The 72,089-nt window shown below is 36.4% G+C and overlaps 1 long non-coding RNA gene across 1 annotated transcript; it reads left to right on the top strand.

The window, feature by feature from the left end:
- The first annotated feature begins 27,071 nt into the window (after window positions 1-27,071).
- On the top strand, window positions 27,072-54,717 carry LOC138822019 (uncharacterized). Its single transcript, XR_011370296.1, has 3 exons — window positions 27,072-27,123; window positions 52,411-52,488; window positions 54,660-54,717. It is a non-coding gene; the product is annotated as an uncharacterized lncRNA (long non-coding RNA).
- Window positions 54,718-72,089: the final 17,372 nt, after the last annotated feature.

Consider the following 72,089-nt stretch of genomic DNA (forward strand, 5'->3'; position numbering starts at 1 on the left):
CAGATGTCATGATCTTGTATTTAAAGAATTCCACTGACTCCACTCCCAAATTATTCAAGCTTATTCAAAACTTGGGCAAAGTAACAGGGTATAAATTTAACCCTCAAAAATCAATGGCTTTTCTGTATGCCAAGAATGAGAAAAGTGTGGCTCGAATCAGGAAAGCAACTCCATTCATAATAGAGCCACAAAAAAAGAAAATACCTAGGAATTAACTTAACCAAAGAAGTGAAGGACGTCTATGATGAAAATTTTAAAAGCCTGAAAAAAGTAATCAAAACAGAACATAGAAAGTGGCAAAAACTCCCATGCTCCTGGATTGGAAGGATCAACATCATGAAAATGGCAATATTTCCCAAGGCTATCTACAAATTCAATGCAATATCTATCAATATCCCAGATTCATTCTTCAAGGAATACAAGAGACAATCCAAAAATTCATATAGAACAATAAAAAACCCTGGATAGCATCAAAGATCATTAACAGAAAGAAAAGGGCTGGAGGAATATCAAGACTAAATTTCAAACTCTACTACAACACAATAGTAATCAAAAAAACTTGGTAATGGCACAAGAACAGATTTCAGGACCAATGGAATAGAATTGAACCTAAAGATATATAGCCATCTAATCTTCGATAAGGAAGCTAAATAATTAGAATGGAAGAAAGACAGCCTCTTCAGTAAATGGTGCTGGCAAAATTGGTTAATCACTTGTAGAAAACTGAAGCTAGATCCTTATATATCACCCTGCACCAGAATCAACTCCAAATGGATCAAAGACTTCAGAGTATAAGCAGACACTCTGAAAACATTACAGGATGCAATAGGAAAAACCCTAGGTCTCCTTGGCACAAGAGAAACACAACAAATCAAACAAAAGTTGGACAAATGGGATTACATGAAATTGCAGAGCTTCTGCAAGGTAAAGGACATAGCAAGCAAGATCAATAGAAAGCCCACGGATTGGGAGATGATCTTCCATAGCCATAAAATGGACCAGGGTCTCATATAAAAAATATACCTGGAACTCAAAAAAAACAAATCCCCCAACAACAAATCCTCAGAGAAACAACTGCCCAATAAATAAGTGGGCTAAAGGCTTAAAGGGAAACTTCTTTGAAGAAGAAAGTAGGATGGCCGATAGACATATGAAGAAATGCTCAACCTCTCTAGCAATTCAACCCAACATTGAGATACCACCTCAGCCCAGTTAGAATTATATATCTTGATTATAGCCATAATCAAGAATTCTAATAACAACCGATGCTGGAGGGGATGTGGAGAAAAGGGAACCTTACTTCATTGTTGGTGGAAGTGTAAACTTGTTCAACCACTTTGGAAAGCAGTATGGAGGTTCCTCAAAATACTTCACATAGAGCTCCCCTATGACTCAGCAATCCCACTTTTGGGCATTTACCCAAATGCTTACAAACAAGACCACACTAAAGCTACCAGCATGACTATGTTTATTCCAGCATTATTTACCATAGCTAAGATCTGGAACCAACCCAGATGCCCCTCAGTAGATGAATGGATCTTGAAAATGTGGTATATATACACAATGGAATTCTATGCCTCCATCAGAAAGAATGACATTGCCCCATTTGTTAGGAAATGGAAAGGCTTGGAAAAATTATATTAAGTGAAGTAAGCCAAGATCAAAGAAGCATAGGTCCCATGGTTTCCCTTATTTGTAATATCTAGTATATGTATGAGTCAAGCAGAAAAGGTCAGATAATGTGATGCTAGGAAAATGAACCCTTAGATATGTAATTAAATGTTTTTTCTTTCATGCATTTGTTTCTAATACATTTATTAGATTATTTCTTATTTGCTTTGTATGTCCCTCCCCCACAATATAACCCCTGCTTTCACTATATTTGATGTTGGTACAATTTGTGGAGGAGAAGGGGAAAAACAAGTCGTTTAAGGATAACTGTGGACCCGTTACAAGAATGAGAAGTACAAGTTGTCATGTCGAAAACGAACTTTACAACTTTGGTGGGGGGGGGAGGATGGGGGAGGAGGCTGGGAAGGGATATGAAGGGTAAACAAAGGAGGAGGCTGCAATGCTTGATAAGAAATGTACTCATTATCTTGCCCATGTAATTGTAACCCCTCTGTACAGTATGTTCACAGAAAATTAAAATTAAAAAAAGAAGCACAAAAATGAAAATACACAATATATCAATGAATAAGACACAAAATAAAGAGAATGACTACAACAAATGCAAGATGCCATGTTTGGAAATATAGATCTTTTGTTTTTACTATGAATTTATGACTATATTGGCCCCCACCAGGACTCCATCTCTGGTCCCAGAAATGGCCTACCTCCTTAGTGGCTCATAGGCTGGTGTGCTCACCATGACCCATACACCAATTGGGCCTGCTAGGCCTTGAGTTCAAATTCCAGCATTACCAAAGATTCATTCTGATGTGAAAAGCCTAGGGTTGCACATGTTTTCCTGTTCGGTGAATGTCCTAGGTCTCTTTGAGGATCGAAAATACTATATAAGCAACTCAATAGCCATGGGAATAGGTTGTCATCCTATTCCCATGTCAACATATTCAATAAAATGCACAATACATCCATGAAGAAGATAAATAAAAATTAATAAAAAGTATAACTACACTGAATGCAAGATGCATACCACACCTGTAGGTAAAGAGAGATCCTGTGATTTAAAAAGGTGGGGTTGGGGAGTCCGGGAAGATGGCGGAGGAGAAGCTGGAGTCTAAGTAAGTTCTCTCATAGAAAGCAGTTTTAGAGTTCCACTGAAAAGTCCTAAGCCAGAGAATTACACCAAGTGTGCCATCACAGCACAGAGAATTAGGCCAGAGAAAGAAACCCGGGCAAGAAGACACTTCTGAGCTCTTGCCAGCAGCAGCCATGGGGGCGGCAGCTGTGGCAGTGGGCGAGCCCAGGAGCCATACCTAAGCAACAGAGAGTCCTGGACGTAGGAGCCAGACGCACAGAGGAGCGTATTATACTCAACATCAGCAAGAACCGACAAGGAGCAGACATCTTCATCCTGCAGTTCGCAGACCAGAGACGACCCAGGAACTAAGACTTGGAATGAGTAGAAGCCTGACATCCTCACTCCTTCTCAGGGAGTAGAGGAGGGAAGGCCACCCCTCCCCCCCCAGCACCGGTGTTCTCCATCTTGGATAGTGAAAAAGCTCGAAGGAGCTGCTAGCTCCAACTCAGGCCTTGGAATAAAACGAGTCATTTAGCAGGTCACAAGAACTTAACGGCGGCGTGACCTGCCAGACTCAGCTCCACCTCGGGAAAAGTCACCCAGCTCGGCACCAGCACTAGGAGTGGGTTTCTTCACTGGGTAATCAGAGCCAGAGGCTGCTCCTCCCTCTAGCAGCCTCGACAATCAATTGAAAATCAGTAAACAGAAACCCTGAGAATGGCTCCAGACTGGGCTCTGTGAGGTTATCACAAAGTAGCCCCAGAAAAGCTACTGTCTGTTGAAAGGCCTCAACTCTACCCAGAACCTAGCCTCATCACTGCATCCCCCTCTTTTGTGATACTCAAAGAAGATCTGCCTCCCAATGAACTAGCCTGGGAGGAGGATCGCCAAGTCCTGGGTAAAGCAGAGCATTTTTCTGCCTGTTGGAACAAACTGACTTAAGAAACCAACCAAGCGATAATCTTATAAATGTGTTAGAAACACATGCATGAAAGAAAAAAACATTAAAATACACATCTAAGGGTTCATTTTCCTGACATCATATTATCTGACCTTTTCCGCTTGACTCATACATATACTAGATATTACAAATAAGGGAAACCATGGGACCTATGTTTCTTTGGGCCTGGCTTACTTCACGTAATATAATTTTTTCCAAGTTTTTCCATTTCCTAACAAATGGGGCAATGCCATTCTTTCTAATGGAGGCATAGAATTCCATTGTGTATATATACCACATTTTCAAGATCCATTCATCTACTGAGGGGCATCTGGGTTGGTTCCATATCTTAGCTATGGTAAATAATGCTGCAATAAACATAGTTGTACTGGTAGCTTTAGTATGGAGGATATGGGGAAAAACCAGTTGTTTAAGGATACAGGTGGACCTATTGCAACAATGAGAAGTACAAGTTCTCATGTCCAAAACTAGCGTTACAACGTCGGTGGGGGGGGGGGAGGAGAAGGATTGGGATTGGGGGGAGGGGGGTGGCTGGGAAGGGATGTGAAGGGTAAACAAAGGAGCAGGCTGCAATGCTTGGTAAGAAATGTATGCATTATCCTTCCCATGTCATTGTAACACCTCTGTACAGTATGTTCACAAATAAAATAAAATTAAAAAAAAAAAAGTAACCAACCAAGCCACAGGACCACAACCAGACCACAGACTCCAACAAGAAGCTGGTTAAGGACACAAGGGAGATACAGGATTTTTCCCACTTCTACCAAAAAAAAATCAAAGAAGTTTTTTTTCTCTTCTTCTTCTTCGTCTTCTTTTTTTTTTATTTTTAATTTTTGGTATCATATAAAAATTTTTTTTTCTTTTCTAAAACTTTTTTTAATCTTTAATCTTTGTCTTTTTTGAAAAGAAAATTGTTTTCCAGAAATATTTTTTTTCCTCTTATACTTTTATTTTAGGGATACGTGAGTGTGCGTTTTTCTTTCTTTTTTGGTCTTCTTTCTCTTTTTTTTTCTTTTTTAATTATCTTTTTGTTTTTTGTTTAGCTCTACTTAACTTCTCATCTTTTTCTTCTTCCTTTCTTATCCTTTTCACCTTCTCCTCTCTTTCATTCTTCTTTATGTGACTTAATTCTTTTTTTTTTTAAATTTTATTTTTCTTTATTTGAGAACATACTGTACAGAGGGGCTACAATTACATGGGCAGGATAATGCATACATTTCTTACCAAGCATTGCAGCCTCCTCCTTTGTTTACCCTTCACCTCCCTTCAAAGCCTCCCCCTTCCCCCCACCCAATTATACTCCCCTCTCCCCCCACACCCACATTGTAAAGTTGGTTTTGACATGACATTTTGTACTTCTCATTGTTGCAACAGGTCCACCTGAATCCTTAAACGACTTGTTTGTCCCCATCTCCACCACATGTTATACTGACATCAAATATAGTGAAAGCGGGGGTTACACTGTGGGGGAGGGACATACAAAGCAACAAAGAAATAATCTTATAAATGCGTTAGAAACACATGCATGAAATAAACGAAAACATTAAAATACATATTTAAGGATTCATTTTCCTAACACCACATTATCTGACCTTTTCCGCTTGACTCATACCTATACTAGATATTGCAAATAAGGGAAACCATGGGACCTATGCTTCTTTGGGCCTGGCTTACTTCACTTAATATAATTTTTTCCAAACATTTCCAGTTCCTAACAAATGGGGCAATGTCATTTTTTCTGATGGAGGCATAGAATTCCATTGTGTATATATACCAGATTTTCAAGATCCATTCATCTACTGAGGGGCATCTGGGTTGGTTCCATATCTTAGCTATGGTAAATAATGCTGCAATAAACATAGTTGTGCTGGTAGCTTTAGCGTGGTCGTGTTTGTAAACATTTGGGTAAATGCCCAAAAGTGGGATTGCTGGATCATAGGGGAGATCTATGTGAAGTCTTTTGAGGAACCTCCATACTGCTTTCCAAAGTGGTTGAACAAGTTTACATTCTCACCAACAATGAAGTAACGTTCCTTTCTGTCCACATCTCCTCCAGCATCTGTTGTTGTTAGAGTTCTTGATTTTTGCTGTTCTAACTGGAGTGAGGTGATATCTCAATGTTGTTTTGATTTGCATTTCTTTTATGGCTAGGGATGTAGAACATTTCTTCATGTGTCTATTGGCCATCCTACTTTCTTATTCAGAGAAGCTTCTCTTTAAGTCTTTCGCCCACTTATTTATTGGGCAGTTGTTTCTTTGAGGATTTGTTCTTGGGGGGTTTAATTTTTTGAGTTCCAAGTATATTTTAGATATGAGACCCTTGTCCCTTATATGGATAGTAAAGATCTTCTGCCAGTCGATGGGCTTTCTACTGATGTTGCTAGCAATGTCATTTGCCCTGCAGAAGCTCTGCAACCTTATGCAATCCCATTTGTCCAACCTTTCTTTGATTTGTTGTGCTTCCGGGTCACTATTCAGAAAATTTCGGCCTGAGCCAAGGAGACCTAGGGTTTCTCCTATTCCATCCTGTAATGTTTCAGAGTGTCTGCTTTGAGTTCAAGGTCTTTGATTCATTTGGAGTTGATTCTGGTGCAGGGTGATATATAAGGATCTAGCTTTAGTTTTCTACATGTAGTTAACCAATTTTGCCAGCACCATTTACTGAAGAGGCTGTCTTTCTTCCATTCTGTTGTTTTAGCTTACTTATCAAAGATTAGATGGCTATAGGTCTGTAGGTTCATTTCTGGGTTTTCAATTCTATTCCATTGGTCCTGAGGTCTGTTCTTATGCCAATACCAAGCTGTTTTGATTACTATGGCTTTATAGTAGAGTTTGAAATTTGGTATTGATATTCCTCCAGCAGTGTTCTTTCCGTTGAGGAGCGTTTTTGCTATTCGGGGTCTTTTATTGTTCCATATGAATTTTTGGATTGCCTCTTCTATTTCCTTGAAGAATGAGGGTGGAATTTTGATAGGTATCGCGTTGAATTTGTAGATAGCCTTGGGAAGTATTGCCATTTTCACGATGTTAATCTTGCCAGTCCAGGAGTATGGGAGGTTTTGCCATTTTTTAAGTTCTGTGTTGATTTCCTTTTTCAGGATTTTAAAGTTTTCATCATAGAGGTCCTTCACTTCTTTGGTTAAGTTAATTCCTAGGTATTATATTTTTTGTGGGGCTATTACAAATGGAGTTGCTTTCCTAATTTCAGCCACACTTTTCTCATTGTTGGCATATAGAAAAGCCATTGATTTTTGGGGGTTAATTTTATAACCTGCTATTTGCCAAAGTTTTGAATCACCTTGAGTAATTTGGGAGTGGAGTCTACGGGATTCTTTAAATACAAGATCATGTCATCTGCAAAGAGGGAGAGTTTTATTTCTTCTTTCCCTATTTGGATCCCCTTTATGTCTGCATCTTGTCTTATTGCTGTAGCTAGGCATTGTAATACTAGATTGAAGAGAAGTGGAGAGAATGGGCATCCTTGTCTTTTTCCTGAGTTAAGAGGAAATGGCTTTAGTTTTTCACCATTAAGTATAATGCTGGCTGTAGGTTTGTCATATACAGCCTTTATTGTATTGAGGAATGATCCATGGATTCCTAATTTTTCCAAAACCTTCATCATAAAGGGGTGTTGGATCTTGTCAAATGCTTTTTCTGCATCTATTGAGATAACCATGTCATTCTTATTCTTGCTCCTGTTGATGTGATGAATAATATTAATTGATTTGCGTATATTGAACCAGCTTTGCATCCCTGAAATGAATCCTGTTTGATCATGGTGTATAATTTTTTGGATGAATTGTTGAAGTCGATTGGCCAAAATTTTGTTGAGAAGTTTTGCATCAATGTTCATCAAAGAAATGGGTCTATAGTTCTCTTTCTTTGATGAGTCCCTGCCTGGTTTTGGGATGAGGGTTATGATGGCTTCATAGAATGTGTTCGGTAGTGAGCTTTCTCTTTCAATTTCATTGAAGAGTTGGAGGAGTATTGGTGTGAGCTCTGCTTTGAAGGCCTTGTAAAATTCCGCTGTAAAACCATCTGGTCCTGGACTTTTCTTAGCTGGGAGGTCTCTTATTGCTGTTTCTATTTCAATGCTTGATATGGGCCTGTTAAGCTGGTTTAACTCATCTTGGTTTAGTTTTGACATGTCAATATTTGCTAGGAAAAGGTCCATTTCTGTCAAGTTCTCAAAATTATTAGCATAAAGTTTTGAGAAATATTCCCTTATAATGTTCTGAATCTTGGTTGTTTCCGTGGTGATGTTTCCATTCTCATCTTTGAGTTTATTAATTTGGGTGTGTTCTCTCCTTTTTCTGATAAGGTTTGCTAAGGGTCTCTCAATTTTGTTAAGTTTTTTGAGGAACCAACTCTTTGTTTTGTTGATTCTTTCTATAGTTTTTTTGGATTCTAATTCATTTAATTCTGTTTTAATTTTGATTATTTCTTTCCGTCTACTGGATTGGGGTTTATCTTGCTGCTCTTTTTCAAGGAGGTTCAGATGTCTCATTAAATTGTTACTTTCAGATCTCTCCAATTTGTTGATGTAGGATCTCAGAGCTATAAACTTGCCTCTGAGTACTGCCTTTGCTGTGTCCCAGAGGAGCTGGTAATTTGTGTGTTCATTTTTGTTGAATAGCATGAACATTTGAATTTCCTTTCTAATCTCTTCCATGACCCACTCATGATTCAGCAGTGTGTTGTTCAGCCTCCATATGATACCGGACTTTCTTTTGTGGCTTTTGGTGTTGAGTTCTAATTTTATTCCCTTGTGGTCAGAGAGAATGCAAGGTATAACTTCAATGTTTCTGAATTTAGACAAGTTTGCTGTGTGGCCTAAAATGTGGTCTATTTTAGAAAACGTTCCATGTGCTGCTGAGAAGAACGTGTATTCTGATGCTGCTGGGTGAAATGTTCGGTAAATGTCTGTTAAGTCTAGTTGATCTATGCAGCTGTTTAGATCTGCGGTTTCTCTGTTGAGTTTTTGCCGAGTTGATCTATCTAGTGGGGAGAGTGGTGTGTTAAAATCCCCAACAATTAATGTCTTTGGATCTATGTGGGATTTGAGGGAAAGTAGGGTTTCTTTGATTAATTTGGGTGATTCATTGTTTGGCGAATAGATATTTAGAATTGTAATATCCTCCTGAAGGAGAGATCCTTTAATTAGTATGTAGCGACCTTCTTTATCTCTTCTCACGAATTTTAATTTGAAGTGTATTTTATCTGATATTAGGATTGCAACTCCCGCCTGTTTATGAGGGCCGTTTGCTTGGTAGAATTAGTTCCAGCCTTTAACCTTGAAAATATGTTTGTTTTTACGGGCAACATGTGACTCCTGAAGGCAGCAGTTAGAAGGGTCTTGTTTTTTAATCCAAAAAGACAGTCTATGTCGCTTAATTGGAGAGTTCAGTCCGTTAACGTTAAGAGATAGGACTGAGAGGTATTTGGGAGTTCCTGCCATGTTTTCCACCTTCTTGGGGACTGCGAAAACTGGGTTCTTCCTAAGGTTCTTGGATTCTCAGTTTGGGTGCAGTTTCTTGGCCTTTGTTGACGTCTTGTTGATTTTCTATGTGTAGAACATCTTTAAGAATCTTTTGTAGGGCTGGTTTGGTGGAGAAGTATTGTTTCAATTTTTCTTTGCTCTGGAAGGGTTTTATTTGGCCTTCAGTTATGAAGGAGAGTTTAGCTGGGTACAGTATTCTTGGTTGATAGTTGTTTGTTTTTAGGGCATGGCATACGTCATTTTAGGCTCTTCTTGCTTTGATTGTCTCTGCTGAGAAATCTGAGGTAATTCTAATTGTTTTCCCTTTATAGGTGATTACCCTTTTCTCCTTGACAGCTTTAAGGATCTTTTCCTTGGTCTGGGTTGATCCTGTGTGTATTATAATGTGACGGTGGGATGTCCTATTCTGGTCTGGTCTATTTGGGGTTCTAAAAGCTTCTTGTATCTGAATAGGCCTATCTTTTTGTATGTTTGGGAAGTTCTCTGCTAGGATCCTGGTAAACACATTTCCTAGACCATTAACTTCTGTTTCTAGGTGCTCCTCTACAGCCATTATCCTTAGATTGGGCCTTCTGATGGTGTCTTCCAGGTGTTGGATAGACCTATCATATTTCTTGGACTTGTCTTGGATGGTTGTATGTTCTTTCTCTATAATATCTAGGCTGTCTTCAATCCCTGAGATTCGATCTTCTGCATGGTCTAACCTGCTGTCAAGACTCTCTACTTTGTTTTTTATCTCTTTTCCTTCTAATTGGTCAGCTTTGATGGCTTCAAGTTCTTTGTTGAAGCTCTGTTTTAGGTCTTGTATGAATTTCTTTACTTCCTTAATTTGGTGTTCATTGTTTGTTCTTAAATCACTTAGTTGATTGGTTATGGTTTCTTTGGACTGCCATTCCTTCTGTTGGGTTCCATTCAGCATTCCCTTTGTGGTCTCCCTGACTTCCTTCAGCTCTTTGTTAATGGATTCCATGAATGCCTTTAGTGATCTTTGTGTATTCTCTACCTGGTCTCTCAATTCCAGAATTACTCTTTGATTAGCTTCCTCCCGTCTGTGGGATTCCTGCAGTTCTCTTTCTTCCCGTTTGTGGGATTCCTGCAGTTCTCTTTGAGTGTTCTCTGCCTGCTCACGCCATTCCTCCCTTTCTCTTTGAGTATTCTCAAGTTGTTCACGCAAATCCTGTATCAGTTTTTGAGTAGCTTCCTCACGCTTATGATATTCCTGTATAAACTTCTGGGATGCCTCCTCTCTCCCTATCACGCTCATACAGAGTCCTTCGTAAATTGTCAAACTTCTCATTTATCATGTTTGCTATTAGTGTTTGTAGAGCTATTTGGGAACTCTCCTCTGGATTATTCTTTATCTGTTCTAATCCCTGATTATCAAGATTGGGAACTGAGATTCCCGAATTTGCCATTTTTCTTGTGTTTTTCTGGCTTACTCGGCCCATTTGAGATGAAGATTGCACCAGTTGTGTGCTAGAACACTATCTTAAGGCAACCATCAACCAAAGTTTGCGTTTGTACAGTCAATAGTCTACAGATACAATCTAGTTCAACAGATACATCTATTCAACATCAAACAACTATATGTTAAAGGACTTGGAACCGCAGAAAAGAATTTGGGAAACCAGAAATTATTAGGATTAGGGAGAGATGTGGGTAAAAAATAGGAATAGATTGGTGTGGGGAGGCACAGGGAGAGTTAACTATGTCCTAATCACAATGCAGGAAATGGGTTGGGTAGTATGCAAGTAGAGAGAGAGAGAAAAATAAGAGATGGAAAGGGGAATGAAGAGAGACCAGAAAAAAATAGAAACGTAAAAATTAATGTTATTATAGAGGTTAAAAGACCGTCTATTTAGAGAGGAATGTGAATATGTTCAGAGAAGGGGAGGGACATAGAGGAGATGTGAAAAGCTTTAAGGATGGGAAAGGGAGAAGAAAAGATCAGTAGTTCAGTAGAGCTAGACAAAAAACAAAAAGATAATTAAGAAAGAAAGAAAAAGAGAAAGAAGAGAAGAAAAGAAAGGAAAACGCTCATTCACATATTCCTAAAATAAAAATTATAAGATGAGAAAAAAAACAGTTAGTGGAAAACAATTATTTTTTCAGAAGAGGCAAAAATTAAAGATTAATAAAAGTTTTAGAAGGGAAAAATGTATATATATATATATATATATATATATATATATATATATATATATATATATATATATATGGTAACAAAAAACAAAAAACAATCAAAAAAAAGAAAAGAAGAAGAAGAAAAAAAAAGAAAAAAAATCTTTTGATTTTTTTTTGGGGTGGGGAGGAGTGGGAAGAATCCTGTATCTCCCTTTTGTCTGTAACCAGTCTCTTGTTGGAGTCTCTGGTCAGCTTGAGGTCCTGTGGCTTGATTGGTTTCTTAAGTCGGTTGGTTGGAAGAGGCAGAAAAATGCTCTGCTTTACCCAAGATTTTGAGATCCCCCTCCCATGTTAGTTTTCTGACAGGGTGATCTGATTTGAGAATCACAAAAGAGGGGGATGTGGTGATGAGGCTAGGTTCTGGGTAGAGTTGAGGCCTTTCAGCAAACAGTAGCTTTTCCCTGGGGCTATTTTGTGATAAAGCTCACAGCGCCCAGCCTGGAGCCATTCTCAGGGTTTCTGTTTTTCAATTGATTGTGGTGGCTGCTAGAAGGAGGGGCAGCCTCTGGCTCTGGTTACCCAGTGAGGCAAGGCACTCCAATGGCTGGCGCCTGAGCTGGGTGACTTTTCCCTGGATGGAGCTGAGTCTGGCAGGTCACTTCGCCGTTAAGTTCTTGTGACCTGCTAAATGACTCGTTTTATTCCAAGGCCTGAGCTGGAGCTAGCAGCTCCTCCGAGCATTGTTGGTATCCAAGATGGAGATCACCGGTGCTGGGGGGGAGGGGTGGCCTTCCCTCCTCTGCTCCCTCAGAAGGAGTGAGGACGTCGGGCTTGTACTCACGCTGAGTCTTGGATCCTGGGTCGTCTCTGGTCTGCAAATAGCAGGATGAAGATGTCCGCTCCTTGTCGGTTCTTGTTGGTGTTGAGTAGAATCCGCTCATCTGCTGCGTCTCACTCCTTCGTCCCGGACTCTCTGTGTCTCAGTTATGACCCCGCGGCGCCGCCGCGACCCTGCCGCCGCAGCGGGAGCTGATGTGTTTCCTTGGCTTCCCCTCTCTTGTCTAACTCTCTGTCCTGTGATGGCACACTTGGTGTGATTCTCTGGCTTAGGACTGTTCACTGGAACTCTAAAACTGCTTTCTATGCAAGAGCTTGTTCAGATTCCAGCTTCTCCTCCGCCATCTTCCCGGAACTCCCTATGTGACTTAATTCTTGTACTGCACATCCTCAGATAAACCCGTAGTTGACTATTATACCCTATCCCCCATTCTGAACACACTTAATCCACAAATTTATTACTCAAGTCAAAACCTCTAAGACTTAAACTCCTTAATAGCAGTACTACCTCTTTATACCTATATAATATTTTAAGCATTTTTATTTTTAAGTTTTTCACATCTTCATTAAATCCCTCCCCTTCTCTCAATAAATTCACATTCTTATTTAAATAGATTGTTATCGAATCTACATATTTTGATTAATTACTACCTTTCTATTTTTTCTGGTCTCTTTTCTTTTCCCGTTCCCTTTCTTCTTTTTTTTTTTTTTCTCTCCCTGTACTGTCATCCTACCTAACCTATTTCCTGCTTTGAGTTTAGGACTTAGTTACCTTGCCCTGAGCCTCCCCACAACAATCTATTCCTATTTTTTACGTACATCTCCCGCTAACTCGAATAATTTCTGGTCTTCCAAATTCTTCTTTGCGGTTCATAGCCCATTAACGAATAGTTGTTTGATGTTGAATAGATGTATCTGTTGAACTAGATTGTATCTGTAGACTATTGACAGTACAAATTCAGACTTGGGTTGATGCTTGCCTTAAGATAGTGTTGTAGCACAAAACGGGTGCTATTTTCATTTGAAAAGGGCAGAGCAAGCAGGAAAAACACAAGAAAAATGGCAAATCTGGGTATCTCAATTCCCAATCTTGATAATCAGGGAACAGAACAGATAATGAATATTCCAGAGGAGAATTCCCAAATAGTTCTACAAACACTGCTGGCAAACATGATAAATCAAAAGATTGAAAGCATACAAAGGTCTCTGTATGAGCGTGATGGGTAGAGAGAAGAAGCAATCCAAAAGTTTATTCAAGAATATCATAAGCCTGAGTTAGCTACTCAAAAACTGACAAAGGATTTGCATGAACAGCTTGAGAATACTCAAATAGAAAAGCAGGAATGGCGTGAACAGGCTGAGAAGACTCAAAGAGAACTACAGGAATTCCACGAATGGGAGGAAGCTAATCAAAGAGTAATACAAAAATTGAGAGAGCAGGAAGAGAATACACAAAAATGACTAAAGGCATTCATGGAATCCATTAACAAAGAGCTGAAGGAAGTCAGGGAGACCACAAATGGAATGCTGAATGGAACCCAACAGAAGGAATGGGAGTCCAAGGAAACCATAAGCATTCAACTAAGTGATCTGAGAATAAACACGGAACATCAAATTAAGGAAGTAAAGAAGGTCATACTAGATCTAAAACAAAGCTTCAACAAAGAATTTGAAGCCATCAAAGCTGACTAATTAGAAGGAAATGAGATAAAAAAAACAAAGTAGAATGACTTGAAAGCAGGTTAGACCATGCAGAAGATCGAATCTCAGGGACTGAAGACAGCCTAGATATTATAGAAAAGAATATAAAACAATCCAAGACAAGTCCAAGAAATATGATAAATGTATCCAACACGTGGAAGATATCATCAGAAGGCCTAATCTAAGGATAATGGGTGTAGAGGAGCACCTAGAAACAGAAGTTAATGGCCTAGGAAATTTGTTTAACCGGATTCTAGCAGAGAACTTCCGAAACATGCAAAAAGATAGGCCTATTCAGATACAAGAAGCTTTTAGAACTCCAAATAAAACAGAGAAGAATAGGACATCCCACCATCACATTATAATCCACACAGAATCAAGTCAGACCAAGGAAAAGATCCTTAAAACTGCAAGGAGAAAAAATTAATCACCTATAAAGGCAAACCAATTAGAATCACCTCAGATTTCTCAGCAGAGACAATCAAAGCAAGAAGAGCCTGGAATGATGCATGCCATGTCCTACAAACAAGCAACTATCAACCAAGAATACTGTAGCCAGCTAAACTCTCCTTCACAATTGAAGGCCAAATAAAAACATTCCATAGCAAAGAAAAATTGAAACAATACATCTCCACCAAACCAGCCCTACAAAAGATTCTTAAAGATGTCCTACACATAGAAAACCAACAAAAACATAATAAAGGCCAAGAAACTGCACCCAAACTGATAATCCAAGAACCATAGGAAGAACCCAGTTTTCGCAAACCCCAAGAAGGTGGATAACATGGCAGGAATTCCCAAATACCTCTCAGTCCTTTCTCTTAACCTTACCGGACTGAACTCTCCAATTAAGCGACATAGACTGTCTAGTTGGATTGAAAACCAAGACCCTTCTATCTGCTGCCTTGAAGAGTCACATCTTGCCAGTAAAAACAAACACATTTTCAATGTTAAAGGTTGGAACAAAATCTACCAAGCAAACGACCCCCATAAACAGGCGGGAGTTGCAATCCTAACATCAGATAAAATGGAATTCAAATTAAAATTCGTGAGAAGAGATAAAGAGGGTCGCTACATACTGATTAAGGGATCTCTCTTTCAGGAGGAGAATACAATTCTAAATATCTACTCGCCAAACAATGGAGCACCCAAATTTATCAAAGAAACACTATTTTCCCTCAAATCCCATATAAATCCAAAGACATTAATTGTTGGGGATTTTAAAATAACACTCTCCCCACTAGATAGATCAACTTGGCAAAAACTCAACAGAGAAACCGCAGATCAAAACAGCTGCATAGATCAACTAGATTGAACAGATATCTACTGAACATTTCACCCAGCAGCATCAGAATACACGTTTTTCTCAGCAGCACATGGAACATTTTCTAAAATAGATCACATTTTAGGCCACAAAGCAAACTTCTCTAAATTCAGAAACATTGATTTTATACCTTGCATTCTCTCTGACCACAAGGGAACAAAATTAGAACTCAACACCAAAAGCCACCAAAGAAAATCTGGTATCATATGGAGACTGAACAACACACTGCTGAATCACGAGTGGGTCATAGAAGAGATTAGAAAGGAAATTCAAATGTTCATGCTATTCAACAAAAATGAACACACAAATTACCAGCTACTTGGGACACAGCAAAGGCAGTACTCAGAGGCAAGTTTATAGCTCGGAGATCCTACATCAACAAATTGGAGAGATTTGGAACCAATAATTTAATGAGACATCTCATCCTCCTTGAAAATGAGCAGCAAGATAAACCCCAATCCAGTAGACGGAAAGAAATAATTAAAATTAAATCAGAATTAAATGAATTAGATTCCAAAAAACTATAGAAAGAATCAACAAAACAAAGAGTTGGTTCTTCGAAAAAATTAACAGAATTGAAAGATCCTTAGCAAATCTTATCAGAAAAAGAAGAGAACACACCCAAATAAAACAACTCAGATTTGAGAATGGAAACATCACCAAGGAAACAACCAAGATTCAAAATATTATAAGGGAATACTTGTCAAAACTTTATGCTAATAAGTTTGAGAACTTGACAGAAATGGACCTTTTCTTAGCAAATATTGACATGCCAAAACTAAACCAAGATGAGTTAAACCAGCTTAACAGGCCCATATCAAGCATTGAAATAGAAACAGCAATAAGAGACCTCCCAGCTAAGAAAAGTCCAGGACCAGATGGTTTTACAGCGGAATTTTACAAGGCCTTCAAATCAGAGCTCACACCAATACTCCTCCAACTCTTCAATGAAATTGATATAGAAAGTTCACTACCGAACACATTCTATGAAGCCGTCATCACCCTGATCCCAAAACCAGGCAGGGACTCATCAAAGAAAGAGAACTATAGACCCATTTCTTTGATGAACATTGATGCAAAACTTCTCAACAAAATTTTGGCCAACCGACTCCAACAATTCATCCAAAAAGTCAAACACCATGATCAAACAGGATTCATTTCGGGAATGCAAAGCTGGTTCAATATACCCAAATCAATTAATATTATTCATCACATCACCAGGAGCCAGAATAAGAACCACATGGTTATCTCAATAGATGCAGAAAAAGCATTCGACAAGATCCAACACCCATTATGATGAATGTTTTGGAAAAATTAGGAATCCATAGAACATTCCTCAATACAATAAAGGCTGTATATGACAAACCTACAGCCAACATTATACTTAATGGTGAAAAATTAAAGCCATTTCCTCTCAACTCAGGGACAAGACAAGGATGCCCACTCTCTCCACTTCTCTTCAATCTAGTATTAGAATGCCTAGCTAAAGCAATGACAAGATGCAGACATAAAGGGGATCCAAATAGGGAAAGAAAAATTAAAACTATTCCTCTTTGCAGATGACATGATCTTGTATCTAAAGAATCCCATAGACTCCAGTCCCAAATGACTGAAGCTGATTCAAAACTTTGGCAAAGTAGCAGGTCATAAAATTAACCCCCAATATCAATGGCTTTTCTGTATGCCAACAATGAGAAACGTGTGCCTGAAATTAGGAAAGCAACTCCATTTGTAATAGCCCCACAAAAAATAAAATACCTAGGAATTAACTTAACCAAAGAAGTGAAGGACCTCTATGATGAAAACTTTAAAATCCTGAAAAAGAAAATCAACACAGAACTTAAAAAATGGCAAACCTCCCATGCTTCTAGATTGGAAGATTAACATCGTGAAAATGGCAATATTTCCCAAGGCTATCTACAAATTCTACTTGATACCTATCAATATTCCAACCTCATTCTTCAAGGAAATAGAAGAGGCAATCCAAAAATTCATAAGGAACAATAAAAGACCCCAAATAGCAAAAACGCTCCTCAACGCTAAGAACACTACTGGAGGAATATCAATACCAAATTTCAAACTCTACTATAAAGCCCTAGTAATCAAAACAGCTTGGTATTGGCATAAGAACAGACCTCAGGACCAATGGAATCGAATTGAAAACCCAGAAATGAACCTACAGACCTATAGCCATCTAATCTTAGATAAGGGAGCTAAAACAATAGAAAGGAGCAAAGACAACCTCTTCAGTAAATGGTGCTGGCAAAATTGGTTATCTACTTGTAGAAAACTAAAGCTAGATCCTTATATATCACCCTGCACCAGAAACAACTACAAATGGATCAAAAACCTTGAAGTCAAAGCAGACACTCTGAAAACATTACAGGATGGAATAGCAGAAACCCTAGGTCTCCTTGTCTCAGGCCAAAATTTTCTGAATAGAGACCCGGAAACACAACAAATCAAAGAAAGTTTGGACAAATGGGATTGCATAAAGTTGCAGAGCTTCTGCATGGCAAAGGACATAGATAGCAAGATCAATAGAAAGCCCACGGATTGGGAGAAAATCTTTAATAGCCATACAAAGGACAAGGGTCTCATATCTAAAATACACTTGGAACTCAAAAAAATTAAATCCCCAACAACAAATCCCCAAAGAAACAACTGCCCAATAAATAACTCGGAGAAAGACTTAATGAGAAGCTTCTCGGAAGAAGAAAGAAGGATGGTCAATAGTCCCATGAAGAAATGCTCAACATCCTTAGCCAGAAAAGAAATGCAAATCAAAACAACATTGAGATACCACCTCATTCCAGTTAGGATTGCAAAAATCAAGAACTCTATCAACAACAGATGCTGGAGGGGATGAGGACAGAAGGGAACCTTTCTTCATTGTTGGTGGGAATGTAAACTTGTTCAACCACTTTGGAAAGCAGTATGGAGGTTCCTCAAAATACTTCACATAAAGCTCCCCTATGACCCAGCAATCCCACTTTTCAGCATTTACCCAAATGCTTACAAAGAAGACCACACAAAAGCTACCAGCACAACTATGCTTATTGCAGCATTATTTACCATAGCTAAGATATGGAACCAACCCAGATGCCCCTCAATGGATGAATGGATCTTGAAAATGTGGTATATATACACAATGGAATTCTATGCCTCCATCAGAAAGAATGACATTGCCCCATTTGTTAGGAAATGGATAAACTTGGAAAAAATTATATTAAGTGAAGTAAGCCAGGCCCAAAAAAACACAGGCTCCATGGTTTCCCTTATTTGCAATATTTAGTATTTGTTTGAGTCAACCGGAAAAGGTCAGATAATGTAATGTTAGGAAAATGAACCCTTAGGTATGTATTTTAATGTTTTTTTTCTCTCATGCATGTGTTTCTAACGCATTTATAAGATTATTTCTTTGTTGCTTTGTATGCCCTTCCCCACAGTATAACCCCTGCTTTCACTATATTTTATGTCCGTATAATTTGTGGAGGAGATGGGGAAAAACAAGTCGTTTAAGGATACAGGTGGACCTGTTGCAACAATGAGAAGTACAAGTTGTCATGTCCAAAACGAGCTTTACAATGTCGGTTTTGGGGGAGAAGAATGATTGGGATTGGGGAGGGAGGGGGGAGGCTGGGAAGGGATGTATAGGGTAAACAAAGGAGGAGGCTGCAATGTTTGGTAAGAAATGTACGCATTATCCTGCCCATGTAATTGTAACCCCTCCATACAATATGATCACAAATAAAATAAAATAAAATTTAAATAAAAATAAAAAATAAAAAGGTGCGTTTGCTATTTTGTTCAGTCCTGGGGCTTTAAATCAGGCCCTGTACCAGGCCTGACATTATAGTCTTCAAGGATGGTGAGCTTCCCCTTCCCCCTCAGTGCAACAGAGCTATCGAAACCTGAATTCAAATCCCGGCACTCACAAAAATATTCATCCTGATGTCAGAAGCCAGTTGTTTTAAATGTTTTCATCTCCTGTGTAAGTCCTGTGTCTCAACTAGGAAGGGCAATTCATATGTAACCCTATAACCATGGGAACAGGTTGTCCTCCATGTCAGCACAGTTAAACCTGTCACCTTACTTAGTAAAATACACAATACCTCCATAAAGTAGAAACAAAATAAGGAGAAATTCACCGAACACAAGATGTTGTACACACACGTATGTCAATATAGATCGTATGTTTAAATTATGAATTCATGACTGTAGTGGACCACCCTGGTGATCACTGTCAGATCCTGGGAATGGCCTAGCTCATTAGTAGCTCACAGGTTAGTGTGTTCACCTTGACCTATTGGCCAATTGGTCCTACTAGGCCCTGAGTTAAGATCCCAGCACTACCAACAAGTGAATCGTGGAGTAAGAAGCGAAGTGTAAAACTTGTTTTCCTTTTCTCTGAATATCCTTGGTGATCCTGAGAATCCTGGTATGATGGAGAACATTTCTATAAATCTATATGCTCTGTGAAAAGATGTCATCAATGTAATACATGGAAGGGGTTTCATCATAGTACAATCAATGGTAAATAAATGAATATAACAAAAGGTACAAGAACAACCACACCAAACATATATGGTTGAACATCTATAGGTAAGTAAATATCCTATCTTTACAATGTATATAAATAGTATGTTTCCAGGGCTGGGGCTTGAATTCAGTACTAGTGAACAGGCCTGACTTTTTTATCTTCATCCCCATTGCTGCAGGTTTACCCAGATCCTGAGTTCGAATCCAAAGCCTGGAAGAATAAACAGCATGAATTGCAAGCCAGGGAGCTAATTTTTTTATTTTACTTTTCTCAATACGGCGCTTGAACTCAGGTTATGGCAACTCTGCCTCAGCTTTGATAACCCTAGGCTGGGGTACAGCCACTAGATCTACAGCTCCTCCTGGGATCCTAGACCCCCAGGCCTTGCAGGGAAAGCAATGCACAAAAATGGCCATTTTACGTTTTCTTCCTTTGCATGGTGACCATCATGGGTCTGAATGACACTGTTGCAAAGGGTACTTCACCTTGCATTGCTGAAGGCTGCCAGAGTATCAGGATTAACAATGGAATGTTGTCAATGACAGGGTTGAATGAATTGATCATGGATGATGCTTTATAAAATTAGACAGCATCATTTCAGGAGGCTGATTGATTTAATATTTATGAAGCATTGAATGAATATTATTACTTAAAGGAATGCAATAAATTCAGGACATTGATTTCATTAATAGTTTAAGAATGGAAACAATTTATTAATTACATTACATTAATTACATTAACTACATTGAGGCACAATTAATACCCAGGAATTGGTAAGAATGTAGTTTATATAACATCTTTGACACTCTATAAAGATATATATTTATTAGCGTACTGCCATCTGCATGTCAATCTTTTCTTATTTTGGTAACCCCTGGGGCTTGATCTGAGGTCCTGGGAACACCCTGTCAGCTCAATTTGCCCCAGGATGGCATGCTAACACTCACCCATTCATGAATTGGGCCTTCTAGGCTTGTAGGCCTTGAGTTAAGATGCCAGCACTACCAAAAATGAATCGTGGAGGAAGAAGATGATGGTGACACATGTTTTCCTTTTCTCTGAAAGTTCTGGGTGTAAGGTATGAAGTGGAATACATATGCAGACCTATATCCTTTGTAATCAATGTAATCAATGTTTTATGTTCCATAATAGTCAATAAAATAAATGGTCAATACATGAATAAAACAAAAAATAAAATAACTATACTGAATGCAATATGGAGTCAACCAATGTATATAAATATAAATCATATATGTAAATTCTAAATGAATACGATATTTTCTAGTGGTGAGGATCTATTTTAGGCATAAGGAACAGACCGGAATTTCTTGACTTCAAGGAGGCCAGCTTCCCATTCCCACACAGTGCAACAGAGTTACTAAGACCATGAGTTTCAATCCCAGACCTGGCAGAAAAATGGCACATTTACAGTATGTGAGGCCCAATTCTTATGTATTTTATTATGTCTAAATTTTATGAATGTGATTGTTTAAATGCTTAATAAAGAATTAACTAAAATCGATCAGTGTCCTATAATATATTGTATATAATTTTATCCTAGAATCATTCAAGAACTGCCCATTCAATCAGGACATACATCACGTTCCATTGGTATTCATATGGATAGGAATGAGTTCCTTAGAATCTCCTGCCATTTGGAGGTGGCAGGACCAGGATTCCAACTGTGGGCTCCAGCTCCCAACACTTCAACCTGGGGATAGGGTACGCACCGGTCTGTCCAAGAATATCAGCAAGACCAATGATTAGGCAGGCACCAGTGGCTCTCAACAGTCCTCCTTGATACTTACAAGGCTGTAATGGGAGGATCATGGTCAAAGTCATCCTAGGAAGGAAAGTCCTTGAGACCTCTGTCCAACTTCAGTTCCAACAAAGCCAGAAGCCCAGAGCTCCAGTGTGGAAGGCGAGCCTTGAGCAAAAGCAGCTCACAGACTGTTCCCAGATCCTGAGTTCAAGGTCCGGGTCTGGTAACAAACAGACATACACAACAATCTGTGCAGCCATCCAGCTAAAGCAGGTCACCCTCTTGTCTCCAACTGAATTGGTCCCTGGGAAAAGGGCTGTGGGAGCTGCTGTCTTTTTGACTCCACCCATGCTGCTTGCATCACAGAAATCCAGCCACACCCCCATTATTTCATGGTTCTTTCTGACCAATGGGATACAAGAATGGTGACCACGCCCACATTCTGTGATGCCCAGTAGCACCTGGATTCCCTCTGTTAGTTTACAACATTACCAGCAGTTGAGGAAGGTAGAGGTGGCTGAGTGGTGAGGAAGAGACTCAAGCGACTTTGGATTATAGTAGGAAATTGAGAAGCCTGCCCACACCCTGGCTCCCTCCCCCCTTCCTCAGGTGCGGGATTTCAAACCTCAGGTAAAGGTGCCTGCCAGCCCTCCTAAAGCACTGACCTGGTCCCTGGCCCTGGTTCTTTGCTCTTGGCCCATCTGTTTGCAATGCCACTGCCATTGATGCTTGCCCCACCTGGAGCAGCCCCCAGCAGCTTTTCCCAGCAGCACAGGTGAGTGGCTGCCCCCAAATCACCACTACCCGTGGTCAGACACCCCTCTGGGGGCACCATGACCCCCTGCTTGTTTCCTCACGCTGGCTCTGAGGAGCCACCTTTCTGTCTTGTGCATTTCTGAAACAGAGACTCAATATATGATTCTGGTTGGACTGGATTGAGGTCCTCCTATCTGGGAGAGGTATGCTCTACCGCTCCACCAGACCTGGTCCTCTGTAGTTGGGATGGTAGACATGTAGCACCATGCTCAGTCATCGATTTAGATGGATTATCCCAAACATTTAGTCCACAGCAGCCGATTCTTGACCACAGGTGAAGCCCTGGGTAGGACCACAACCATCAGACCTCATTCTCTTCACAGGACAGTTTTGAGGAAACAAGGGATTTATACAGAGGGAATCTCTGGAGCATGACTTGGCATGGAGGGAGTGGCCTTTAGAGAAGGTTCTCGGCTATTCTGTTAGCAAATGACAGGAAGATACCCGAAAAGGGCTCAGTTATTAATCATGCAACAGGTGGGGATTTTTTTATTTTCTTTTTTTTATTTATTTTTATTTTATTTTTTAATATTATTTTATTTTATTTGAGAACATACTGTACAGAGGGGCTACAATTACATGGGCAGTATAATGCATACATTTCTTACCAAGCATTGCAGCAACCTCCTTTGTTTACCCTTCACCTCCCTTCCCAGCCTCCCCCCTCCCCCTTCGTTTCTTTCATGCATATGTTTCTAACGCATTTATAAGATTATTTCTTTGTTGCTTTGTATGTCCCTCCCCCACAATGTAACCCCCGCTTTCACTATATTTGATGTCAGTATAACATGTGGAGGAGATGGGGGCAAACAAGTCATTTAAGGATTCAGGTGGACATGTTGCAACAATGAGAAGTACAAAATGTCATGTCAAAAACAGGTGGGGATTTTGAAACAAAACATGGCTCTCTTTCATCATTACCCTATCCCCATGAGGAAGGGGATGCTTCACTGTGTTGAGTTTTGCATCTGGGGAAACCGAGGCACGGAGAAGTCAGGTGATCTCCTTATCATTTTAACTTCACAGGAAACTCGTCCTGACTTCATTACCATGCTCCCAAGGACAATGGGTGCTATTCAATCCACTTCTTGTGGTAGGAAGTCCACTTCTTGTCAGTTGGGGGCTTGAACCCTAGGCATGGGCGCTGTTCCTGAGCTCCTCAGCAAAAGGCTAGTGCTCTACCACTTGAGCCCACAGCACCACTTCTGGTTTTCTGGTGGTTCTTTGGAAATAAGAGTCTCAGAGACGTTCCGGCCCGGTCTGGCTATGAACCATGATCCTCATATATCAGCCTTCTGTGTAGTTAGGATTAGAGTTCTGAGCCACCGCCACCCGACTTAATTGTAATTCTGACTTTTCTCTCTCTCTTTCACAAAAACTGGTTGAATGGGTTCTGGAGGAGGGGCCCAGCATCCCCATATGGCTGGAATCCAAGGTGACCCTCTCATTCTGGAGGTGGGCTCTGGGTCACGAGCTGTCTCGCTTAGCCTGTTCAAACAGCTCCCTAAGGTAAGACCCACTGTGCCCTGGCTAGACTGTGAAATTCATTGTCCATCCAGCCTTACTGGACTTATTATATTGTATTGCTTTCTACATCATTTTCTAACACCTGGACAAACTTATGATACATACTTACGGAATGAAAATGTAATGCCTTCTTAAGAAATTCTCTTAGGGCTTGGGAATGTGGCTTCATGGTATGGTGATTGCCTAGCATGAATGAAACCCTGGGTTCAATTCCACTGTAACACATAAAAAAGAAAAACACTGAAAGGAATGCTGTGCCTCAAGTGGTAGAGTGCTAGCCTTGAGAAAAAAAAAAAGCTCAGGAATAATTCCCTACCACAGAGTTTAAGCCCCTGAACTGGCAAAAAAATAGTAATTGGAAAATAAAGAACCCATACTTGAAATATATAATTGCTCCTTTCATACTGACACCTGACAATAGCGCCTAATTCATGTATTTTACTTATGTTAGGACACTGTGTTGAAAAAAAGGTTTGTCCATTAAGTCACAGCAATTAATGCCAGGAATGTGCTTAGATGTTAGGTGAAGATTAATTCTGGAAATTCAACGATTCCAGGATTTTGTGTCATCACTGCTAATCACAAAGTGAAAATAGTCTATGTGTGATTTTGAAAACTTTCTGGTCAGTTTTTGCACCAAAAAGGCAGAAGCTAATTAATAGTTGTGACAGAAAATAAGGAATAACTCCAGATGGAAGGAAAAAATGATAGTAATTAAGTTTACCAGAAACTGGTCTAGAGAACCATTTTTGGTTACTGAAGAGCTAGTTTTCAAGTAGGCTTTTCCTCATTGCCTTTAGCATTCTAAATCTCTTAGGCTAGTTCTTAATCTCTGCATGATAAATGTATCTCCTTCTATGCTGTTCTTTCATACCTTATCTCCTTTGTTTTCTAAAAATCTCATTCTTTCTACATTTCTCTATGAACATTTCCTGATACTAAATACACCTATACAGATGTCACAGGATGCTAATGTAAGGGTCCCATAGCTCATGAGTCATTAATGTAACAAAATGGAAAAGGAGGACATATTTACTGCTACCTCAATTTTTCTGAAAATCTACTATGTTATCATTTGGTTAAAAATTCCTTTCTTTGTCTACACAGTGTCATTCAGTGCACATATATGCAAATATGAGCTGGGTGTTGGTGGTTTACACTTGTAATCCTAGCTACTCAGGAGGTTAAGACCAGAGGATTGTGTTTCAAAGCAAGCCTTGTCAGGAAAGTCCACGAGACCCTTATCTTCAATTAACCACCAGAAACCCAGAAGTGGTGCTGTAGCTAAAGTGGTAGTGCGCTCAACTTGAACTGAAGAGCTGAGGGACAGTGCCCAGGATCAGAATTCAAGCCACACAACCAACAAAAAGTGAAATATGACTTTAAGTTTTCCCAAAAGGAACGACAAGATCAATAATCTTCCCAAGCAAAAAAATTAATTCCAAAATGATTCAGTGCACCTACTTTTGCTGAGTTATGTTATAGAATCTTTGCTGGACATATTCTCTAAAAACAAATCGTTTAGGGATACAGGTGGACCCATTGCAACAATGAGATGTACAAGTCATTATGTTGAAAAACGAACTTTACAACTTTGGTGGGGGGGGAGGATAGGGTGAGGGGAGAGGGGGTATGGGAATGGAAGGGAAGGGGAAACAAAGAAGAGGCAACAATGCTTGATAAGAAATGTGCTCGTTATCTTGCCTGTGTAATTGTAACTCCTGTGTACGGTATTCTCACAATAAAAAAAGTCAAATACTAGCTTTCCAATAAACATCTAATATTTCTTCTTTGAAGAGACGTCTATACAGTTGATGTCACTTAGCATTACTCCTACGTGGAACACGAAGTATGAGGCCACTCCCTTTCTAAATCATGCTTGCTAATCACGCAACTTTGTAGACAGTAGAATAGAAGCATAATTCTGTTTCCAATGCAAATCAGATATAAGAGCATGGACTTAATTGGAAAAAAAGTCCATCCTGAGAGAGCAGGGATTATACTAGCCATCAACTGGTGGATAAGATCACATTTATTTTCTTTCCTTTACTTATATATTTTTTGTTGGTGGTGGTCTTGGCACTTGAACACAGGGCTGGGAGCTGTCCCTCTGCTATTCAGCTAAAGCCTAATGCTCTATACTTGAGCCACAGTGCCACTTTTAATTTTCTTGTAGTTAATTGGAAAAAGAGTCTCTGGGACTTTCCTGTCCAGGCTGGCTTTAAACCCTATCCGAAGATCTCACCACCACCAAGCTTAGGATCACATTTCTAACAGTGTACACTTAGCATATGTAATGTGCATGTTCATCTATCTTTATATAAATTCTTTAGTTAAAAATCTATGCTACACCTTAGCCTTTACACTCACAAAATATTTGTAATTTAAAATTTGATACTACTGGAGCAATACAACCTAAGAATGTAAAGTAGTCTGGGAAGTTCAGTTTGCATCCAGCCTGGGCAGAACAGTCTTTGAGAAACTATATATAATTAACCAGCCAAAAGTTGGATTGGAAGAATGACTCAACTATTGGAATACCAGTCATGAGCAAGATTGCTGAATAAGATGTTGAGGCTTTGCATACATACATGCAATCATACACATATATACAGAGGCACTTATATGTCCACAAATACACATATGAAGCAACTCTCAGAATATGTGGAAAAGTTAGAAAACAATAGAAAATATGTCCTGAGTAAGACTAGAATCAATTGATAATTTTTAATGTTAGAAAATCCTCAAGTGAACTTTCTTCAAAAAAGTTTAAGAATACTACATAGATAGGGACCAGAGATAGTAAGAGAGTCAAGTAATCATTATTAAAGGGATCAGATCCATGGAGGAATGAATCAGAGACTCCTGCAGGTGCATCTGAAAATGTTCATATCCTGTGTCAAATGTTAGAACATCTTTGAAGAGTACATGAACACTCTGAGCAGTGCAGTGGATAATATTACTGGAGAAGTTCAGAATTGCTAGTCTGTATCTAGATTAAATAAACCAAGAATCTATGGAGGGGCAATGTGATACAAGGCTAGAATTCTAGCACTGAGATTAAGATAGGAGATTAGATAGTGGAATTACACAGTGATACCTTCCCTGGACCAGGTAGTATACTTTTGTCTTAATAAAATAAACCAAACAAGTAAGGAATACAAAGTTGGACGTTTGGGCTAATTTTGTCATTATGTTTTGAAAAGTCAAGTTTCCTATTGGAGTGCAACTCATATATAATCCTCAGTTGTGTTTTAAATGCACTCTTCATTACAGAACCTTAGATGCAAAATGGATCATGATTCCCATCCAAAATTTGAAAAAGTAAGTAATCATCACTCTGTTTGATTCCAAGGAAAGGATGAAGGATTACAAAAACTTAAGCCTGGAGAAATAGCAAAGTTAATCTAATGAAGGACTATGTAGATCTTGCTAAATTGGAGTTTAGATTTAAAATAAATACTTTGGTTTTGTTTGTAATTTCATATTCTATAAGATACTTACAAAATTCTTTTTAAGTACAGTGTTTAATTGACAAATTTACAAATGTTTCTTGCATTCTATTTGCCTAGAATATTCTTTCATAAGAGTTATAATTAGAACCCAGCTAATAGATAATTACAACACTTCATGTATAAAATGATAATGTGAATAATGTAGAGAGAGTTGCCAACAAATGGATGATATTAATTTATAAATTTAGAAAAAGGGCAATTTTTTTTTGGTCCGGTAGTGGGGCCTGATCTCTGGGCCTGGGCGCTATCCCTCAGCTCTTCAGCTCAAGGCTAGCCCTCTACCACTTGAGTCACAGCACCACTTCCGGTATTTTTCTTTTTGCTTATGTGGTGCTGAGGAATTGAACCCAGGGCCTTAGGCATGCAAGGCAAGCGCTCTGCCACTGAGCCACCTTCCCAGCCCGTAAAAGGGCAATTTTTTGAGGCTTTGGTATAACATGGTATGAAGAGAATAATTGTGTGACATCTTCTTTCTTCTAACTGTATGTAACACAGGAAGCAATTTCCCTTAATTACTTCCTCTGTATACAGTGAGAAAAATGCTAGGTTTGGGATTTGTTTTTATTTTTGTTTTTGTTTTATTGGTTTGTCCTAGGGCTTGAACTCTGGGACTGGACACTCTCTCTGAGCCTGTTTATTCTCAAGGCGTGTGCCCTACTATTTCAACCTCAGCTCACTTGTGTCTGTCTTTTGCTGAGAAGTTTATTGGAGATAAGAATCTAGGAAACCTTCCTGCCCGAGTGGGCTTTTGTCAACATCTACTGCGTTGGGATCCCTGGGTAAGGGTAACGAAATCACCAAGACATAAGGGATGCAGAGTGCAAACAGCAATTGCCACTGAATGCTGTGCTTTATTGTCAGTGGTATTTAAAGACAAGCAAGCATGATCTTTGCCAAGATTTGGTCAGAAGACATTCACACAATAATTTCAACAGATACATTTTTACTTGACCTATGAGACAATGTCTTGGTATTGTATTATCTAAACTATTTTAGAGCAAGCTCAAACCACTTCTTCAATATCAGGAAAATGCTTGACCAGCTGCTTATCTATGCTTAAGCAAGCAGAAGAGCTACTTCCTCAGCTCCCAAGAGTCTGTGACATGTGTTTTGAGACAGGGAGAGAGAAAATTTTCCCTCTCTAGCCCGGCATCCAAGAGTTTTCTTAATACTCAAACACAGCCCTCGGATAATCCTGAGGCCAGAGCTTGCATCATTCTGCCCCTTTAACATAGACCCTGAGTCTTCACAACTCTATTCTTTTTTCTTTTGTTTTAAAAGAAAAGCTTTCCACAGCATTATCATAGACGCTTGCATTGGTTTCATAAAAATCAAATATAACAGTACAAGTGCAAACAAAATAATAACAATCATGATTCCCATACTACTAGTAGTATTTGAAATGCTATGTTGTATTTCTTTCGGATCCAACCCTTCCAATTGTTTAATAAATGCATCAGCAATATTAGAAGCATCATCATTTGTAAATTGTTTACCAAAAATATCATGTACATTAAATTATAACTGAGCAATCAATTGAGCAGCTGTAGAATTTCCAGATAAATACTACTGTATTACATTCTAATCATGTATAGATTTATTATATTTTATATTAGTAATGCAAAAGGTAGTAAAATTCCAATCACATTTTAATAATAACTGTTTTTCCACAACCAATAACATTTTTCCTAACCATCCCACTGTCTGTTTAAGAATATTAATCTGTGTTTATATTAGAGCATCAATTTCTACCTGTGAGACCCACAATTCATGTGAATCCCAGTGCCATTCTTCCACAAAGTGCTTAGTTTGTAAGGAAGTGTATAGGGCAATTCCAGACACTGCAGCAACAGTGGTAATAGCAATTAACTTTAAGATCACAGATAATGGCTCCAATCATACGCTTTGTACGTTTTAGTAGTTTGGTAAAAAATTCAATAACAACACTATCCAAAGGATTTGGGGACCATTCTCTTCCTAATTTAACAGGTAGCCAAATATGAGTTCTTTATTGTAATATCATAGTACTATTACTGTCATTAAAATTAAGAGAGGAATTAATGCAAGAATACAGGCGACAAGCTACAGCAATAAGACAAGATGCACACATAAAGGGGATCCAAATAGGGAAAGAAGAAATAAAACTCTCCCTCTTTGCAGATGACATGATCTTGTATTTAAAGAATCCCATAGACTCCACTCCCAAATTACTCAAGCTGATTCAAAACTTTGGTAAAGTAGCAGGTTATAAAGTTAACCCCCCAAAATCAATGGTTTTTCTGTATGCCAACAATGAGAAAAGTGTGGCTGAAATTAGGAAAGCAACTCCATTTGTAATAGCCCCATAAAAAATAAAATACCTAGGAATTAACCAAAGAAGTGAAGGACCTCTATGATGAAAACTTTAAAATCTTGAAAAAGGAAATCAACACAGAACTTAAAAAATGGCAAAACCTCCCATGCTCCTGGATTGGAAAGATTAACATCGTGATAATGGCAATACTTCCCAAGGCTATCTACAAATTCAATGCAATACCTATCAAAATTCCAACCTCATTCTTCAAGGAAATAGAAGAGGCAATCCAAAAATTCATGTGGAACAAAAAAAGACCCCGAATAGCAAAAACGCTCCTCAACGGAAAGAACACTACTGGAGGAATATCAATACCAAATTTCAAACTCTACTATAAAGCCCTAGTAATCAAAACAGCTTGGTATTGGCATAAGAACAGACCTCAGGACCAATGGAATAGAATTGGAATCCCAGAAATGAACCTACAGACCTATAGCCATCTAATCTTAGATAAGGGAGCTAAAACAATAGAATGGAAGAAAGACAGCCCTTCAGTAAATGGTGCTGGCAAAATTGGTTAACTACATGTAGAAAACTAAAGCTAGATCCTTATATATCACCCTGCACCAGAATCAATTCCAAATTGATCAAAGACCTTGAAGTCAAAGCAGACACTCTGAAAATATTACAGGACGGAATAGGAGAAACCCTAGGTCTCCTTGACTCAGGCTGAAATTTTCTTAATAAAGACCCGGAAACACAACAAATCAAAGAAAGTTTGGACAAATGGGATTGCATAAAGTTGCAGAGCTTCTGCAGGGCAAATGACATAGCTAGCAAGATCAATAGAAAGCCCACGGATTGGGAGAAGATCTTTACTAGCCATACAACGGACAAGGGTCTCATATCTAAAATATACTTGGAACTCAAAAAATTAAACCCCCCAACTACAAATCCTCAAAGAAACAACTGCCCAATATATAAGTGGGCGAAAGACTTAAAGAGAAACTTCTCTGAAGAAGAAAGAAGGATGGCCAATAGATACATGAAAAAATGTTCAACATCCCTAGCCATAAAAGAAATGCAAATCAAAACACATTGAGATATCACCTCACTCCAGTTAGAACGGCAAAAAATCAAGAACTCTAACAACAACAGATGCTGGAGGAGATATGGACAGAAAGGAACCTTACTTCATTGTTGGTGGGAATGTAAACTTGTTCAACCACTTTGGAAAGCAGTATGGAGGTTCCTCAAAAGACTTCACATAGATCTCCCCTATGACCCAGCAATCCCACTTTTGGGCATTTACCCAAATATTTACAAACAAGACCATACTAAAGCTACCAGCACAACTATGTTTGTTACAGCATTATTTACCATAGCTAAGATATGGAACCAACCCAGATTCCCCTCAGTAGATGAATGGATCAAGAAAATGTGCTATATATACACAATGGAATTCTATGCCTCCATCAGAAAGAATGACATTGCCCCATTTGTTAGGAAATGGAAAAACTTGGAAAAAATTATATTAAGTGAAGTAAGCCAGGCCCAAAGAAACATAGGTCACATGGTTTCCCTTATTTGCAATATCTAGTATAGGTATGAGTCAAGCAGAAAAGGTCAGATAATGTGATGTCAGGAAAATGAACCCTTAGATATGTATTTTAATGTTTTTTTCTTTCATGCATGTGTTTCTAATGCATTTATAAGATTATTTCTTTGTTGCTTTGTATGTCCCTCCCCCACAGTATAACCCCTGCTTTCACTATATTTGATGTAAGTATAACTTGTGGAGGAGATGGGGAAAACCCAGTTTTTTAAGGATACAGGTGGACCTGTTGCAACAATGAGAAGTACAAGTTGTCATGTACAAAATGAGCTTTACAACGTCGGTGCGGGGGGGGGGAGAGGGGAAGGAGAAGGATTGGGATGGGGGGAGGGGAGGCTGGGAAGTGATGTGAAGGGTAAACAAAGCAGGAGGCTGCAATGTTTGGTAAGAAATATACGCATTATACGCATTATCCTGCGTATCTGTACAGTATGTTCACAAATAAAATAAAATAAAATTATAAAAAAAAGAATACAGGCGACAATTAAAACAAGAAATATTAGGAGAAAATGTAAAATTTCCCACTAAAAATACATAAGGCATAGGTATACAAGCAGTAACATCATAAGATTTGTACAAAGTAAAATTATAAGTGGATGCAGAGTTCGACGTCCCTGAAAACGATCCATTTGATAGCATCACGGTTTTCAGCACTGCTCTGACCTTCCAAAGGTGAGTCTGAAAAGCAGTGAGTACAGCCATGAAACCCAGCATGCATCTGCAATGCCTCCATCTCCCTAGGCCATCAGTCGATCTCCAGTAAGTGATCCATTAATGGCTTCCAGCATCCTAGTAACTTTTGATAAATCACATCTGGTACTATTCCATTCTGAACATGTGTTAATAAACTGTCCAAAAAGTCCCTAATTAATAAAATTATTGAACACTTTTCCAAATGTCCCTCTACACTCTTGCCACACAAAAGGCTGATATTATAAATCAATATAAGTAAAATCAGGACACATAGGTAAGGATAACTTGCCATCAAAGGTGACACTTTCGCAGCTACTATTTATGGACCAAGTAGTTAATCGCTTCAGCTGTGTTCTAGAATTGGAAGTGCGTTTCCCAGGTAAAACCCAATGTTGCCAATTCATAACTAAACATGGAGGAGGCCCCAGACAAACAGACAAGGGATGAGTATAGTAAGTAAAATTTAAAAAGCTACCATCATCCTTATTGCAAAATGTCAAATTATTCCAAGGAGAGATTAAACAGCAGGAACATTATAGATGGTTATATCCATGTCTCCCCAAACAACAGGTTCCAATAAAGGAGGGTTAGGAACAAAGGCCCAATAACTTACATTAGCATTAGCATGGACAGGGTTTACAACAAGCAGGGCACACATGGCCAGAACAAGTTCTCAGCCATGACAGGTTTACCAGTGCATTGTAACATCTTCTGTCCTTCTCCAGTCAACTTTTTTACCTGCCCCCAGGTGGGCAGTGGGGATTTCTTCTTCCTCAACTGGTGGCCGATTCCTTGCAGGATATGGGGCTGTCCTCACTGGGCCGCGTCTGTATCCATTGTGCAGGAAGACAGTATTGTTTGCCATCCTGTGTAGACACAAAACTCTATCCTCATCCCTTATGTAATGTTCCTAGTTGCCATTCTGCTTTCAATGTAATCTTAATCTATGTGGGAGCATTTAAATAAGGTTTTTGTGATATTTGTTCAAAATGGCGCTCAGCTCTAGGTAAAATATCTCCTTGTGGTAAGTTAAAAACGTTAAGAATAAAAAGAGCTTGATGTAAAATTATTTTAGGATTTTGCATGGAAAACCACAAAATATCCATACCTTCATCCAACCTTTTCCTTTTTAATTTTTTGATTTGTTGTTTTAGTGTGCAATGAACTCGTTCAATAATGGATTGTCTTGGGAGTTATATTATATTCCGGTAATATGTACCACATCATAAAGTTCACAAAATCTTTTAAATTTGATACTTTTATAGGCTGATCCAATATCAGTCTTTATTTGGCAGGCACTCCCTTAATGGCAAAAACTTCCAATAAGTGTTCTATTACATGGTTAACAGTTTCTCCCGTAAGGGCAAAAGCCCAAATTTGGAATAAGTATCTATTGTAACATGTACAAAGGAAAAATGGCCAAAGGCTTGTACATGGATTATGTCCATTTGCCAGAGCTCCTTAGGTTGTAATCCTGAGGATTTACTCCAGCAGGTACAACTCTCAAATGCATTGGTCTGCAGATAGGGCACCTTTTTATAATTTGTTTACCTTGAGAATAAGGTATTTTATAATGCATATGTAAATGGCCAGCATTTGTATGTAAATGAGCATGATCTTGTTTAGCAGAAGCAAAACTAATTTATCAACCTGATTATCACCATATACAAGGTACCCAGGTAATGAAGAGTGAGCCCTAATGTGAGTTAGCACTTTGGCCTTATGTTGTTGCAGTAATGCTTGTAATTGTTTAAATAATTGGTTTAGCTGGGGTTTAGATGAAGAAGGAACAGCAGTGACTATATTAGTCACAACCCCTACAGCATAGGCAGAATCAGTAACAATATTAACATCTCCCACAAAATCTTGTAACACCTTAATAATAGCAAAAAGTTCATTTTGTTGAACTGATGCTAAAGTAGTTGTTTGAACCCAATATTTATTTGTCGTCCAATAAACACTTTTTGTTTTGGAGCCATCTGTAAAAACAGTAAGAGCAGTGGAAATAGGGACCTTGGTAATTATATTATTAAATACAAATTGTTGTTTAAGCAAGCAATTCCACAATCTACCTTTGGGAAAATGATAGGAAAATTGCCCAGTAAAATTTACTAATGTAATTTATAGCATTTCAGACATGTTTAACAAATATTTTACTTGGTCTTTTGGCAAAGGAAGGATAATTTCAAATAAATCATACCCTGATAGGGTGAATACCCATTGCCTGGCCTGTTGAATAATAATTGCCAACTGTTGTTCATAAGGCATATTTTTTGTAAATCTATGCAGTGTATAAATCCATTCTAATGGTATCTCATTTTGTCCTATAATTCCTTTTGGGTGTTTCCATGTATCTAAAATATATAAATTTATGAGTTGATTTAGCGTTACTCGATGTAAAACCATTTATTTTATTCTCTGTTCTACAAATTGTACTTCTCTTTCAACTTCCTTAGTTAAAGTTCTTTTGCTATGTAAATCAGGCTCCCCTTGTAACAATGAAAACAAATTATGTAATTGATAAGTAGGAATTCTTAAGGCCAGTTCCATCCAATTAATATCTCATAGGAACTTTTGAAAATCATTTAACATATGTAATTGATCACGTCATAAAGATAAAGTCTGTAGACTGTTTGTCTACAGACAACATATCCTAAATATTTTACCAACATGTCTTTTTGTATTTTTTCAGGTGCTATTATTAATCCAAATTCTTTAAATATAGAGGGTAAGCACTGTAACACCATTTTTAATTCTGTCATATTTGGTCCTGCAACTAAAATATCATTCATATAATGAAAAATATAAATGTGAGGCCATTTTTGTCTAACAGATTTTAAGGCCTTATCAACATATATCTTATCAACATATAGCACATAGTTGGAAAATTCATCATTCCTTGGGGCAACACCTTCCATTGGAAGCGCTGATAAGGGCCTTGATGATTTATTTGTGGTAAAGAAAAGGCAAGTCTGTTACAATTTTTTTTTTTTGTCGGTCGTGGGGCTTGAACTCTGGGCCTGGGCTCTGCACCTCAGCTCTTCAGCTCAAGGCGAGCACTCTCCCACTTGAGCTACAGCGCCAATTCTGGTTTTCAGGTGGTTTATTGGAGATAGGAGTCTCACGGTCTCTCCTGCCCGGGCTGGCTTTGAACCGCGATCCTCAGATCTCAGCCTCCTGAGTAGCTAGGATTACAGGCGTGAGCCACCAGCGCCCGGCCTGTTACAATTTTTTACATGTACAGGAATGGTAAAAAAGCAATCTTTAAATCTATTACTATTGGCCAATTTTTAGGAAGCATTGCAGGCGATGGTAAACCAGGTTGTAAAGCCCCCATAGGGTACATGGATGCCTTTACTCCTCGTAAATCAATCCGCAATCTCCATTTCCCTGACTTCTTTTTAATAACAAATATTGGAGAATTCCATGGTGACATAGACGGCTCAATATGTCCGTTGGTTAACTGTTCTTCAACTAATTGATAAGCTGCTTCTAATTTTTCTTTCGATAAAGGCCATTACGCAATCCAAAGAGGTTCCTCAGATTTCCATAATATCATTATGGGCTCCATCTAAAAATGTTAAAATTGAATATGAGCTCCCCATTGTTCCAGTACATCTCTACCAATTATGTTAACTGGAACTTCCATAATATAAGGTTTAAGGACAGCTGTCTATCTTCTGAGGTTATAGTAACATACAACACTGCTTGTCCTATAAAATTTACAAGAGTATTGTTAACTCCTTTAATATTACAGGAGATTATTTTATATAATAAATGATTAGGCCATTCATGAGTGTTAATAATTGTAATATCTGAGCCAGTATCTATTAGTCCTGTCAATATCTTTTCCTGAATATTAATCTTAATCTTAGGTGCATTTTAGTAATATAAGTAGTCCAAACACATTTTTGTTGGTTAATACTTCCAAATCCCCCAATGTGGGGTTTAAATGACTTTCCAATAGATATCTATGGTAATAACAAAATTTGAGCAATTCGTTCTCCCTTTTTAAAGGAATTATCTGCAGAAGCTGACATTAAAATTTTTATTTCCCCATTATAGTCAGCATCAATAATTCCTAAATGTACTAAAACTCCTTTTGTATTAAGACTGGATCTACCGGTCAATAGGCCAAATGTTGCTTCAGGTAAAGGCCCATAAATTCTGGTAGGAATTTTTGTGGCTTATCACCACCTTTCAAAATAAAATCTTTTAAGGCTGGTATGTCCACTGCGGTGCTGTGGGCTGTGGCAGGGACGAGGGAAAAGATGGTTGGCTGCCCTCGGTTATTAATCCTGGACTCCGGGGCTAGCCCAATGGAGAGTTTCCCTGCATAGGGTAAGCATATTTTATAGGAATTCCTTTATTGTCTCTTTTTGCTCTACACTCCCTTGCTCAGTGCTTCCCCTTTTCACACTTAGGGCAAATTCCAGGTCTTCTCTTGTTAACATCAGTAGCCTTTTTAAAATTTTTCTTTATATGTCCCATTTGACCACATCCAAAACACTTTAGATTAGAGGGTTTGTTTGCATAGCATGCCAGGTAGTGGCCATAGTTTCAGCAAACACCTGCATAGGCCTGGATTCAGATGTAAAGTCTTTGCAGGCCCTTAAATATGTATTCACATCCCCAGATTCTTTAATAGGCAATAGGGCTCATCTACAGTCCTCATTAGTATTCTCATAAGCCAACACGCGCAGCAGTTGTTGCCATGCAGCCTCTCCCACAACAGTACGTTCCAAGGTGAATTTCAATCGTGATAAAAATTCAACATAGGGTTTACTAGGTTTTTGAATTACTTTAGTCCAAGAGACATAATGCTCTCCTACCGGTGGAATCCTTTCCCATGCCTCAATATCTATGTCTCTTAACTGCTCATGGATTTCTTCAGGAGAGTTTACTTTTATATGAGCATCCGCATATTGTTCTGTTCCACCTAACATGGGAAAGGTGTGGATTACTGCTCTGTGCATTTTGTCTAGCCCTTTTTGTACATAACTCAGTAAACCACATTTGCCATTGTAGGTGTTTAGGTTTCTTAAGCAAGGCTCTACAAAGCATCTTCCAATCCATGGGAGCAAAATTATTGTAATGTCGGGCAAGCCCATTAAGCAATTCCTTAACATAATGAGACTGAGGACCATACAACTGCCTTCTTAAGTTTACCAATATCATAAACAGCAACACTTTCATATCTGGCTGGTTGAGCTATACCATTCATAGGGGGTGGTTGAATTACAGGATAAGAAAAAATAGGCATTTCATCATCAAACTCACTGTCTGAGCCCTCTGTTTTGGGAGGGAGTGATGCTGTAAAAATTCCATCAGCCAGTTGAGGAGCCGAAGGCTGCTTTACTTTCACTTTCTCAGGTTCTCCATTCACTCTGCTAATTTCCAACTCCATATGTTGTAATCTTGATAAAATCAATTCCATTTGCTCAGACATTTTATTTATACTTTCAGTTTATTCCTTTTCAGCCTTTAGCTCTTGTTTTTTCTCTGTTAATTGCAATGCATCCTTATCTATTGCATCTTTAACCTCAGAGTCCAATTGTAAATCTACAAAAGAAGGGGGGAACTCTTTCTTTACATCTGCTATTAATCTTTCCTCATTCAAAGCTTTAAAAAGGGTATGTAAAATAGCCCAAATGGACAAAAATATAATAGGAATCTTTTCCCATTCTCGAACAGCTCTTTCTACATTATACTTTACTCGGGGAACCAAGGATTCCATTCCCAAACTACATTAATACACATTTCTATGTCATAAGAAGACATATTTACAGCATAAGCAGCAAGTAAATGATTAAGCATATGTAAGTACAGAGTAGATTTAACTTGTCCCATCACCCTGTAATTAAAAGTACTTTCCTGAATATCCTTTCCTGAATTCAACAATGCAGGGTCCCTGTTTGGGCGCCAATTGTAACAAGCAAGCATGATCTTTGCCAAGATGTGGTCAGAAGACATTCACACAAATATTTCAACAGATACATTTTTACTTGACTTTTGAGATAATGTCTTGGAATATTATTATCTAAACTATTTTAGAGCAAGCTCAAACCACTTCTCCAATCTCAGGAAAATGCTTGACCAGGTGTTCATCTATGCTTAAGCAAGCACAGAAGAGCCACTTCCTCAGCTCCCAGGAGTCTGTGACATGTGTTTTGAGGTAGGGAGAGAGAACATTTTACCTCTCTAGCCCGGAATGCCAAGAGCTTTCCTAATACTCAAACACAGTCCTCAGATAATCCTGAGGCCAGAGCCTGCATCATTCTGCCCCTTCAACATAGACGCTGAGTCTTCACAGTCTTTGAACTGTAATCTTCCAATCTTCGCATCCTGATTATCTATGATAGTTAAAAAAGTATAAATATAAATAATATTTGTAAGAATACCAGTGAAGGAAAAATGATACAACCCTGTTTATAGTGGTGTTCTTTTCAGAATATATTGGGCATCACATTAGCAGAGGTGCAGTGTATTTTCACAATGGACATAAGCTATTTTTGATGTAAATTAAGGGAATTTTGAGGTGCACCCTACAAGTTGGAAACTGGTGCACTAGGATGACTTTATGGCATAAATTTTGTGATTGATGGTCATAGAAATAATAGCTTAATCTGATAAACAACTGCTTAATCTTGAAGAATTAATTATAAGATGCTTCATAGTTTTATCCCATATCAGAATGTGGCTCTTTTTCTGTTCACATTTCAGTCTGTAAAACCCCATTGGAAACTGCATCTACTGCAGAATTAAATAACATGCAAACAGGTTCAGAATTTGAAAATGAGTATTTATTAGTCATAAGAATTTTGAAGAACACATACATTCTGTCCTCTTAACAACTTATTTACTTTTAAAAGTTATGGGATTTCATAGAATTAAACTGTTTTCTGTTTTAGTATTACAAAGTACTATATTTATTTTATTTTCAAAATATTGTGAAAAAATTTTCTAGTTGGATATCGTTCAAGTTGATGACCCTTTGATAAAGAAGAGGTAATTAATTCAAATTAGATGCCAATAAGACTGATTTTTTAAAAGTTACTACATAAAGAATAATATGTACTATTATGTACTATACCAAAACAGTGAAATTTTATTTCATCAGCTTATTTTTTTTAATTTTAATGTGAAAATGATGTGCACTGTGGTTACAGCCATTGTAAGGTAGTGAGTACATAACTTTTCAAATTTGTTATCCCTTCACTCAATTTTCTAAGTTTTTCTTTCACCCTAATAACTCTCCCAAGTTGTAATGTACATTTGCAACTTATTGTCTTGTGAGAATTGCTATTGCATTGGTTTGCTGTTTGTCCTTTGACTCGCCATTGTTTTTGTTCCTGTTCCCTTCCTTATTAATGTAAATGTATACACAATACACAGGGTACCAAAATCAAACACAGCAGGGGATAAACCATAGGGGAAAATCTCAAAGAAACTAGAAATCACATAGTACATAAAAAACCAACTGCAAATAAATATCTGTTTCCATATCTTGGAATTCATTTTGTTCAGCATCAGCTTATGTGGTCAAATATACGCAATACAAACCCACTGGAAAATAGTAGTTTCATGGACACTATATCATTAAAACAACATGTTAACTGTTTTTGATGGTAAAGGTGGGATTAAGATTGGTGAATTCATGATTCTGATAAAGGAATTTAAAAAGAGTTAAAAATTTTTGACAGGTAAATTTTAATTGTTCAAACATTTTAACAACTTAGCCTATTAAGAAAATTTAAAATTGTCTGAGAAAATAGGCTTTAATGCAAAGAAATCCATGGAGACTTAGCTGAGAGGGAACAATGTGGGTGAATATGGCTCATTTTCACACTAAACAAACAAACCTCACAAACCTTGCTGTAAATCCTTTAGGTTCCCTTGAGAATTGTCCTTACCCAGGAAATATACTCTCACTGTGTGAAACAAAGTTGTAGTGGAATTTAAATTCAAAGTTCTTTAAAAAAAAAGACATCAAAATTTGTGAATTGACATTTAATTACCAAACAATAATTCTCTGAAAAAGAAGGAAATATAATTCAAAATCACTTGACTTTATTAAAAGTATGAGAAAAGAGTAGTGAAGAGAGATGAGAGAAACCATTGGGTACTGTTTTCTCTCCAGTGGTGTAATGGGTTCTTGATCTTGATTCTTCCATTCTATCTTCATAAGCTATAAAGCCACAGCTCAGGACTGGAGTAAACAGTTCAGACAAAGAATACTCACAGAATGGGGGCTGGGAAAGCGGCTCCGTGGTAGAACGCTTGCCTTGCCTGCCTGAGGCCCTGGGTTCGATACCTCAGATCCACATAAGCAAAAAGAAAAAAGCCGAAAGTGGAGCTGTGGCTCAAGTGGTAGAGCACTAGCCTTGAGCTGAAGAGCTAAGGAACAACGCCCAGACCCAGAATTCAGGCACCATGACCAGAACAAAAAAAAAGAAATACTCACAGAAGAAAATATGTGCAGTAGATGTAGGTGATTTATAACCTTAGACAATCTATTTAAATCTGTTCAAAATTCTCCCCTACCTTAAACTGCCCTCTTTGAACAGCTTTGTTTGCTTTTCCCAAGATTGCCCTTCATTAACTGCTTAAAATTTTGTGAGGTCATATACATACTTTCTAGAGATTGCTGTTTGGTTGTGCTTTTTGTGTGTTTTTGTTTGTAGTTGTGTTTTTAACTGAAGTTCAATAGGTTGTGCAATTGTGTTACAATTAAATATGTCCATCAAATTGTCCAATGCTCCTGGATCAGAGTCACTCCTTCTATCATTCTCAACCAACACTTTCTTCAAGATTTATTTCAGATTTACCACTTCTTTTATTATATGTGTACATTGAGTATTGTAGCTGTACTTGCCCCTTGTTTCATTTTTCATTCATTCTATGTCTTTACTATTATTTCTTTCTGGTTTCAACTTCCTGATAGTTATTCTGTTAAATTGTCTGTTAATACTTTGAAACGTTTATATATATTCCATGGAGTTTCAATCCTGCATATACTTGAACTGATGTCAGCATATACTTCCATAAATCATTCATCTGTAATAACAATTTGCAAGACTGGAGACGTGAAGCACCTAAACATGATTTTATTCTCATCTTTTTGGAAGATTAATCTTTAGTCAACAAGAAAGTTTAAAAATTGCTTAGAATTTATAGCTAACTACCAGTTTTTATAAATGGCTTTGTGCAATGGTCTGTGATTATTTGATTTTACATGGGATGATATTTTCTACTACCTATAAGTTTTGGAAAAAGAAGAAAACTAAAATTTACTACTTAGAGGAATATTATAGAAATAGAAGATAGATTTTATGTTTGTCACATCTCTGATCAGTACCCATATTCAAGACTTACAGTCATATTTATTACTATGTTAGACAGATAGGGAAAATATATGATAAGGCAACACATGATAAGGCAACTATTAGTGACTTTTTAAAATGTACCTTCTTATGTGATGAAATTTACTTTATTAGCTAATATTTGGGTTTGAAATATGGGAGACTGATCTATTTAACACATTTCTGGAAGGCACCTACTGAACAACGCAAATGGTGGGAGATACTATTTCCACACTTTAATGAATGGTTGAACTTATTTGGCATTAGTGCTCGGTAAATAAATCAACTCTATTGTAACTTGATTCCTACACTTGAGAAACTTTTAATATCACTATCATCTACTTGTCAAGTGTTATTTTGGTGAATATGATTCTAAAAAGTTTATTTGAAAAGGAACATACTTTCAGGAGATTAAATGTAAGTTACATTGGTTTGAGAATGACAACATTTTTATACTACAGAACCAAGTTTTACTGAAGTACCAGTGTTTTGAAGCATTAGGGTCTTCTCAATGTTTTTCTAAATTATACTTGACATCGAAGTCAAGTTTCCTAGCCTTGGTAGAACAATTATGGATCTATCATTCCAGGAATTTTTTTGGCCTACTTATGCTGGGCTGAAATCTTTCATTCATCAATAGGAGAGAGGTATTAAAAAAATGTTGTGACATTTGTGATTTTGTTTACTCATATGGGCTTGTCATCTGTAAATTGAAAGTTTGAACTACAGTACTTTCTCTCATATCTTGTGGTTTCCTCTTTCATTTTAAGTTGCCTTACATTTCACAATTGCTTACTGCTAATTACTGCAAGGAATTGGAGCCCTGAAATATTATAGGAAATGAGAAATTGAGATGGGACTTCAATTACTTTCTGTTAGCATGTTGCATGGGCCAAGGTGAGAAGACTTGCCATTGTTATCTGATGATGCAGATAACTGGGATCTGGTATCCTCGGACCCGTGGGTACTGCAGAAGAATAATAGCTTTTAGGCATCATATGGAGAAAAACACTTTGGGACCAGCGAGTTATTACAATAAACACAGCAGCAGTGTAAAATCTCTTCTAGATTAGAGGAAAACAATACTGTTTTTTTTTTACTATGTGAATTCAGAAGATCAAGAACACTTAGAAGCTATCACAAGCTTATACCAAAGACAATGAATTGATACTTTTTATATTCGAATATATATTCTAAACCTAATTATTTATGTTCCAATCTATTTATGGGAATAAATTTCAATTTATTTGTCAATTTATAAATTAATTCTAGTTAGATTCACTGTGTGAAATTTAAGATCAGCACATATAAATATAAAATATATAAGTAGATATAATATAAGAAATTGTTATGCATTGTTCTGTGTGGTTAGTGTATCAAAGGCAACTCTGTTTTAAAGTATTATCCCATTATTTCTACCTCAGTTTTTGGTAGAGTTAGACCTAAAGCTTTACCATTTGTAAATTTAAAGCCTGGAGGCAAGAGGAAACATTTTGATTAAAACATTACCCATTTAAGGCCTAATATCGAGGAGAAATATATAGACTTCTCCAGGAGCTATGGAAATATTTGCTGATAGAAAGTCATTAGTGTAAGTTCCTGCCTGGTTGTATGGTAGACAGGCCAGGACATTAAGTAAACATGCATATGAACAACTTTTTCATCTTCTTGGCTTTAGCTACTTTTGAAATTATAGGTATAATGAACAATTATATTTTTTTGTTGTTGTGGTTTTTTTGGGTCCAGTTGTGGGGCCTGAACTCTGGGCCTGGGCCCTGACCCTCAGCTCTTCAGCTCAAGGCTAGCACTCTACCACTTGAGCCACAGCACCACTTCTGGCTTTTTTCTTTTTGCTTATGTGACCTGCCAGAATCAGCTCGACCCAGGGAAAATTAATCCAACTCAGGCGCAAGCCCCAGGAGTGGCTTTCTTCACTGGGTAATCAGAGCCAGAGGCTGCCCCTCCCTTTAGCAGCCTTGACAATCAATTGAAATTCAGTAAACATAAATCCAGAGAGTGGCTCCAGGCTGGGCTCTGTGAGTTTCTCACAAAATAGCTCCCAGGAAAAGCTACTGTTTGCTGAAAGGCCTCAACTCTACCCAGAACCTAGCCTCATCACAGCATCTCCAAACTTGAGGAAAAAGCCATCTCCCTCTTTTGTGATAATCAAAGCATATCCCTCCCATTGAACTAAACTGAGAGGAGGATCACAAAATCCTGGGTAAAGCAGAGCATTTTTCTGCCTGTTCAACCAAACTGACTTAAGAAACCAACCAAGCCACAGGAAAATCAAACACCACAAGCGGACCAGAGACTCAAACAAAAGGCTGTTTATAGACACAAGGGAGATACAGGATTTTTCCCACCACTCCCAAAATAAAGAACTATTTTTTTTTCCTTTTTTTGTACATTTTATAAAAAATTTTTTCTAAAACATTTTTTTTATTTTTTAATTTTTACCTTTTTTAAAATAAAATGTTTCCTAGTAACATTTTTTCCCTCTTATTATTTTTCTTTTAGAGGTAAATGTGTGTATGCATTTTTCTTTCTTTTTTTTTCTTTTAAATTTTTTTTTGTTTTTTGTTTTGCTCTATTGAATTTCTGATCTTTTTTCTTTCTTTCTTATTCTTTTCCCCTTTTCTTTTCTTTCATTCTCTTTTATGTGAGTTAATTGTTTTTCTGCACATCCTCAGACATGCCCACAGTTGAATATTAGACCTTATCCTTTATTGTGTACACACTTAATCCAAGAATTGATTATTCAGTTCAAAACCTCTTAGACTTAAATTCCTTAATGGCAGTACTACCTCTTTATACCTATATAATATTTTAAGTATTTTTATTTTTAAGTTTTTCACATCTCCTTTATATCCCTCCCCTTCTGCATTATATGCATGTGCTTCTCTGAATATTTCGTTTTTGAATCTGCATAATATTTTTAATTTTTACTTTTCTATTTTTTCTGGTCTCTTATTTTTCCCCTTGCTCTTTCTTCTTTTTCTTTTATCTCTACTTTCAACCTATCCCACCTATTTCCTGCTTTGAGATTAAGACTTAATTAAGTTAACTCTCCCTGGGCCTTCCTATTTTTTACCCATATCTCTCCCTAACCCTAATAATTTCTGGTTTGTCAAATTCATATTTGTCGTTGTTAGCCCATTAATACATAGGTGTTTGACGTTGAATAGATGTACCTATTGAACTAAATTGTATCTGCAGACTATTGACTGTACAAATACAGACTTTGGTTGATGCTTGTCTTAAGTTAGTGTTCTAGCACTAAACTGGTGTTATTTTCATCCCAAATGGGCCGAGTAAGCCAGAAAAAGACAAGAAAAATGGCAAGTCCTGGGTATCTCAACTCCCACTCATGATAATCAGGGGACAGAACAGATAATGAATAATCCAGAGGAGAGTTCCCAATTAGCTCTACAAACAGTGCTGGCAAACATGATAAATGAAAAGATTGAAAATATACAAAGGAGTCTGTATGAGCATGATAGAGAGAGAGAAAGAGAGAGGAGACAAACAAAAGTTCAATGGAGGCAAACAAAAGGTCAATACAGGAAAAGATTGAAAACCTACAAAGGACTCTGTATGGGTGTGATAGGGAGAGAGAGGAGGCAAACCAAAGGTTTATACAGGAATATTCTGAGCTTAGGAAGCTACTCAAAAACTGATACAGGATTTGGGTGAACAGCTTGAGAATACTCAAAGAAAAAGGCAGGAATGGCATGAGCAGGCTGAGAACACTCAAAGAGAACTACAGGAATGGCGTGAACATGAGGAAGCTAAGCAAAGAATAATACAGGAATTGAGAGTATACACAATGATCACTAAAGGTATACATGGAATCCATTAACAAATAGCTGAAGAAAGTCAGGGAGACCACAAAGGGAATACTGAATGGAACCCAACCGAAGAAAAGGGAATTTAAGCAAACCATAAACATTCAACTAAGTGATTTGAGAATAAACACTGAACACCAAATTAAGGAAGTAAAAAAGTTCATACAACATCAAAAACAAAGCTTCAACAAAGAATTTTAAGCCATCAAAGCTGACCAATTAGAAGGAAAAGAAATTTTAAAATAGAAAGTCTTGACAGCAGTTTAGACCATGCAGAAGATCGAAACTCGGGGATTGAAGACAGCCTAGATATTATAGAGAAAGAACATACAACCATCCAAGTCAAGTCCAAGAAATATGATAGATCTATCCAACACTTGGAAGACAAAATCAGAAGGCCTAATCTGAGGACTATGGGTGTAGCGGAACACCTAGAAACAGAAGTTAATGGTCTAGGAAATTTGTTTAACAGGCTCCTACAAGAGAACTTCCCAACATGCAAAAAGATAGGCCTATTCAGATACAAGAAGCTTTTAGAACTACAAATAGACCAGACCAGAATAGGACATCCCACCGTCACATTATAATCCAAATAGGATGAATTGAGAACAAGGAAAAGGTCCTTAAACATGTCAAGGAGAAAAGATCAATCACCTATAAAAGGAAACAAATTAGAATCACCTCAGATTTCTCAGCAGAGACAATCAAAGCAAGAAGAGCCTGGAATGATGTATGCCATGCCCTAAAGACAAACAACTACCAACCAAGAATACTGTATCCACCTAAACTCTCCTTCATAACTGAAGGCCAAAAAAAAAAACCTTCCATAGCAAAGAAAAATTGAAACAGTACATCTCTACCAAAACAGCCCTACAAAAGATTCTTAAAGATGTCCTACACATAGAAAACCAACAAGACCACAATAAAGGCCTAGAAACTGCACCCAAACTGAGAATCCAAGAACCATAGGAAGACCCAGTTTTTGTAGACCCCAACAAGGTGGATAACATGGCAGGAACTCCCAAATACCTCTCAGTCCTATCTCTCAACATTAACGGTCTTAATTCTCCAATTAAGCGACATAGACTGTCTAGTAGGACTAAAAAGCAAGATCCTTCTATATGCTGCCTTCAGGAGTCACATCCTGCCAGTAAAAACAAACACATTTTCAATGTTAAAGGTTGGAAAAAATATCTACCAAGCAAACGGCCCCCATAAACAGGCGGGAGTTGCAATCCTAATATCAGATAAAATAGACTTCCAATGAAAATTCATGAGAAGACATAAAGAAGGTTGCTACATACTAATTAAGGAATCTCTCCTTCAGGAGGATATTACAATTTTAAATATCTACTCACCAAACAAGGGAGCATCCAAATTTATCCAAGAAACACTACTTTCCCTCAAATCCATAGAGTCCAAAATCATTAATTGTTGTGGATTTAACACACTACTCTCCCCACTAGATAGATCAACTCGGCAAAAACTCAACAGAGAAACCCAGATCTAAACAACTTCATAGATCAACTAGATTTAAAAGTCATCTACTGAATATTTCACCCATCAGCATCAGAATACACATTTTTCTCAGCAGCACATGAACAGTTTCTAAAATAGACCACGTTTTAGGCCACAATGCAAACTTGTCCAAATTCAGAAACATTGAAGTGATACCGTGCATTCTCTCTGACCACTAGGGATTAAAATTAGAACTCAAAACCAAAAGCCACCAAAGAAAGTCCTGTAACACATGGAGCCTGAACAACACACTGCTGAATCATGATTGGGTCATGGAAGAGATTAGACAGGAAATTCAAATGTTCATGCTATCCAACAAAAATGAGCACACAAATTACCAGCTCCTCTGGGACACAGCAAAGGCAGTACTTAGAGGCAAGTTTATAGCTCTGAGATCTTACATCAACAAATTGGAGAGATCTGAAAGTAACAATTTAATGAGACATCTGAACCTCCTTGAAAAAGAGCAGCAAGATATACCCCAATGTAATAGATGGAAAGAAATAATTATTTCAATTAATTCATTTTAATTAGAATTAAATCAGAAATAAATGAATTAGAATACAAAAAAACTATAGAAAACATCAACAAAAGAAAGACTTGGTTGTTCGAAATAATTAACAAAATTGACAGGCCCTTCGCAAATCTTATCAGAAAATGAAGAGAACACACCCAAATAAAACTCAGAGATGAGAATAGAAACATCACCACAGAAACAACCAAGATTCAGAACATTATAAGGGAATATTTCGCAAAACTTTATGCTAATATGTTTGAGAACGTGGCAGAAATGGACCTTTTCCTAGCAAATATTGACATGCCAAAACTAAACCAAGATTAGTTAAACCATCTTGAGAGGCCCATTTCAAGCATTGAAATAGAAACTGCAATAGAGACCTCTCAGCTAAGAAAAGTCCAGGTCCAGTTGGTTTAGAGCAGAGTTCTACAAGGCCTTTAAAAGCAGAACTCACACAAATACTACTCCAACTCTTCAATGAAATTGAAAGAGAAAGTTCACTACCCAACACATTCTATGAAGCCATCATAACTCTCATCCCAAAATCAGGAAAGGACTCATCAAAGAAAGAGAACTATAGGCCCATTTCTTTGATGAACATTGATGCAAAACTTCTCAAAATTTTGGCCAATCGTCTTCAGAAAATCCTACACCACAATCTAACAGGATTCATTTCAGGGATGCAAAGCTGGGTCAATATTCGCAAATCAATTAATATAATTCATCACATCAACAGGAGCATGGATAAGAACCACATGGTTATCTCAATAGATGCAGAAAAAGCATTGGACTAGATCCAAAACTCCTTTCTGATGAAGGTTCTGGAAAAATAAGGAATCCATGGAACATTCCTCAATAGAATAAAGTCTATATATAACAAAACTACAGGCACCATTATACTTAATGGTGAAAATCTAAAGTCATTCCTCTTAACTCTGGAACAAGACAAGGATGTCCACTATCACCACTTCTCTTTAATCTAGTGATAGAATTCCTATCTACAGCACTAAGACAAGATGCAAACATAAAAGTGATCCAAATAGGGAAAAAAGAAATAAAACTCTCCCTCTTTGCAGATGACATGATCTTGTATTTAAAGAATACGATAGACTCCACTCCCAAATTACTGAAGTTGATGCCAAACTTTGGCAAAGTAACGGGGTATAAAATTAAACCCCCAAATCAATGGCTTTTCTGTATGGCAATAATGAGTAAAGTGTTGCTGAAATTAGGAAAGCAACTCCATTTGTAATAGCCCCACAAAAAATAAAATACCTAGGAATTAACTTAACCAAAGAAGTGAAGGTCATTTATGATCAAAACTGTAAAAACTTGAAAGAGGATATAAAAACCGAACTAAGAAAATGGCGAAAATGCCCATGATCCTGGATTGGAAAGGTTAACATCGTGAAAATGGCAATACTTCCCAAGGCTATCTACAAATTCAAAGCGATGCCAATCAAAATCCAACCTCATTCTTCAAGGAAATAGAAGAGGCAATCCAAAAATTCATATGCAGCAATAAAAGACCCCGAATAGCAAAAACGCTCCTCAACGGAAAGAACACTGCTGGGGAATATCAATACCAAATTTCAAACTCTATTATAAAGCCATAGTAATCAAAACAGCATGATAGTAGCACAAGAACAGACCTCAGGACCAGTGGAATAGAATTGAAAACCCAGAAATGAACCTACAGACCTATAGCCATCTAATGATAAGGGAGCTAAAAAGACAGAATGCAAGAAAGTCTTTTCAGTAAATGGTGCTTGCAAAATTGGTTAACTACTTGTATAAAACCAAAGCTAGATTCTTATATATCACCGTGCACCAGAAGCAACTCCAAATGGATCAAAGACCTTGGAGTCAAAGCAGACACTCTGAAAACATTACAGGATGGAATAGGAGAAACCCTAGGTCTCCTTGGCGCAGGCCAAAATTTTCTTAATAGAGATTCAGAAACACAACAAATCAAAGAAGGTTTGGACAAATGGGATTGCATGAAGCTGCAGAGCTTCTCTATGGCAAAGGACATAGCTAGCAAGATCAATAGAAATCCCACAGATTGGGGGAAGATCTTCACTAACCCTACAATGGACAAGGGTCTCATATCTAAAATATACTTGCAGCTCAAAAAATCAAACCCCCCAACAACAAATCCTCAAAGAAACAACTGCCCAATAAATAAGTGGGCTAAAGACTTAAAGAGAAACTTCTCTGAAGAAGAAAGAAGGATGGCCAATAGACACATGAGGGAATGCACAACCTCCCTAGCCATAAAAGAAATGCAAATCAAAACAACATTGAGATACCACCTCATCCCAGTTAGAATGGCAAAAATCAAGAACTCTAACAACAACAGATGCTGGAGGGGATGTTGATGGGAGTGTAAACTTGTTCAACCACTTTGGAAAGTAGTATGGAATTCATGAAAAGACTCCACATAGAGCTCCCCTCTTAACGAGCAATCCCACTTTTGGGCATTTACCCAAATGTTTACAAACAAGACCACACTAAAGCTGCCAGCACAACTATGTTTATTGCAGCATTATTTACTATAACTACCTTATGGAACCAACCCCGATGCCCATCACTAGAAGAATGGATCAAGAAAATGTGGTATATATACACAATAGAATTCTCTGTCTCCATCAGAAAGAATGACATTGCCCCATTTGTTAGGAAATGGAAAGACTTGGAAAAAATTATATTAAGTAAGCCAAGCCCAAAGATACATAGGTCCTATGGTGTTCCTTATTTGCCATATCTAGTATATGTCTGAGTCAAGCAGAAAAGGTCAGATAAGGTGATGTTAGGGAAATGAACCCTAAGATATGTATTCAAATGTTCTTTTTCTTTCATGTGATTTTTTCTAATACATTTATAAGATTATTTCTTTGTCGCTTTGTATGTCCCTCCCCCACAGTATAACCCCTGCTTTCACTGTATTTGATGTCGTTATAATTTGTAGAGGGGAAGGGGAAAAACAAGTCCTTTAAATAAGAATACAGGTGGACCCGTTGCAACAATGACAAGTACAAGTTGTTATGTCGAAAATGAACTTTACAACTTTGGTAGGGGGGCAGGGAGGGCTGGGTGGGAAGGAGGGGGAAGGATGGGAAGGGATGGGAAGGTGGAATAAAAATGTTTTTTTTTCATGTTGTTGTTTCTAACACATTTATAACATGATTTGTTTGTTGCTTTCTATGTCCCTTCCCCACAGTCTAACCCCTGGTTTCACAGTATTTGATGTTGGGATAAGTTGTGGAGGGGAACGGAAAAAAACAAATAATTTAAATAGGGATACAGGTGGACCCTTGCAACAACGATATGTACAAGTCATTATGTTGAAAAATGAACTTTACAACTTTGGCCTGGTGGAGGGGAGGCCGGGGTAAGGAGTAGGGGGAGAGTAGGTGGAGGTGAGGGGTTGGGGGTGCGAGATGGGAAGAGATGGGAAGGAAACAAAGAAGAGGCAACAATTCTTGCTAAGAAATGTACTCATTATCTTGCCCAAGTAACTGTAACTCCTTTGTATGGTATTTTCACAATAAAAAAATCGTAATTGTTAAAAAATAAATAAAATAAAAAAATAAAAAACAAATAATATAAGGACCTAGGAAAAAGGAATCTTAAAGTTTTACTTTATGGAATGTAATCTGAAAGGACACATTTATGAATGAACCTATATATTGTAAATCAATGTAGACTTCAACGTATTATATATAGAAGACAATGAAATATATTATGGACTTTATACAAACATAGATACTTTTTTTAGACAAGCACCAGGAATATCTTTAGTTTCTATACTATTCATTTCAACCATAAGTTAAAATTAAAAAAAATCTCAACCTCTGCAGCAATCATTATAGATGCATACAAACAACTCTTGAATACATTTTGATATCAAAGTCTGGCAATTCACGTGGAAGAATACTATGGAATCCATGAATTTTTAAATTAAGATATTGCTGTTGCTTTGTATATGAAAATATGTTGTAGGGACACAAAGGATGGACTGGCACTTTTGAAATTTAAGAAACTTAACCAAACTTCTACGTAAGAGAACAATTTGTAGAGCCATCCACAATTTCAAAGAGGTAGTGATACATATTTATCCTTTTGGCAATATCAAATGAAGTTTCTTCCAAGTTGTTCTTCAGACCCGGTTTGATATAATGTTTCAACAGAAAGAGATACAGCATATCTTTGCTATTTCTATTCCCAGCAGCAAGATGCAAGGGTGTCAAGAGACCTTTAGTTTGGGGATTGGTATCTTCATCATGATGAAGTAAGAAAGAATCCATTCTGGTGTTATTCCACATATAAGCACTGTGCAGGGGTGCCAAGCCATTCAGAGTTATTGCATGAATATCTGCCTTGAGCTACCAACTCATGGACAATGTCTAAATGTCCACTCTAGGCTTCCCGATGAAGAGGGGTATACTAACCTCATCCCTAGTATACACATGAGTGGCCTTTTGGGAAAGTAGTCTCGGAACTCTAGTAAGTCGATTAATTTCGGCATCCCAAAGAAGAAATTTGCATGGATTCTTCTCCATTATTTTCTTGCAATTGATACCATTCCTCACGTTTTCATCTTGTTCCTTGTCTTCATCAGAATTGCCTAACCAGAGACTTTGAGTAATAGTGGGAATGAGGTGTCCATGTATTTCCCCAGTAGCTCACGTTGGTTGACATGGTCAGAAAATCCGGTGAATTTTCTGCATATGTTTTTTCACCATGATTTATTTTCTCTTTTTCCATTTTTACTATTCTAAATTATTCTAACTGGATAGTAGTGAATTGATAGAGAGCAGAGGAAAGATTTCCTCCGTATTCAAATGCACAGACTGAAAATGAGGACCAGTGGTGTCTTCATGTGCAGCTTATTCTAGGAAGGAGAAAATAGGAAACAATGCCTTCTATGTATATGATTTGGGAAATACTATGATATATTGTAAGAGAACTTACTATTCAATATATGAGCTTTAAGAGCTTTCTAATAGATCCATTATTTATTGGTACCCAACATTAGAAAAAAAATGTATAATACAGTAGTAAAATAGAAGTCCTTTGCATGACTATTTAAATTCCTTGTTTTTTTAAAGACACTTGTTTTCATCTAAAAAAGTTGGCCTATCTACTGTTTTCAAGTGATTTTGATGATTAAAGATGCTTAATGGGAAGTCAAAATGTATTAGTATTCCTTTGATATCAATTAAATTTCATTTTTTCTTCTTGGAGAATATAATGATCGAAGCAATATTTCAGAATCAGCAAGTAATAGTTCAGCATCATGTTTCCAATGCAAGTGGATCACCAGTAAGTAATCCTCGATACCATTTTCCTCAAAGTTTTTTTTTCACAGATACAATCTGCCTGCCTTCTCTATCAGCTTTCCTAGCCTGGACCTTTTCTTTCATTGTGCAGGAAAAGTGTGATTCAACTGATTTCAGTCATATTTGTTCCTAGAGTTATCAAGGATTTAGATTCTTTTTTTAAAAAAAAATTACTTGTGGGGCCTGAACTCTGGGCTTTGGCACTGTCCTTGAGCTCTTCAAATCAAAGCAAGCGCTCTACCACTTGAACCACAGAATCACTTCTGTGGTTCTGTTTATGTGGTGCTGATATGGGAAATGATAGAGCAGAAAGTGAAATGATGCAACCAAAAATATAAAAGCAAAATAAATTAGGACAATTATGGAGCAACCATATTGTCTATGAAAATCATGAAAGAGAGAGAGGAAGAGAGATACAGATGTGCAATGACCTAGCTATCCACAAAATCAATGCTTCTGATCTATTTATAAAGCAATTTTATTGTTTTATTTGTTAAAAGAGATGGAAATAGAATTTATGTATTTACTTGAAATTAGCACATACATTTTTAGTCACCTACATAAAGAGACATAGCTTTGACTAAATTACAGACAAGAATCTTTTTCTTTTTTTTTTTTTGGGGGGGGGTCCGGTCGTGGGGCCTGAACGCTGTCCATCAGCTCTTCAGCTCAAGGCTAGCACTCTACCACTTGAGCCACAGCACCACTTCCGGCTTTTTTCTTTTTGCTTTTGTGGTACTGAGGAATCAAACCCAGGGCCTCAGGCATGCAAGGCAAGCGCTCTACCACTGAGCCACCTTCCTAGCCCCCAGACAAGAATCTTAATCCTTGGGCTGGGAAGGTGATAAGTGTTAGAGTGTTTTTCTTGTAGCTTACTACAGTGCGGACTCTACTTTCCAAAAAGGCCACTCATGAATACTAGGGATGAGGATGAGTATACCCCTCTTCATCAGGAAGCCTAGAGCGGACACTTAGACATTGTCCATGAGTTAGTAGCTCACGGCAGGTATTTATGTGATAAATCTGAATGGCTGGACACCCCTGCACAGTGCTTATATGTGAAACATATTGTAGCACACACTCACACACACACACACACACACACACACACACACACACACACATACACACACACACACACATCATCATCATCATCATCATCATCATCAGATTTCTTCTTAAGTATTTTTGTGTATGATCTTAAGAAGAAATTTACATTACTAACTTGAATTTCTGAGAGAAGAGTATAATCAGTGTACATCTTGCTTCTATACTCTCAATATTTAATTGCTATCGAAGTATATGCAATAGATAAGTATAGGAAAAAGTAGGAGCCACACTGGTGGTTCATGTCATTATTCCTAGCTAATCAGAAAGATGAAATCTGATGATTGTGGTTTGAAACCAGACCAAGAAAAATAGTCCATTAGATTCTGGTTTGAAAGTAACCAGCAAAAGCTAGAAATGGAGCTGTCTTACAAGCAGTAAAATGCTAGTCTTGAGAAAACTAAAACAAAAAAATAACAAATTCTGGGACACAGCTAGGCCTTGAGTTCAAGCTCTAGTATTAGTATTTAACTAATGAAGGAATGAATTAGTTAATTAATTACCTAAAATAAAATAAGTGGTCACATGTGGAGGGGCAGGTAAAATGTAACAACCCTGGTGACTGGAATATGTATTATTTAGTAATAAGACAAATTATAATTTGTCCTAATCACTAATATTTTATTTGAACTTTTTTGTACAATAAACTCTGAATTTGGCATGCGTGTATATGTGTACATGTGCACACATATGTGTTTAAGTGTGTGTGTGTGTGTGTGTGTGTGTGTGTGTGTGTGTGCTGTTGCAATGTTGCTTGCAAATATGAACAGGGTGAGGCTGAAAAGAGCTGTGTTAAAATGTTTTTTAAAATGTTTTTTATTTATCGGTGTTCTGTCCTGTCATTTCAGTGGAAACACCCTTCTGTACATTTTATTTGTTAATAACATCATCATAATCAAAGCAATTACAACATTAAGTTAGATAAAAGAGATCATTTTCAGCGTTTAGTATGTGTTAGGTAAAAAGATACACATATAATTGGGTAGTAAGTTATGACTGTCAGTTCAAAATATGTATTTGACCTCTTAAATTGATTATATTTTTAAGAAATACTCATGGAGTGATTTTGACCGACTTGAACAAATAAGTATTACTCTCTGGTTATTTCTGTGAAACTCAAGGTAGGTAAACTCCGGATTTCTGTTAAAAATAACTTTCTTTGTAAGATCGTATCTATTCACACTAAGATAATAAAATCCGTATTTTTAAGGTTTGAATATCCCATCATATTGACTGAAAATCAGTATTGTGGCTATGCGTGTTAGATATATATTTCAAAAACAAAAACAAAAACATGTGTCACCTCCAGATTGTGGATGCATTTGAAGTTTGTACATACAAAGGTTTCTTCATTAATAGTTCTTTCGTGGGAGTAACTATCACAACTTTAACAAATAAGGCTTTTCGAATATCTTTTCCAATATAAATAACATCCCAGAGCGAGTTTTGCAATTTCTGAAAAACATTTAAATATTTTACTATTATTTTAGTTCATTGACTATACAGCTAAAGACATTTCTGAAATAAATATTGTTAAGATCTGAAAATGTAAGTGGGTATATAGGCTTTTCATGCATCATTTCATGAAAAGCCAGTTTTTATGAAACTAAAAGAAATAGAATAAAAGAATGTAAGTGAATTGGGTAACCTAATTATTACTATAATTTTGTTTTCTATTAGCACAGTCCTTTGAATGTAGATGATGCAGTTAAATTATTTTTTGTCTTACTGTGCTTGTTATTTTTAGATTATTTGTAGTTATAAGAATGAATTTGTAGTATAAATAAAGGTCTTTTAAAATGATTAGGATTAATCTTGTGTTTTGTATTCTACTCCCATGAAAATGAGTTATGATCAAGTGTTAATAGTTTATAATTGAATCTTCAGCATCATAAGAAATTTTGAAAAATTTGGTAGTATTGATGTCTTTTTTGCGGGGGCGTTCGGTAGTGGGGCCTGAACTCTGGGCATTATCCCTCAGCTCTTCAGGTCAATTCTAGCGCTCTACCACTTGAGCCACAGCGTCATTTCCAGCTTTTTTCTTTTTGCTTTTGTGGTGCTGAGGAATCGAACCCAGGGCCTCATTCATGAAAGGCAAGCGCTCTACCACTAAGCCACCTTCCCAGCCCTTCATGTCTTTTTAAACCAATAGTATTCACAAAATGGAGAGTCTTTAATTCATAATTAGGCCTTGATGTCTATGGTTTTAAACCTCTCATTCCTAACATTAATGATAGGTCAGAGTGCATTTTTGGTTATAGGAAAGATAAAATATTTATCTAGGGTCAAAGGTGATTTTTATATCAGTCTTGCTTTAATAGCATTTTAAAGTAGTACCTTTCTCTCAAAATGTTGGGTATAAAAAGCAATCAAAATACTTCTAATGGTAAACAACTTAGTTGAGCTACAATGTGGAAATGATTGGTCCATAAGACCTGCAGTCTGTTTCCATCAGGAATTATGGAGGTCATTCTTTCAATAAGACAGTGTTAAATAGAGATAGGGTCCCCAGGCAGTTCAGTGTTTAGTGAAGGGTTAAAATATGATTTCTACTATTTTGAGCTAGAAATCAAGAATGTTATACTTTAGCAGTTCTTTTCACCAGGGAGGTATGCATTGATTTTGAAATTTGAGTATTCATATTACAATTCCCTATTTTCTAAGATAAAGTAAAATATTATGAGTGTACACAATAATTCTGGGAAATTTTCCTAGAATTTGTAGACTAAGTGCTGGTATTTTAGTCATAAAATAGAATGAGGATAATTGATACAGTGGGAGATGAACCTCAGGCTAACACCATGTCTGCAATGTTGTACTAGTAATTCCAACTCTGAAGACTTCAATATAATCATCTGAGAATTAAAAATGTAAGGAGCTCCACTTCATGCAATTATTGTGAGGATTAAATTATATACCATAGGTAAAATACTTGGAAAAACAATCAATTAGCATTTGGCACATTCTACCTGTTATTTTATCATGTGATGAAATCAAGCATTTTTACTGTGATTTTATATGTGCAATGTGATGTATTGATATGCATTGCATTGATCACTTTTCTGTCACTATGAGGAAAATACCTGCAAAGAAAATTTCTGAGGAGGAAACTATTATAATGACTCATGGCTTAAGAGAATGCAGTTTAAGATCAAATGTCTCCATTGTTTTTAATCATGTTTTTATTATCTTAACTAGTTGTACACGGGAATTTCCATTCAATAAATGAGTTTTTTAAGTATAATGGATCTTTATATAACTTTTCCTACCCTTCCAAACCTCACCCCACTTTAATTTTTTCTAGTTTCATATTATTTCCATTGAATATAATGTCTTCACGGTTACTCCATAACTCTTTTTATTCCTTCCATTTGACTTCCCCTCACATCTTCCAAGTGATTGTTTCTTGGTATTCAATTTTTTGGATTAAAATTCAATTTTATAAGAAATTACACCTTTTAAATATTGCTCTGAAAAATGAAAGCTTTGGTTAATATTGTTGTTTAACTTGCATATAATTCTGGCTTCCAAATACGAGACAGAACATGGGTCCTTTGTGTGTCTGGATCTGACTTCATTTACTTAACATATTTTTAGATCTATCCATTTCTTTGTAAATAATGTAACAGTCCTCATAATGGATAGGTGCAATACAATTGTGTATATATGACACACTTTCTCCAATCATCCTTCTGCCAAAGGGCATCTTGGCTATGGTGAATAGTGCAGTAATGAAGATGATTGTGAAAGTGATTTTACTGTAACCTTTTAGAAGAATTCATCATTATCTTTCTGGGAGCAATCCTATAGCCAGTTTTCTAGAATAAGCACATCCTTCCCTTCATCTCCATCACAACGTATTGCAAATCCTCAAAAACAAACTACCCCATACAGGTCTCAATAAGCTAAAACCACACTGTGCCCATATTCTTTCAATACATTTTTAATAATTACATAAATTTAGTGAAAACGTTCTATGTACTTTCCTAATGTGGGAATGAGAGACATAAAAACAGTGTAAAAGTAAGAAATATGCATTTTATTTAGCTATTATCATATTTAAAATCTTTTTCAGCTCTAACTTATAGCCTCACTTACTATTCTTTTAATCTTTATTTGATTACTTCATCTAGCCCCTAAATTATAACAGGTGAGTTAAATAAAGACAAAAAGTGTGGTTTGATTTTGACACGCATGTGCGAGGATGTACAATATGGGTAAATAGATGGATTGGAATTAATAGCAATTATCCATTTTGTTAAAGTAGAGATGGTTTTCCCAAACTGATTCATATTTCATTCAACAAAAAGAAACATGTAACAATCCCTTTGTTTTCCTCCTCATTAACTTTTGTTTCCATTTTATTTTATAATGAAGGATGATTTCATATATGTACTGTAGATACAAAAATATGTTAAACTATTTCTATCCGTATGTATTGATAAATACACACATACATATATTACACAGGTTACAATGATAATTTATAACTTCTGTAACTATACAATTTACTAAATTATTAAAAACATCGATGGCTCATGCCTGGAATCCTGGTTACTCGGGAGGCTGAGATCTGATGAACATGGTTTAAAACCATCCTGGGCAGGAAAGTACATGAGCCTCTTATCTCCAAACAACCAACAGAAAATCAGAATTGGAACGGTGGCTCAAAGTAATAAAGTGGTAGCCTTGAGAGAAAAAGCTCAGGGACATCACCCAAGCTCTTAGTTCAAGAACTACAATCTACCCAAAAAAAATTATTTAATTTACACCTGTGTAAGTAGCGTATTTCCATCACCCAAATGTACATCCATGCTCATTTGCAAGGTAACTCTGTTTTGTCTGAAGTACCAATACATATTATCACTGAAGTAGAAAGCATTGGAACGTAGGTTCATTCTGTCTCTCTCATGGATTTTTCTCGTCTCAAATACTCAAGTGTTACAATTATTCCAATTATTTAAAATCATAGCTTTTATCTTTAATACCCCTAATATTACAGTTTGAATTCAGTGTCTTGTGCCCCCTAAATAGGTGTTCTTACCACTTTGTCATGTGCCCAGCCCTAAATTATCAAGATTATTTTTCAGATAGAAACTGGCTTCCTACTTGTGTATGATCTTGGCCACAGTCCACTTTATGTTATTCTTCCTGCAATTTAGAATAATAAGTGCATGGTATTATGTACAGATCTTTCTGTCTAGTCTGGGCTTTAGCCACTGTTCTCACAACAGTGCACTCCCATGTAGTCAGGATTTTCAAAAGTTTGTCATAGCTGATTTTTTTTAATCTTTTCATTTCCTGCAGGTTCTTGAGTACTGAATTAATTTGTGTTTTCTTGTGTTGTTTTGTTTCATTTGAATGTATGTATTGATTTGTTCCTTACTTTTCCTTTTGTTTATTTCCCTCAAGTTCTTACCTAAAGTGCTGTGAAACCAATTCTTCTTTCTCAAAATAGGGTGAACATTATTTATTCCAAAGCAATTTCAGTAACATTTAAACACCTTGAGATCTATGAATGGTATACAAATGCTAAACGCTGAGAAGGGTGTTTTTACTTTCACGGTAGTCTTTGTCATACACAGATCATGAAATATATGAAGATAATATAACTACAGATGCATGCCAAGAGGAGAAAACCCTATTATTAATTGTTTGACAGAAGCTTCCCTTCTAGTGAAAGAAATATATTACTTGATGCAGGATTTCACAAAATCATATTGCTAGGAGGAACCTAAACAATCATCTAATACTGTAGACTTGAGAGTGATGACTTGACTACCTGAATAATTTACTTTTGGGTCAAATAAAAGCAGGCTTCCAAAATGAGAGTAGATTTTAGAGAAACATGATGAATTTTATGTAAATAGGTCCTTAGCTGATTTTGTTAATTTGTGACCTAATACAGGGAAATAAAGTACAGCAAGGTAAAAATTAAAGAACTTCACATTGAAATACTCATTTGCGTGTGTGTGTTCATGCGCATGTGAGTATGCAAACTCATATGTACATGTGCTCATGCATGCATTCATCATTCTTGAGGCTTGATAGTGCCTGGGAAATATTCCTCAGCTTCTGTGCCCAAGGATAGTGGTCTACCACTTCAGCCACTTCTGTTTTTATTTTTAGATAATCGCTTGTATTTTCATGATTGGACTGGCTTTGAACAGTGGTCATCAGATCTCAGACTCCCTAGTTGCTAGCTAAGCTTATTCAGCCTCTGAGTACCTAGTTAAAATTCTGGGTGTCCTCTATGCTTCACTGCTCTTTTATTCATTTCCTGAGGTGAGGTAATCACAAGCCTAAGTTATATATATGTCTAATTGCTTTAAAAATAGTTACTGCTTGGTACCAGGGGTTCCCATCTATACTCTTACCTACTTAAGAGGCTTGAGAATAGAACCCAGGCCAAAAGTTTAGTGGAATTCCTTCTCAATCTACAGCTGGGTGCATTGGATCATTTCCAACATCCTTAACTATCTAGTTACTAACATTGGAAGGACTGCGGATCCAGGCCAGTCAAGGTAGCAGGCTAGACAAGTTGGTGTTCATGTCAGATGCCATTGATGATGGGAAGGCTAAAAGGACAGATCAGGTGCATGTTCTTGTGGAAAGAAAATCCCTATCCTAAAATTAACCACTGATATGACGCTGGCCTAGAAAGAAAAATATACTCCAGCTTGAAATACCCACAATTTCCCACAACCAAATTAAGTATATACATGAACAATCAAAAACTTAGTACAATCTGTTCTTTAATATCAGCTTTATCTGATTATCATATGATGTTTCTTCATTAAACTTATGATAATTTAAAAAGTCCTAGAAAATTCTTTCACACTTATTAAGTGCAAATGAATGGCAAATTGCCTCATTTCTTACCTATTTGACTACCACTATAAATTCGTCTTATGATTATTATTAATAGTAATATATTCTGATTTATTACTTTACTTTGTAATAGTTTTTAAACTTTTTGCTTTTCTGCTAAAGTTGAAGTATTTAAATAGTATCATCAAAGTATATTCCTTGCATATTTAGGGAAGATTTTTAGAAAGTTTTTAACCAATGGCTTCTAAGAATTCTTAATTGGTATATATATATATATATATATATATATATATATATATATATATATATATACATATATATAGGTTTATTTTAAATTTCAATTAATTTTATTGTAATGGTAATGTACAAAGGAGTTAAAGTTACATAAATGAGGTAATGAATACATTTCTTAGGGAAGGAACATTGTTATATCTTCCATCGATATTTTTGTACACTCAAAACAAGAACCACTGATACTTTTGCTGTTGCTATTGATCAATGGGTTGATATACAGAGGGTTTACACTAAATTAAGTCAACTAAAGAGTACACTTCATTTTATTTTCTAAATTTCATATTTTGTGCTTAAATGTTTTCATTTGTTTCTTTAGGATAATTCATTTTTTTCAGAGTTGTAGAATTAGTTTATTTATTTTTGCATGATTTTTACACATGTAAATTATTCAGACATGTATTTTGCTTTTATAATATTTAACATGTGACTATTTAAAAATTGTTTTCTTAATTTTTATAATGTTAATGATGTTAAATAAATTTATTTTCTTATACTTATGAACATATTTGTCCAGGTAACAAATACTTACTGTATTTTCAAGAAGCACATACTTTATTAAGAAAGGCTTCATTACTTGGTCACTTTTTGGAAATATTTTTACTTGAATTAAAAAAAAATGTTTGAGCTCGGCATGTTGATTTGTGGAATCCATTTTCTAGCTATGGTGGGAAGTGTAAATAGAGTTTGTAATTCGGGAGATACTGAGAAACTCTGTGACCTTATTATAAAACTATTCATAGTGAACTGATTAGAGATATAGCCATCGCTAGTGTTATATACAGCACCTCGCTATCATATTCTAAATCTTGAGTTAAAATACAAGTAACATCAATCTTTTTTCAAAATAAAAGGACACGTTTCAAAATGTTTATTATTTAAAACTTATTTGCAAAGGTTCTCATTTCTTGTATTAATTTTCAATTTACTTAAGCTATTAAAATCCAAGCATACTGTGATTATTTTATTTCTACTAAACTTTTAAATAGTACAAGCAATATTATGATATCATATAACATACTTTTACTATTTATTATAATTTCCTCTGTTTAATATGATAAAATCTATATTCCAAATATGTGTATGTGGTGTGTATGTGTGTGTTTATATGGTTTTTGTGTGTGTGCACTTTCTGTGTACTTTGTAATGTTTGGGAGGTCACACCATTGCTTTACACATGCTAGGCCAATGTTTTACCACTGAGCTATACTGCCTAGTTATAATCAAAATAGTGTTTTAAATCATGACCTTGAAAATTTCATTCCTAGTATGTTTTTTCAAAATAATATATGATAAAACGTGATCCATATTCTATCCACGCTAGCAATATTTAGTTACTTAGAATATTTCCACTGCCTTTCCACTTCCAAACTCTTGTGTTTGTTATTGATAAAGGTTTTACTTTGCTTCTTTTCTCTCTTCATTTTTTTTTCCTTTAGAGTTTAGCTACTCTTTCTCTTATTTCTTTGAGAATTAATTATCATATTCTTTTTACAATATCCTTACATTGTTACAGGTATATACAATGCTCTATTTTTTATTTTATTTTTCCATTTTCACTGACTTTTGTTCCAAACTATTAGATGGATTAAAAAGAAACTTGACTTAGGACAATTACTCTTCTCCTTCTCTTCTCTGAAATCTTTCTGTTTTTTGAAACACAATAGCAATGTCATATAGCTCCTACATGGTCCATCATTCTTTCCCCTCTCACTCTCCTCTGTTGTATAGCTCAAGTTGTTATCATTCAGATTTATTATGCTACAGCATTATCTAAATCTTAACTCATTCCTAAATTAATTTTAGTTGTTTCAAGTATTCTCTAAAGACATTTCTCGATATATAATATCTGGGGTCTTGTGTTTTTACAAGGTACAAAATATGAGTGACTATCAAACATCTAGATATCTCTGTAGAATATTGGTCCACCTGCTCAATAAACTTGTATGTAAATTCAAGGAATACAGGTCAGTCAGAACAATCATGTAAAATGATGTAGCTTCAGCCTTCATTCTAGCTTTGAATCTTATTACCATGTTTACTAGTGAAGACAAAATAGTTCTACTATAAGAGCAGATACATAGAAGATTGTAACAGATTTGTCAAAAATAAATTCTTAGTTTTATGGTCAATAAATTTTGAAAAATATCCTATAACTTTATGAAATAAAAATAAAATCTTAAATGGTGTATTGGCACTATTGTCTCTTGAGATTTAAAGAATGATCTTACACTACTACCTCAATACTTTTTTGTTTTGTTTTGTTTTGTTTTGTCATTCATGAGGCTTCAACTCTGGGCTTAGGTGCTGTCTGTGTGCTCTTCTGCTCAACGCGCGTGCCCTACCGCTTGAGTCACAGCACCAGATCTGGTTTTCTAGTGGTTTATTGGATATAAGAGTCTCATGGACGTTCCTGCCACGGCTGGCTTTAAACTGTGATCCTCAGATCTCAGACTCCTCAGTAGCTAGGGTAACAGATATGAGCCTCAGGCACACGTCCTACCTCCATCCTTACACAAAAATTTAAAATAAAAAATGATTATCAAACTAAATGTGAGATGTGAAAACCTATAAAATATAAATATAAAAATTCATGACATTACATCAGTATAGGTTTCTAAAACTTTGACATGGAAAGCATTAGTGGCTAAAGATAAGCAAGAATAAACTGGATTATATCAAGTGATAGCATTTCATAATTCAAAGGACCCTATAACCCTATATGAAAACATATCCAACAGATAGAGGGAACATATGTGTTAATGCTCCAATGTTAATGCTACAATGATTCTGAATCTTAAGTATTTTTATATCTTCTAATTCTATATAAATTTTTTCCTGAATAAGATATTTCTTTGAAGAACATATGCAAATTAATAGTCAATAGAAGGAGCATATAAAATAAGTTCCTCTTTAGTATCTAAGAAAAAAGACAAAGAATACTCACTAGTCTGAACCTAATATAAAAAGATGACACAAAATATAGTAATGCATTTGTGGAGAAAATGATAAGCTCTACATAGGAGAATGATTTGTATAATAGTTCGATCATTTTAGCAAGCAAGATTTCAATTCTTCAAAAGGTCAAAGAGAATTGTATATGATCCAGCCATTACACTTCTATGTATGTATTAAAGAGAAGTAAAAATCTTGTTTGGACAGGGAATGTAGTTCATTGACAGTGCACTTGAGTAATATGTGTGAGACCCTGGAAATAATCCCCAAAAACAAATTTGAAAAGACACACTATAGAGGATGTATGCTGGACAAATTCCTGTAAGTGAATTTTATATCTATTTTAATGTCTGTTCTAAAATTTACAGCATTTCTATTTGAAGAAATGCAAGTTTGTGAAAATTAGGCTTGGAAAACCTATTATTGTATAATTTACTTCCAAAGCACTAAATCTATACAATAAAAGGAGATTAAATATTGCATGTAAATTTCATGGCAGCAAAAACAAAACAATTGTTAAAATACTTCACATAAATTGCAGAATACCTAAAAAGATGTTTTCAATATTGACTAAAACTTCTTTGTAAACTACAGCATTTAAAACAAATATGTGATTTTGTGTATTTTGAGTGTTTTTGGTCCGTTTTTTTTTGAGTTCATACAGAAATAACTCAATCAAAAAGTGTATGTGATAACTGTAATATCTAGGAGTTATGCATCACATATAAGTAATTGATAACCTTTTCCACAAGAAACTTTTAGCAAATGACAGAAGACCCAAATCTATGCATCTGCATTCTATGAAAGTCATATGTTACTTCCTCAATTCAATTGCTTTTCACTACTTTGCTAGGAAAAAAAATATTCTCAAGGTAAGAGCCAATAGCAATGAAAAGAAACAAAATATATAATCATCTTTATTTATTTGTGAAAATAACAAATGAAATAAAACAATTCCACTTAAGCGACTCCAATATTAGTACCTATGAAGATGTTCCTGAATATCAATATCCAATGAATTTTTGGAATTTTAATTTCTACCAACATATTAAAACTAGAACAAGAAAACAAATATAGCCTTGGATCAAACCAGCACTGGACTAATATTTTTAATTGTTTTGAAATTACAAAAGGATTGATACCATTAAGAAAATGATTTTTTTGGAAATCAATTAAAAGTGTTTATTACTTATTATAACTCAAATACCAAACAAGAGTATTTTTATACAATCATTACAAATATCATTTTATTCCTATAGTAAAATAGAATAAAAGACCAGTCCCAATAAATTATCATTATTCTTAATTCTTAATTATTACCTTAATATCTTAAACAAACTAAATAGTCATGTCTTTAACATAAACATAAATATTCTATACCTTTTACCTAACATTTTCCAGGGGCATGTATTCATGTTTCTAAGAAATGTTCACAGCAGTTAAATGGTGCTTTTGTGAAATTAATGTGATATATTTTGTTGTTGTTGTTTGCAAGGCCTGGGCATTATTCCTAAGCCTTTTTATGCTCAAAGCCAGCATTCTACAACTTGAGGCACAGAGGTAATTCCGGTTTTTAGTGGTTAATTAGAGATCAGAATCTAACAAGTACTTCTTTAGTGGGGGGGTCCAGTAGTGGGGCCTGGGGGCTGTCCCTCAGCTCTTCAGCTCAAGGCTAGCGCTCGACCACTTGAGATACAGAGCCACTTCCAGCTTTTTTTCTTTTTGCTTATGTGGTGCTGAGGAATCTTACCCAGGGCTTCATGCATGCAAGGCAAGGGCTCTACCACTAAGCCACCTTCCCAGCCCCCTAACAAGTACTTTCCTGTCTGAACTAGTTTCGAACACAATTCTAAGATCTCATTACCAGAACAGCTTAAATTATAGGCATGAGTCCCTGGCGCTTGGTTGGATGTATTTTTTAAATTTTAATTATGTTTTAAGATTTTTGTTTCACTATAATATACATCGTTCTACACATAAATTCATATATATGTATATATTTCTGATGACAAATAATCTCTAAAAATGTATGTCTTTCTACATATAATATATATATATATATATATATATATATGTTGCTGAACACAGACTTACTCTAAAACTTTTATGCTATTTTTTTTACCTTTTTCATTTCAAAGACATACAGTCTATTGTTCCAAAAGTTTCCTAGAATAGAATAACTAATATTTCAATAGAATGTAGAATCTATTACTTTCAAGGTAATTTTAGATATACACATGATATTGCAGTAACATTTATACTATATTACTTGAAATAATTCTGTTCACACTCTTAAATCTTTGTGTGTAGTGATGGGGAGAGAGGAAGTTATTTCATACTGGTTAGGAATTTGCAATGCTTCCAAAATCTATTCCATAATTTGATATAAGCATATAGTCAATCTACCTGTTATGGTTTAGTATTTTTGTTTCTTTATTTGTGCAAATTTTTAATATGGATGCATGCACAGTGGTAACATTAAAAATATCAATCCAGATTTTGTGGGTATTTATATTTCTCTTGGGAAAACTAATGAGCTCCAAGAAAATGTCCATAAGGAGCCTTCTAATTCCAATATCACGGTTTGTCTTAAAATGCTTTAAATTCTACACACTCTAATGTGGACATAGGGTCATATTGTGGAACTTTTCTCCTCAGAGAGTTAGTACTACACTATTGCTTAACATGGATATTGTACCTTCATACATAGACAGGGCATGTGCAAAGAAGAAGTGGTAGTTGAACAATTTTCTTATCAGTTTTTACAGATGAAATGGAAATAGAGCAAATATGAGCTCAAAAGGAATGTGCAAAGAAGACAAGGGCACAAAATAGAATGTGCCAAGAAATGCTGAAGTATAATTTCAAATAATGTGCTCAGGTGTGAGGGTGTGTTCAAAGTACAAATTCAGACAATGTACTTGGATATCTTGGGGAAAAAATGGCTTTAACCTATTCTGGGATAATTGTACAAGTACAAGCCCTTAACTCTGACTTTAATCAGCCACAACATCATCAACCAGGGACTATTTTCCAACTGCAAAGTGAGAAAAAAAGGGCTCATCACAGTTAGTGTTCAGGTTAAAGCAATGGCAATCACATAACTTTTCTATAATTCTTCAATTGTTTTGGAGCATTAAAATAGGAAAAAGCCAAGTAATTATTTTGCATGAACCTAAATTAAGTAGGATGTATTCTATTGGTCTCTCTTTAACTTGAAAGTTATACATTATGTCTTTTTATACTCTATCTTGGGACAATGATATGCGGTCAGTCATTTTCTTCTCTTCCCCTTCTTTTGCACTTCCACTTACATAATTGTTATTTAAAGAGACATACTTAAGCTTGCGTTTCTAAATTCTTCAAAATTATCTGAACTACTTTATACTTCTGGCAGCCTTCTATATCTTTCTCAAGGGAAATATTTTTGTCACTACCATTTTTATCCTCTATGATATTGGATATCTTCCTGCCTAATTCAGTGCAAGATATACACGAGACTCATCCAGATATCTCAAAACTCTTACCACCATAAAAATCCTATCTTACTTAGAAATCATGCTTTTAGAATGTCTGGCGAAGTGGCATCTCTCATTTTTGAATGACACTAAGTGATAGTTATATGCAGTCATGTTTTAAACCAATATGCCACTCAGTAGATGAACGAATTGACAAAATGTGGTTTATGTATGCACTGGAAAGACTTGGAAAAATCCTATGAAGTAAAATAAACAAGACACAAAGAAACAGATTCCGTGGTTTCCTCATTTGTAATAAGTTAGAAATGTCTAGGATAGTCTTAGCAGTTGAGCAAAATTGCTCAATAACTATGTTTTTATGACCATATAAGATGATGATGAGCAAAATGACCTCCTGGATATGGGAACAGAATTTTCTGTTTGTGGTTGTTGTTTTTAATGTACTATGTGATTTCTTTTTTCTTTTGTGTTTTCTCTTTGGTTTATCCCCTGTTATATTTGATTTCAGTATCCTGTGTATTGTAGATACATTTATCTTAATTTGGCAAGGGAGGACGCACAACGAAATGGCGAGACAAAGAACAAAGGCCAAACCAATGCAACATCAATACTCAAAAACAACATGTTGGAAATTTACATTACAACTTATGAGCTGTATAGGGGTGAAGGAAAACTGTGAGAAAAATGAGGGAGCGGGTAAAAAGTTGAACATGTTATGTATTCAAACCTTACAATTACTGCAACCCCTTCTATATAACACCTTGATAATAAAATTATATTAAAAATGAGCTGCATAAAATATAATTTCACTGTATTGGTATAGTAAATATTATTTTATGTGTATTACCTTTTTAAGAAATGAACATTTTGGCTACTAATTTGAATTAATTACCCCTTTATCAGAGGGTCATCATCTTGAATATTATGAAACTATACAATATTTTCAGAATTTACTTGCCATTATTTTGAAAAACACATTATTTTAGTATTGTCTCATACTAAAACAGAAATAGTTCCATTCTATGGAAACTCTTAACTTTTCAAACTGAATAATTGTTAACAGGGCAGAGTATATGTGTTCTTCAATATTCCTATTATTACTAACTACTCATTTTCAAATTCTGAACATGCCATACTAGAGACATTCAAAAAAGTACCTGTTTGCATTTTATTTAATTCTGCAATAGGTGCAGTTTTCAATGTGGCATTACATATTTAAATTCAACAGAAAAAATAGCCACAGTCTGGTGAAGGTAAAACTAAGAAGTATCTATATTAATTCCTCTAGAGTAAACATTTGTTCATCAAAGTAAGCCATTATATCTATGACCATCAATCCCAAGTTTTCTGCCATAAAGTCATCCTACCTCAACAATTTCCAACTTGTAATGTGCACCTTAAAATTCCTTAATTTCACAACAGGAAAAGCATATAATTATTGTGAAAAAATACTACACTTCTGCTAATATGATGCCCTTCGTATTGTAGAAAGAACACTACACTAAACTTTGCTGCATCATTTTCCACCAGTGTTATTCTTTTTTTTTTTTTTTTTCGGTCTTGGGGCTTGAACTCTGGGCCTGGGCACTGTCCCTCAGCTATTCAGCTCAAGGCGAGCGCTCTATCACTTGAGCCACAGCGCCACTTCCGGTTTTCTGGTGGTTTACTGGAGATAGGAGTCTTACGGTCACTCCTGCTCGGGCTGGCTTTGAACCGCGATCCTCAAATCTTAGCCTCCTGATCAGCTAGGATTACAGGCATGAGCCAGGAGCTCCTGGCTCCAGTGTTATTCTTGAGATCAGAACACTTGCAAATATTATTTACAGTTATATATTTTATCTATCATAGACATTCAGGAGATCTGAATGTCTGAATATTAAGATATGAAGACCCTGGTTCAAATTCCACCCAGGAAGGAAGGTTCCTTAGATTCTTACCTCCAATAAACTGCTCACGAAAAGTGGCACTGAGGTTCAAGTGGTAGAGCAGTAGCCTTGAGCAAAAGCAGGCTCAGAGACAATGCCCAGGCCTAGAAGTTAAGCCCTAGGACAAAGCAAACAACTAAACAAAAACAAACCCTAACCCTAACATTTTTCTCATTGTATACAGAGGTACATAATTAAGGAAATTTCTTCCTGTGTTATGTATAGAAAAAAAAGATGTAGAAAAAAAGATGTCACACAATTACTCTCTTCATACCATGTTACAGCAAAGTCTCAAAAAATTGCTCTTTTGCTAAATTCATAAATTAATAGCATCAATTTGTTGGCAACTTTGTCTAGATTATTCACATTATCATGTTACTTATGAACTGTTGAAATTAACTATTAACTAAATTCTAATTATACCTCACTTGACGAATATTTTAGGCAAATAGAATGCCAGAATCATTTGTGAATTTGTAAATTAAACCTTCTACTTAAAAAAAATTTTATAGTATCTAATAGAATATTAAATTACAAACAAAAATATTTATTTTAAATCTCAATTCTTATTTAGCCAGGTCTACAAAGTCCTACATTAAATGAACTTTCCTGTTTCTCTAGGCTTAAGCTTCTGTAATCCTTCATCATTTCTTTGGAATCTAACAGAATGATTATTGCTCTTTCAAATTCTTGGTTGGGAATCATGTTCACTTTTGCATCTAGTAATGTTCTGTAATGAAGACGATATTTAAACACAACTGAGTTTAAATATATGAGTTGCAGTTCAATAGGAAACTTGACTTCTCAAAACGTAATGACAAAATTAGCCCAAACTTCCAACTGTGTGTTTCTTTCTGAATTATTTTTTATTCCTTTCTTGGTTTGTTTTATTGAGATAAAATTATACTACCTAGTCCAGTGAAAGTATCACTATGTCATTCCATTCTCTAATTACCTGTTTAAGTCTGAGTGATAGAATTCCTGGCTTGTATCACATTGTCTTACCATAGTTTGTTGGTTTATTTAATCTAGATACATACTAGAAATTCTGAACTTCTCCAATAATATTTTCCGCTAGACTGATGGCTCAGACTGTTCATGTACTATTTTCAAAGATGTTCTAACATTTGACACAGGATATGAACATTTTCAGATGCACCTGAAGGGGTCTGTGATTCATTTCTTCCTGGATCCGATCCCTTTATTAATGATGACTTGATTTTCTTACTATTTTTGTTCCCACCTACGTAATATTCTCAAGCTTTTTGGGGAAATTTCACTTGAAGACTTTCTAGTATTAAAAATTATCACTTGATTTTAGTCTTACTTAGGACATATTTTCTAACTTTTCTACAGAATCTGAGAGTTGTTCCAAATGTGTGTTTTATCATATAAGTGCCTCTGTGTATATGTGCGTATTTATATGTATATATGTATGCAAAAACCTCATGCTCTTCTTCAGCAATCTTGCTCATAACTAGTACTCCATCACTTGAGCCATTCTCTAATGCATCTTTTGGCTGGTTAATTATAGTGTCTCAAAGACTGTTTTGCCCAAGCTGGATGCAAAATGAACTTCCCAGACTCCTTTGCATTCTTAAGTTTTATTTCTCCAGGGGTATCAACTTTTGAACTACAACCATTTTTGTGAGTGTAAAATCTCAGCTGTAGCCCAGATTTTTAACTCAAGTTCATATAAAGATAAATGAACATACACATTACGTATGCTGAGTGTACACTGTTTTCACATTTCTATGTGATCCTAAGAAGGGTTCAAGTGGCTCACACCTGTAATCCTAGCTAATTAGCAGGCTGAGATCTGAGGATTGCAGTTCAAATCCAGCATGAGTAGGAAAGTTTCTGAGGCATTTATCTCTAATTAACCACAAGAAAACTGGAAGTGGTGTGAGTCTCAAAGGTATAGAAAAAGTTTTGAGCTGAAGAATAGAGGGATAGTGCCCAGGCCCGGAGTTCAGGCCCCACTACCATAAAAAAAAAAAGAAAGAAAGAGAAGAAAAAAAGAAATGTGATCTTAGCCACTAGTTTATTGCTAGTATAATTCCTGTTTTCTCGACATGGACTTTTTTCCAGTTAAGTCCATGGTCTTATCTCTGACTTGATTGGAACCAGAATTATTCTTCCATTCTACTTTTTACAAATCTGCATGATTAGCTATCATGATTTAGAGCTAGTAGAAGAAAGAGAATGGTCTCACCCTTCATGTTCCACTTAGTAGTAATGCTTTCTCTATGTCACTCCCATAGATCTACATACTGGCCTTGGCTTTATTATTTCAACGTTGTCTTATTTTCAGAGTCTTCTATCGAGTATTGAACCATTATACTTAAATACAGAACTTCTCTTTCTCCTATACCTATTGTTTCTCCTTCTGTTAACTTATGTACACTTGGGTAATAATGCACAACACAAACACTGACCAAAAAAACGTTTCCGAGAACCTTCTTCCCACTTAAAATTTGTCTTAATTTACATAGCACTTAGGAAATTTGAACTTAATGTACTCCAGGATAATGTTTTTTTTTCATTTTTTTATTGTGAAAAGGGTGGACAAAGGGGTTTGAGTTACATAAGTAAGTTAATGACTACATTATCTAAAGAGCATTGTTACCTCCTCTTTTGTCTTTCCCCTGCCATCACTTTTTTCCCCACCACCCCAACTCTCCCCTCCTATCCCCAAGTTGTAAAGTTCCTTTCAACGTAGTGTCTTGTTCATCTCATTGTTACAACAGGTCATACTGTTGTATCCTTGATTTACCATTTTATTTCCCTTCCCCTCCCCACATTAGAAAAATGCGTATGCACGATGCAGTTAACCTATATCAAACAGTGGAAACGGGTTATACCATGGAGGAAGAAAATAGAAGAGAAACAAAAAAAATCACATAATACATGTTAGATACATTAAAAACAAAAGTAAAAGGGCTGGGATGTAGCTCAGTGGCAAAGCGCTTGCCTAGCAAGTGCAACGTCCTGGG

This window comes from Dipodomys merriami, unplaced genomic scaffold (assembly GCF_024711535.1).
Source record: "Dipodomys merriami isolate MVZ:Mamm:240054 unplaced genomic scaffold, mDipMer1.0.p SCAF_977, whole genome shotgun sequence".
NCBI lineage: Eukaryota > Metazoa > Chordata > Mammalia > Rodentia > Heteromyidae > Dipodomys > Dipodomys merriami.